Below are 72089 nucleotides of genomic sequence, written 5' to 3'. Positions count from 1 at the left end.
AAAAACAAGAATTTCTGACAAAGTATAGTGGTTTGAGGGAGTGTGAGAATTTTAAGGATGACTCCTGGATTTATGAATCTAGGGGATTTGGAAAATGTAAATAAATAAATGGAGAAAATCTGAAGATACCAATAATAAGTCAAATTTTGGATATTTTGAATTTTAGGTATTAACACTTATCTAGCTGAAAACATTTAAATATTCATTCAGCATTTGGAACTGTGGTTCTGAGACCTGAAGGTGGAAGTTGTTATTGAAGATATAGATTAGGAATAATCATTTGAACAGAGATAATATTTGAAATCATACATATGGATGAAATCATTATAGTGGAGATTATTGAAAGAGAATTGAAGAGAAGAAAAGACACAATCTTAGGTAATACCTCCAATACAGAAAATAAGGGAACAAATGAGTCAGCAGAAGCAACAGAGACAAATGGCCAAAGCAGTAGGAGAATTCAGAAGGCTGAGGGATCTTGCAAGCCAAGAGAGCAGATAATTTCAATAAAGAGGGGTTAGTGTAATGTACTATATTAAATGTTATGGAGAGGTAAAGCAGAATAAGGGCTAAGAAAAGACTGAAAATTTTCAGTCAAGAAGTCCTTAGTAACTTTCAAAACCCGGTTTCAATAGGGGGTGGGAGAGAAGCAGCCTGCCTAAATGGGTAGATGGTGCTAAATGGGAGAAGTGACTACAGATTATATTTTTGAGATGGCTGGTAATGTACAGAAGGCTAGATATAGGCCATAATCTTCAGTAAGTAGGAAAAGTCTTTGATAGCTTCATTATTTCTGTTTGTCTTCCTTTGGGCTTTTTCTAGACTAGAGTATATTAGTGGGCATGGGAAAATACTAAAGATGTAAGAGAGAAGGGACTAATGGATGAAATAATGGTACCAAAATAGAACAGAAGGAGAGGACAGAGGGGTTAATATTAGGAAGCAGGAGGGACATGTTTTCCTCATAGACAAGATAAAGGGAAAAGATAAAGAAGGAAAATCCAGAGAAGCTTTGAGATGGAGGAGGGGACAAGAAGGGAGTTCATGCAAGGTGGTTTTGTCCCTCAGTAAAGTAAGAAATTAACTTATTTACTGAGTGAGGAGGTAGAATTGTGGCTGAAGGCTTAAGGAGAGTGAAAATGATTTAGAATAACTGTTGTCAAGATTACAGAAGGGCACCAAGAAATGATAAATTAAAGATTTGCTGAGCAACAGCCAAAGACCAAATGAAGGTAAACCTAATCAGTACAGCTTCTTGACTTTCTTCAGCAATGCTCAGCAGCCTGTATACAAGTGGGGAGTAAACAGACATTGGGAATTTTTCAGAGTTTAGGATTTTATGCAGCAAATATGCAGAAAGCCAAGGAGGCTAAGAATTTTAAGATGCTGTGTAAAATATTACTCAAATGTTTGACTATGGATCCTAGAATAAGTAAGCAAGCAAATTAAACCAGAAGTGGAGTGTTATCTGAGAAAATAGGAAGGATTTAAAGGGAATTTACTCATGTAGATGATAAAGTATTGGTTTAGTAAATATGAGGAAGTCAAATATAAGGAGGTCATAATATAGAAAGCAGAATTTCAGAGATCAGTACTTATAAGTCACAAAATTCTAAACTGTGATTGGTAATGGGCTTTTGCCAGACTGACAAATGGCTTGCTGACATGGCATGAATTATACACGTATTAACATTATTATTATTATTGCCCTTTAAAAATACAGAATTGTTGAGACATAAGTTTAAAGTTATCAAGTTATACCCAGTACCATTATAAATCTCAAAATCATGCTCAGAAAAGTAATAGGATGTGATACACAAAAAAATTACGCATGGAAGACTTACAATGCATGGAGCCCTGTGGTAGGCTATATATAACCCCTTCGCTTACTCTTCCCTACTGTCCTGTAGCATTGTCATTTCATGATTTTCTCAAACCCCTCCTTTTTTTTCCAGGTGATTTTTGAAGAAATAATTTTGGGACATCAACGCTACCTTGTTATTGACAAACTGAAAGTGTTAGGACATTTATGTAGTAAGTTGCCTCAACTTTTAAATATTTGGGTACATCCTTGGGGGCATATTTACATTACAGATTAAGAGAAGGCACTAAAACCTGAGGAGAAGTCATCCTGCCATGATAGTTCTCTGGCAAGGCTTTAGGTGTTGCTTTGCCAACACCAAAATCCAAAACATGTATTTCATGTGTAAATGTCATTGTATGTATCTAAGTGCCTTTCTTTAAAAATTGAGATATACTACCTTTACTTTTTTATTTTTTTTAAACAAGTGAAGTTAAGTAACTTGACCAAAGTCCTATAGCTACTGAGTGGACAATGAGATTTGAAGCTAGGTTGGAATTTATGTAATTCTCTAGCCACTAGGTTACATTTTCTCAAATAATTTACCTTGGCATGAACTGGGGTAAGTAAGCTGATGAGCCCACCATGGTTTCTGTCGCCAATGTAGCTCGTTTATACAGTAACTGTAGACTCCATGGTAAGTATATCATATTCTTGCCTTACTATGATATATTTTATAACCTAATGTAACCTATAAATATGAGCTTTACTATGCTTTCAGGGTCATGGAGATGGATAATGGTGAATTGAACCTGACAAATAACTGATTCGCCAGAGAATCACTTTGAACTCTGAAAGTAGATTTAGATTTAGGCTTAGGTAGATGCCCAGTTTACTTCTTTATCTCAGCCTATTTGGCTTCAGTCTGCATCTACATGGCCCCAGAGACAAGAGGGAAATGAAAAGTTCCAAACACAGTATGTTACAAACTGAGCAGCTCAGTTCCTCAACATGTTAACATGGCAGAAAAAGCAAATATTTCTGGGTTTTCAGCTGATCTTGCACTGAGAAGATAGACCATGTTGATTGATTTGACAAAAGAATATGATACAAAAATCTTAAACCTAAAATCGTTTATCAGGGTATGAACAGCCACAGCTTTAACTTTATAGAATGATGTTCATTTACACACACTCCGGACATAGCTACAATTTCAAGTCAGATTTTAATTCAGTTAATATGAATAAATTATCTCTATTTATATACAAAATCACAAATAAAAATGGTTCCAGTTCAGCTTTGTTCTTTTTATCAGAAGGAATGACAAAAAGTCTATTCTATCTCAGGCTTCTGGAGCAAAATCTCTGACGCAGTTAACTGGTAAATTCTGTCACTCAGTCATTAGAGTCAAGCTATTGGTTTAATGATGTTTTCTTTCTCCACTTAACTGACTGGTTATTTGACTGAAGTCACTAAATCAATTGGTATTTCAGCTTTGGGTGGACAAATCTGTAATAATTACCTGGATAAAACAGGCAAATTACTCTGATACTTAAGTAAAAAGATTATATATCAGAAGTAGCCATATAAATGCTAAAACTAGTCCTTAAAATGTATCAGTGTAGGAATGGCCTTTGTTTCTGTTCATTCTATTTGAATTCATTACCACCTTTAACTGCTCTAATAAATTTGAGGTTCTAATTTTAATTAACTTAAATCAAATGCCATGAACATTTAGATTTGTGTGCACTGTGGTGGGATTTCAGTCTTTGAGAAAATGTAGTGATTCTTTCTGGATCTAGCCAACCTTAAAGGCTTCTTGAATATGGGGATGCTGAAATAATAGTATTCTCCATTCACAATGCTAGCTACATGTGTTGTGGTTCCTTTCTGGCTTTGTTCTTGTCAGGCGTTATCCAACTCAAATTGTCCCTGAACCAGAACCGGACTTGTGAGCCTTACAGAGGGGTCATTGAAACCTCCATATTGTGTTCCATTTACTCTTTTCCTCCATTTGGTGTTTTATTCCTATAGAATTGCACTGTACAATACAGTCACCACTGTATTTAATTTAACAAACTAAGATTGTATTGTTTTAATTTAAATTAAATTAATTAAATTTTAAAAAAATTCAAAATTCAGTTTCTCAGTTGCACTAGCAACATTGCTATCACTACAAACATTGCTAGCATCCAAGGGACAATACTGCCCTAGAATCTTATCTTGTATGTGTCTTTCATTGCTTAGGACTCATACTTTCCCTTAAGGTGGAAACAGAGCAGGTTAACAAATTACTCTTACCCATATATATTTGCATAATAATAAAAGAGCTATTGGAGTAAAAAATGGTCCCCAAAATCCAAAGAAGTTTGAATTGTAAATAGTGGAAAGTCAGATCTCAAGAAAACTACCTGTGGCAATTATTTTAGGGAAGAGATTTGTCCTAGCATCATTCAACTCATATCACACACAAAGCAGTCACTGATACGTGGAATTATTTGTTTGTTCATACATTCTTTCACCCTTTTATTTATTTCATTTACTGTGTGGCTGTCCCTTTCTGTGTGCTGAGGGATGTAGTGATAATCAAAACAGATATGCTTTTATTCTCCATGAACTTATAGTCTAGTAAGGAATAGCAATAGACGATTATAATATTATATGGGAAGGGCTATAAAAGGGAGCACACAGGAAATGCAACCAGCATGGTCTTGGAGTAACAGGGGGACTGGAGGCAGCCAAAGAAGCAATTTTTGTTGTTGTTAATGTCATTGTTGTTGGTTGAACGTGAACTCTAACCTAGGACTGAGGGCGGTGCTAGAGTTAGTAATAGGAGTGGGAGAAGAAATGGTGTTCCAGACAGAGTATATACAAAGGCTTAGAGGCAAGGAACAGTCATTATATTAGCTTATGTCTAAGTTTGTGTTGGGAAAGAACTCTAGGAATAGAGGGGAGAAAGCACCATATCTTGCCTTATCCTATTCAATATGATATAAAGTAAAATATCCACTTCTGGTTATTCTGACATCTCAGATTATTGTGTCTAGCAGACTTCAGAGGCATATATTTATTATGTATGTCTAATGTACCCATTACACCTATACTAGGTGCTATATTTTCTATTGTAGAAATTGCTTCCAAGAGTTAACTGCTCAAAATTGGGACTTTTTAAAAAGTGTGTAAACCCTTTAGAATAACTTCGCACCAGCTTCTCCTCCCAATTATTGAGATGCTGTCATTTCCCTTATCTCTTGGCCTGATGAAACCTAAGAATGCTTCTCTAACACCTTCCCTCATTGTACATGCTGTTCGAATGTATTTTTGTTTTGTGACATGAGCAAAACTTATGGTTTCAACTTAAGCCATTTAAGGTCCTTTCTTGGTATCATGAAATACAGAAAAAAAAATGAATTTCCTTTCATCATGAAGTTGTAAGAAGAAAAGGTATGTGATGGCAAATTATTTTGAGGGACTTCAAACATTCTTTCCCTCCTCTATTTGTATTTCTTTCTTGCCTAGCACATCCATTCTATGCCTATCTATCTAGGTTCCTTATATTGGAAAACTCCAGCCTTGTCCTCCTAGACATTACCAACATTTTTAAATTTACCTGATGGAGTTCCCTTTCTTATCAAAATTTGCTACTCTTCTGTCTTTTCTTTCACTGGCCCTTGCTAGAAGAACAGTTACGTAATATAATTATGGTTACAGGAGTGTAAAATAGCCTATTCTATTATAGTTCTAATATAATGTATACATGTAGAGGGACTACAAGAGTTCTGGAATGAAAACCATAAAACTGAGATTTTATGCAAACCATCCTTATAACAGACTAGATCAGTGGTTTTCAAACTGTGTTTCATAAAATTTAGATTTGATCGAGGTGCCATTGGGCACCCTGGGATGGGTGGTAGCAAGAGGGACACTAAGTGTATATGTTTTTATGTCTCTTTACTTCCTATTTAACCAAAGAAATTATTTTTTTTCTGTTTTCAATCAGGATTCCAAGTTAGATTTTATAAAATCGATTAACCTCTGAATTACAACATTCTTAAGTGTATAAACTTTCTCTTATATATTATGTACTCCTCCTCATGTTAGTACGGATCCTGAAACTTCGCAGATACTCAAAAAACATTTTAAAAGACTGAGTGAATGAGCAAATTAATGAAGTAAATATATAAGAATTTCAGCCCCCTCCTGCTTATGTCAATCACTGAATTGGCACCATAGTTCTCAGGCACCTGAGGCAACATGTATCTTCTTTAAATTCATTTTCTTTAGTTGTTTTTCATGCTAACATTTTAGTGACTTCATCTAATTTCTTTTTCTGTAGCATTTCAGATCTTATTAAACTTGAGGATTATCACTAATTTTATTATCATCCATGTTAACTTATAATTATTACTGTTTCTACTAATATTAATAACAGAACTATTATTAAATGTTTATTTTACATATATTAATTTCTTTAATATTCACCAGAAATTTATAAGGTAGGTGATATCTCCATTTTTGTATAGAGAAATAAAAATCAAATAATATGCCCAAGGTATACATAATCAGTGAGAGAAGGAGCTGGGATTCAAATCCAGTTTGATCTGATTCCAAATTGCATGTTCTAAACTATCACAGTAAGCTATACAGCCTTCCTCTACACTATACTGCTCTTTAAATTCCATTTCTTCATTTATCTTTAAATACACTGGCATAATCAATAACTGTATTCACTTAGCTCTTCGTGTGAGAAGAAATCTATGCTTACTGACCTCTTTGTCTATACATTGCTGCATCATGATTCTTAGTATACGGGTAAGAAAGAGCATCTCCAATTATAATTGTTGACATTTCTTAACAGTAAGCTTCAGTTCTGCAAGCTTGGCTGAGTACCATTTTAATTAAGGAAAGGTGGGGATGATGAAGGCTGGTAGTTCAGTGCACCAGCCTATGCTGTATCCAGCCATGGATGGTTGAACTTGGGTGCTAAAATATCCAAATAGCTCCTCCATAATTCTACCTTCTGATAATCAGTTAAATTCTTCAAAAACAGGTTATGCACTTTTTTAGGTAGACTATGCATTCACATGGTTCTAGACAATCCCAAACTGACAATAGAAGCCATTTATTCACTAGTGAGCTGAATTAATACCACTGTGTCTGTCTGTTGATAGTAACACATAGGTCAGTACACTTTAAATGAAGTATTCAGGGTAGCTTCAGACAACTAAGATCTTACACAGGATAGTCTGTAAACTTAGGAACTAAGTCTTCATTATATAAAGAAGCTTTAGACAAGTGGGACACTGGATAAGCACATATAAAGAATCACTAATAAAGCAGAATATATCAAAATAATGAGGCAAAAAAGCCTAAGTGAAGGTGACAAGAAAGCAAAACATTAAGTTGAACCATGAGACATTGCCATTTTGTAAATCAAAACTGGTTGAATATTAGCAATTTCATATGGTTCAACATAATACTTGTTTCCTCAGAGATGGAGAAGGGGAAAATAAACACAGTGGAATCTGACAAGTCTTCAAAATGTGAAACTGAAAACTACTGGAGGGAAGGGGAACAAAGAATCCATAATTTCTTTTCTGACTCTTAGACCTATTCTAAACATTATACTCTTACTGAGAAAAGATCCTGGTGGTTTCTGAAAAAGAATATCTTCTTTTGGTCTCTGTGGTCAGAGTATTGGATATAGTGGATTGGAATGGAAAATAGATGAAGCAAACTGTTCCTGGATGAATCCAGTCACTGTGGGATTTTTCTGAAGGTCACTTGGGTTTTGCTTAGCTATACCATCTGTGTGGTCTCTGTAGTGTTTTAATCTAGGATCAGCAAATATTTCCTATAAAGAGGCAGAAAATAAATATTTTAGGTATTACAGGCCACAAATGCTCTCTGTCACATATTATTTTATTTTGTTGTTAACAATACATTAAAAATGTAAAAGTCATTCTTAGCTTAAGGGCTGTACAAAAACAGGCAACAGACTGAATATGGTCTGTGGGTGTAGTTTGCTGACCCCCATCTTAGATGAAGATTTGGACATTTCATGTTTTCTTCTTTCTGATTCCCGTCCTTTTGTTTTCCTACTTGCAATTCTTTCTCCCTCTCCTTCCTCCATTTTTCACAGTTCACACAAGAGTATCACCCTATCTCTGCCAATGAAAACTATAGGAACCTGGGTAAGTCACTTCTGTGGATAGTACATTCTCATTAGGAACATAACTTTGGACTCTGTGATTGCTAAGGTCCCTCCCAGTTCTGACATACTTTGATGATATTTTTAACTAATGGATGGAAAAATAAACGGAAAAGGATGCAGAGACATATACTGGGAGATCTACAGTTTTTAAAGGGGAAAATAGATTTTACTAAAGATATAATTCCTGAATTGATTTTTTCCCCTCATACTGGGGGTTCAGAAACATTTACTCTGCTAAAGAAAACAGAAGACAAAATATTCCTATATTCTGAAAATAGGCTATTCCCTATACCCTTATAACTTTTTTTACCTTTTATTTATTAATTTTTTTTGTAAACGTTTTTTTTAACACCTTTATTGGAGTATAATTGCTTTACAATAGTGTGTTAGTTTCTGCTGTATAACAAAGTGAATCAGCTATACATATACATATATCCACATATCTCCTTGCTCTTGCATCTCCTTCCCACCCTCCCTACGCCACCCCTCTAGGTAGTCACAAAGCACCAAGCTGATCTCCCTGTGCTATGTAGCTGCTTCTAACTAGCTATATATTTTACGTTTGGTGGTGTGTATATGTCCATGCTACACTCTCATTCCTCCCAGCTTACAATTCATCCTCACTGTGTTCCCAAGTCCATTCTCTACATCTGCGTCTTTATTCATGTCCGGCCCCTAGGTTCTTCAGAACGATTTTCTTTTTTAAGATTCCATATATATGTATTAGCATATGGTATTGGTTTTTCTCTTTCTGACTTACTTCACTCTGTATGACAGTCTCTAGGTTCATCCACCACACTAAAAATAACTCAATTTTGTTTCTTTATATGGCTGAGTAATATTACATTGTATATATGTGCCACATCTTCTTTACCCATTCATCTGTTGATGGACACTTAGGTGGCTTCCATGTCCTGGATATTGTAAACAGAGCTGCAATGAATATTGTGGTACATGTCTCTTCTTGAATTATGGTTTTCTCAGGGGACATGCCCAGTAGTGAGATTGCTGGGTCGTATGGTAGTTCTATTTTTAGCTTTTAAAGGAACCTCCATACTCTTCTCCATAGTGGCTATATCAATTTCCATTCCCACCAACAGTGCAAGAGGGTTCCCTTTCCTCCACACCCTCTCCAGCATTTATTGTTTGTACATTTTTTGATGATGGCCATTCTGACTGGTGTGAGGTGATAACCCATTTTAGATTTGATTTGCATGTCTCTAATAATTAGTGATGTTGAGCATCCTTTCATGTGTTTGTTGGCAATCTGTATATCTTCTTTGGAGAAATGTCTATTTAGGTCTTCTGCAAATTTTGAATTGGATTGTTTGTTTGTTTAACCTTGAGCAGCATGAGCTGCTTGGAAATATTGGAGATTACTCCCTTGTCAGTTGCTTCATTTGCAAATATTTTCTCCCATTCTGAGGGTTGTCTTTTGGTCTTGTTTATGGTTTCCTTTGCTGTACAAAAACTTTGAAGTTTCATTACGTTCCATTTGTTTAATTTTGTTTTTATTTCCATTTCTCTAGGAGGTGGGTCAAAAAGGATCTTGCTGTGATTTATGTCATAGATTGTTCTGCCTCTGTTTTCCTCTAAGAGTTCTGTAGTGTCTGGTCTTATATTTAGATCTTTACTCCATTTTGAGTTTATTTTTCTGTATGGTGTTAGGGAGTGTTCTAATTTCATTCTTTTACATGTAGCTGTCCAGTTTTCCCACCACCACTTATTGCAGAGGCTGTCTTTTCTCCATCGTATATTCTTGCCTACTTTATAAAAAATAAGGTGACCATATGTGCATGGGTTTATCTCTCAGATTTCTATCCTGTTCCATTGATCCATATTGCTGTTTTAGTGCCAGTATCATACTGTCTTGATTACTGTAGCTTTGTAGTATAGTCTGAAATCAGGGAGCCTGATTCCTCCTGCTCCGTTTTTCTATCTTAAGATTGCTTTGGCTAGTCAGTGTCATTTGTGTTTCCATACAAATTGTGAATTTTTTTGTTCTAGTTCTGTGAAAAATGCCATTGGTAGTTTGACAGGGATTGCACTGAATGTGTAGATTGCTCTGGGTAGTAGAGTCGTTTTCACCATGTTGATTCTTCCAATCCAAGAATATGGTATATCTCTCCATCTGTTTGTATCATCTTTAATTTTTTTCATCAGTGTCTTATAATTTTCTGCATACAGGTCTTTTGTCTCCTTAGGTAGGTTTATTCCTAGGTATGTTATTCTTTTCATAGCAGTGGTAAATGGGAGTATTTCCTTAATTTCTCTTTCATATTTTTCATCATTAGTGTATAGGAATGCAAGAGATTTCTGTGCATTCATTTTGTATCCTGCTACTTGACCAAATTCATTGATTAGGTCTAGTAGTTTCTGACAGCATCTTTAGGATTCACTATGCATAGTATCATGTCATCTGCAAACAGTAACAGCTTTACTTCTTCTTTTCTGAATTGGATTCTTTTATTTCCTTTTCTTTTCTGATTGCTGTGGATAAAACTTCCAAATTTATGTTGAGTAATACTGCTCAGAGTGGAAAACCTTGTCTTGTTCCTTATCTCAGAGGAAATGGTTTCAGTTTTTCACCATTGAGAATGATGTTGGCTGTGGGTTTGTCATATATGGCCTTTATTATGTTGAGGTAAGTTCCCTCCATGCCTACTTTCTGGGTTTTTTTTAATCATAAATGGGTGTTGAATTTTGTCAAAAGCTTTTTCTGCATCTCTTGAGTTGATCATATGGTTTTTCTCCTTCAATTTGTTAATACGATGTATCACATTGATTGATTTGGGTATATGGAAGAATCCTTGCCTTCCTGGGATAAACCCCACTTGACCATGATGTATTATCCTTTTAATGTGCTGTTGGATTCTGTTTGCTAGTATTTTGTTGAGGATTTTTTCATCTATGTTCATCAGTGGTATTCACCTATAGTTTTCTGTCTTTGTGACATCTTTGTCTGTTTTGGTATCAGGGTGATGGTTTGGGTGTTTTCCTCCCCCTGCTATATTTTGGAAGAGTTTGAGAAGGATAGGTGTTAGCTTTTCTTTAAATGTTTGATAGAATTCACCTGTGGAGCCATCTGGTCCTGGGCTTTTGTTTGTTGGATTTTTTTTTTTTTTTTTTTTTTTTACGGTACACGTGCCTCTCATTGTTGTGGCCTCTCCCGTTGCAGAGCACAGGCTCTGGACGTGCAGGCCCAGCAGCCTTGGCTCACGGGCCCAGCTGCTCCATGGCATGTGGGACCCTCTCGGACCGGGGCATGAACCCGTGTCCCCTGCATTGGCAGGAGGACTGTCAACCACTGTGCCACCAGGGAAACCCTGGAATATTTTTAATCACAGTTTCAATGTCAGTGCTTGTGATTAGTCTGTTCATATTTTCTATTTCTTCCTGGTTCAGTCTCAGATGGTTGTGCTTTTCTAAGAATTTTTTCATTTCTTTCAGGTTGTGCATTTCATTGGCCTATAGTTGTTTGTAGTAATCTCTCATGATCCTTTGTATTTCTGCAGTGTCAGTTGTTGCTTTTCCTTTTTCATTTCTTATTCTATTGATTTGAGTCTTCTCCCTTTTTTTCTTGATGAGTCTGGCTAATGGTTTATCAATTTTATTTATCTTCTCAAAGAACCAGCTCATAGTTTTATTGAAGTTTGTTATTGTTTCCTTCACTTCTTTTTAATTTTTTTCTGATCTGATCTTTATGATTTCTTTCCTTCTGCTAACTTTGGGGTATTTTTGTTCTTATTTCTCTAATTGCTTTAGGTGTATGGTTAGGTTGTTATTTGAGATGTTTCTTGTTTCTTAAGGTAAGATTTTATTGCTATAAACTTCCCTCTTAGAACTGCTTTCGCTGCATCCCATAGGTTTTGGGTCGTCGTGTTTTCATTGTCATTTGTATCTAAGTATTTTTTGATTTCCCCTTTAATTTCTTCAGTGATCTCTTGGTTATTTAGTAGTGTATTGTTTAGCCTTCATGTGTTTGTATTTTTTACAGATTTTTTCTTGTAATTGATATCTAGTCTCATAACAATGTGTTCGGAAAGGTTACTTGGTATGATTTCAATTTTCTTAAATTTACCAAGGCTTGATTTGTGACCCAAGATATGACCTATCCTGGAAAGTGTTCCATGAGCACTTGAGAAGAAAGTGTATTCTGTTGTTTTTGGATGGAATGTCCAATAAATATTAATTAAGTCCATCTTGTTTAATGTATCATTTAAAGCTGTGTTTCTTTATTTTTCATTTTGGATGACCTGTCCATTGGTGAAAGTGTGGTGTTAAAGTTCCCTACTATGATTGTGTTGCTGTTGATTTCCTATTTTATGGCTGTTAGCATTTTTCTTATCTATTGTGGTATTCCTATGTTCAGTGCAAAAATATTTACAATTGTTATATCTTCTTTTTGGATTGATCCCTTGATCATTATGTAGTGTCCTTTATTTTCTTTTATAATAGTATTTATTATAAAGTCTATTTTGTCTGATATGAGAATTGCTACTACAGCTTTCTTTTGATTTCCATGTGCATAGAATATCTTTTTCCACCCCCTCACTTTCAGTTCTTATGTCTCCCTAGGTCTGAAGTTGTTCTCTGGCAGACAGCATATATACAGGTCTTGTGTTTGCATCCGTTTTGCCACTCTATGACTTTTGGGGGGAGCATTTTATCCACTTACAGTTAAGGTAGTTATCTATATGTGTGCTCCTATTACCACTTTCTTAATTGTTTTGGGTTTGTTATTGTAGGTCTTTTCCTTCTCTTGTGTTTCTTGCCTGTAGAAATTCATTTAGCATTTGTTGTAAAGCTGATTTGATGGTGCTGAGTTCCCTTAGCTTTTGTTTCTCTGTAAAGATTTTAATTTCTCTGTCAAATCTGAATGAGATCCTTGCTGGGTAGAGTAATCTTGCCTGTAGGTTTTTCCCTTTCATCACTTTAAATATATCCCGCCACTCTCTTCTGACTTGCAGAGTTTCTGGTAAAAGATCAGCTATTAACCTTTTGGGAATTCCCTTGTATGTTATTTGTTGTTTTTCCCTTGCTGCTTTTAATATTTTTCTTTGTATTTAACTTTTGATCGTTTGATTAATACATGTCTTGGTGTGTTTCTCCTTGGGTTTTTCCTGTATGGGACTCTCTATGCTTCCTGGACTTGATTGACTATTTCCTTTCTCATATTAGGGAAGTTTTCAACTATAATCTCTTCAAATATTTTCTCAATCCCTTTCTTTTTCTCTTCTTCTTCTGGGACCTCTGTATTTCTAATTTTGGTGTATTTAATGTTGTCCCAGAGGTCTCTGAGACTGACCTCAATTATTTTCATTATTTTTTCTTTATTGTGCTCTGTGGTAGTTTTTTTCCACTGTTTGATCTTCCAGGTTACTTATCTGTTACTCTGCTTTAGTTATTCTGATATTGATTCTTTCTAGGGATTTTTAAATTTTATTTATTTTGTTGTTCTTCATGGTTTTTTTGCTCTTTAGTTCTTCTAGGTCCTTGTTTAGCATTTCTTGTATTTTCTCCATTCTATTTCCAAGATTTTGGATCACCTTTACTACCATTACTCTGAGTTCTTTTTCAGGTAGATGGCCTATTTCCTCTTCTTTTGTTTGGTCAGGTGGGTCTTTACCTTTCTCCTTCTTCTGCTGTGTTTCTCTGTCTTCTCATTTTGCTTAACTTACTGTGTTTGGGGTCTCCTTTTCACTGGCAGCAGGTTCCTAGTTCCCATTGTTTTTGGTGTCTGCCCCCAGTGGGTAAGGTTGGTTCAATATGTTGTGTAGGCTTCGTGATGGAGGGGACTGGTGCCTGTGTTCTGCTGGATGAGGCTGGATCTTGTCTTTCTGCGGCAGGACTGCATCTGGTGGTGTGTTTTGTGGTATCTGTGACCTTATTATAATTTTAAGCAACCTCTCTGCTAATGGGTGGTGTTGTGTTCCTGTCTTGCTATTGGCATATGGTATCCAGCACTGTATCTTGCTGGTCGTTGAGTACAGCTGGGTCTTAGCGTTGAGATAGAGGTCTTTAGGAGAGCTTTTGCTGTTTGATATTATGTGGAGCTGGGAGGTCTCTGGTGGACCAACGTTCTGAACTTTGCTCTCCCTCCTCAGAGGCTCAGGCTTGATGCCCGGCCGGAGCACCAAGACCACGTCAGCCAAACAGCTGGCCTCAAACAATCCCAGTTTCACCTTTGCCAAATTGTGGAAGAATGTTTACATCTGCTCTTGCCTGGCTTCAAAATTCTGCCCATTCGGAGGACCGTGCTGCTCCCTATATCCTTATCTTAAGCTTGTTGCTTTCCTTCAAGATTTAGTGGAAGTCTTCCAGCTGGGATCTTTCCATTTGCCATTGACCATGACATCCAAAAGAAAGGAGGAGATGAAGTCAGATTTCTCCCTCCTCTTCTTCCTGAGAGCAAAATAAAATATACTTCTAATGACTTTGGACAAATATCCTATCCCCCAAATTTTACATTTGAGATTATGCAGTTACTTGTGCAGAATGTAAAATGAGATCCTATCTAGTCAGTTGTATCTTCAATTATAATTGTTAAACAAAAGGCTTTTTCCTCTTGGGTTTCTAGGCTACCTATTACAGTCTTAATCAGATCACCAATTGATTTCTGCAATATTTGACTACAACAGTGGTTTTCACTTATATTTCTGAATAAGTTATGAAAACAATGGTAACATAAAATAAATAAATAGACATCACCTCTCCTTTTACTGTCTCTCAAATGACTGTACAACTTCCCCATCGTGGTCAGGTCACATGTAGTCCCAGGGAATATTAAAACAGAAAAGTATTTAATTCCGTTTTCTTAATTTTGAGATGATACTAAAGCCCAGATATGAAACGACTTGCCCTACTTAATCAGCTATTTAGTGTCTGGGCCAGGACTAAAATCCAGGCCTTCTAACTTTCAGTCTGGGCTTTTCCAATCATACCACACGTCATGGCCACTCAAAGTAACTTAAAAAAAAACTGTCTACAAGACTCATAAGTCCATGGTTGTGACTAGCAGAGAGCATATCTATGTTTCTCACTTGGTTTTTAACAGAGATGAAGACATCTATTTTAAAAATTCTAGGGTAAGATGCAAAAGGGGAAGTTGCTCTTTTGAGCAATCAGCTCTAGGGCTCCAGAAAGATGAATGTTTTCTTTCCTTAGCTACTAGTACTAACCAGAAACAATTTATGGAATTTCTAGTTAAAACCTCATACGCTTAGACACCTTGGCAAATAATTAGCAGAGGAAATGCATAGAGTGCCCTTGCCACTTACTTCTGCATCCCACACCCAGCTCAGCACATAAAGAGAAACCTCAATAACCTATCCTTTAGGGAGAGATATATAACTTTCATGATCTGACTTGGCCCTTTTAAGCACTCTGCTATAGCATTTGAATCAAAGGAAGATGTAAACTGGCAGATAGCAGGGACCACATCTCTTTAATTTGTATTGTATAGTACTTAGCATGGTGCCATGTATATATGAACCCTTGATAAATATCACTAGAGGAGAAATGCGTTCCAAATGCATTTGTTGGCAATAGACTTAGTTTTCATCCCTTTACTGATTGGGGAGCTAAATGTCACATCCTTCCCACTTTATGCTTCTTAAACAAAGAATTCACCCTTCCTCTTAGTATAAGAAAAATAAATTTAATGCAAGTAAACCAGTCTTATAAGTGAGAGAACTTCACAGAAGGGCAGAATAGAATAAAAAATCTGTCTCAACTACAGGTCACCCAAAACAAGATTTAGAGAACCTAGCTGATATCCTTCAGGACAATAACATTTTCCTCTCACTTTTCTCAGTAGTGGGCAAGGAACTTTCTCAGTTTCAGCAACATATCAAACATGACATTAAATCAGATTGTACTGTCAAAGGAGGGATTTACCAATTCTATCGAACTCCATTCTTTCTTAGTCTCAGGTATCTACATCCATTAACTTGAGTGGGGACTCTGAACTGCAGGCAAGTAAGGAATTGGTTATATAAGTGAATAAAAATCTCTTCATGATATTTTATTCTTAAATCTCAACAAATCTGTGTGGGTCACTGTGGAGAAACCAAAACTTAATCAAACCAAGTGAACTCTGGAATCTAAAAGGAAAATATCAAAGTGAAATAGCTCATCTTAGTTCATTATCCAGGCTAAAAAGAGAGTAAAATAGTAAGAAGTTATTTTGATTCAAAATATACCTGCCTTAGAAATATAGGCAGGGATACTTTTAAATATAAGCCTTTCATCTCGCTTGTGTCTCTTTAAGCAGCTCTCAAAAAAAATTAGTGAAATAACTATCATCAGTTTTAAACAAAGAGTCCCAATCCTAAGCCAGTGCTGGCAGAGCCCTCACAGTAGTACCGCTATTACATTCATGTGAGTAACCTAGCTATAAAATACAAATATTTTGTCCTTATAGTTCTCTTTCATCTATCTATCTATCTATCTACTTATCATCTATCTATGTATTGTTTTTTATTATGAATAAATTTAATTAATGTTTTTTGCAATCAGCAGCTGACACAGAAATCATCTATCTTACATAGAATGCAAACCAATAGTCCCATGTGATAGTTAGACATACAGTACATCAATAATTATAGATGATGTGGGAAAGAAGCTTATAAGTAGAGGAGAGGAGAGGACAAAACTTGCCCGTGGGAAAATTTCTCTTACTGAGTGGTCTGTCGAATGGAGAGGCAGTTTTCAGAGCCTTTGTTCCAAGTCATTCATTCCCCAGTATATATTATGTATGAAACACATTTTAAAAGCCCATTTTATAAATGAACTAACCTCAGTCATGGCTGGAAGCAAAACCACATAGGTGATGCTATTTATCAAATAATTTTTCCTTATAGGAACAAACAGCTGAGTCGCTTTTGCCACCCACGAGGTCAAATGAATCCAAAAAGGAAGCATGGGCCAATTAACAGACTGAAGAAAACAGTGAAATGTGGCAAAAATCCAAAGAGAAAGGTGTAGAAGTTAAATTTACTTTGGCTGAGTGCAGAGCTTTAATTGGCATTTGAGCCTAATACTGCCCATTAAGACAGGAATAAAGACACAGACCTACTAAAGAATGGACTTGAGGATATGGGGAGGGGGAAGGGTAAGCTGTGACAAAGCAAGAGAGAGGCATGGGCATATATACACTACCAAACGTAAGGTAGATAGCTAGTGGGAAGCAGCCGCGTAGCACAGGGAGATCAGCTTGGTGCTTTGTGACCGCCTGGAGGGGTGGAATAGGGAGGGTGGGAGGGAGGGAGACACAAGAAGGAAGAGATATTGGAACATATGTATATGTATAACTGATTCACTTTGTTATAAAGCAGAAACTAACACACCATTATAAAGCAATTATACTCCAATAAAGATGTAAAAAAAAAAAAAAGAATAGTCCAGACAACCTCCATCATCACCCATGTGCATCAGAGCCCCAGCTGAGAGGACACTGATTTTTGGTTTCCCTGTTGCCACCATAGCAGCCTGTGCATAATGTATCCTTAGGCTTTCTCTAAGCGTGTTATTCCATGTGGGGAAGTTGTGGCCTGGAAGAAGGGTCTCGGCTAAGCTACTTGGAGCATGAGATGCCTTCTTCCCAGAGGAGGAAGGGCATTGAAGGCTGCCCACCTCCACTTCCTCCAGGCAGTAGAGGGATGACAAAAAAATAATAATAATAATGTGCTGAAAACATCCCAGTAGTTTGGTGCAATGTACAGCCACACAGTCTGCTCCTAAAGCCATGATTCCAGCTTTGAGAATTCCCAAATCTGCAGTTACAGGATGTGCCTTCTATCTCTGCATTCAAGTCCCCAGTGCCAGTGCAATAAATCTGGGAAAGCTGCAGCTCCAAAAAGCCTACTCAAGAGGCAAAGCTTGAGAGGCAGACACACGGGAAAATAATTACATATGGCCTCATCTCAGCAGCAGACCACTTCCTAGAACCACAGAATGCCTTCGGACATCCTTGTCTTTGATAGAGGAACCACTAACTGCCTCTTAGTTACTAAGACTCAAAACCATTACCTGACTCTTCCTGCTTTTTGTCTTCCATACTGATATTATTAATAAAAATTCTGTTGACTTTCTTTTTATATTTTCCTGACACTATTCTCTCTTTTTCCATTAACACTCTAATTCAGGGTCTTGTTATCTCATGCATGGATTACTAAATTTTTAGCTAGCTTCTCTGACTAATGTTTCCCCATCTTAACAACTCACTCCATTAGACAGTGCTCCCTACTATTCATCCTACTCTTCATCATTTTACTCCCCTGCTGAAAAATTGTCATTGATTCCAAATGGTCAACACAAACTTTTGTTTCACTTTTAGGGTACTTGCTAACATGTTCCTGTAAAAATTTATTTCCCACTAGTGGATACATGATGCATCTGATCAGGCTTACATTCATATTGTTAGAGGAAATATATATTCTCAATTTCACATCTCTGTGCACATAGGACCAACCACCTAGAAATTCTCTGTACCTCAGTTTCCCTCAACTGTAAAGTGGGAATGATAAGTTTGTTATAAGGATTAAGTGAGATGCTTGTTATAGTGCCTGGCACATACTAAGTTCTATTTAAGTGTTTCTAAAATACATCAATAAAATAAACATTTCCCTTTTTCCTCTGCTTTTCAAAATTCTATCAATTAACTCAGGCCCTACTTCTTATATAACTCACTCTTCATTTGCCACCCCATTGTTCACCATGTTCTGGCCCCTATGAACCCTTACCTGTGTTCTGTACTAAAAAATATAATGCTCAATTATATGTTGTTTTATTGGATTGGCCAAAATTTCATTTGGGTTTTTCCATAAGATCGTACAGAAAAACCTGAATGAACTTTTTGGCCAACCCATATATTTCTCACTGTTGTTTCAATCGTATACATTTAATCATCTTAAGTCAATTATAAGTTCTTTGAGGTCAGTTCTTTGACTCCAGTCTTCTTTAGTGCAATATTAAGTACACAGTGGGCACTAAAATATCTAATGGTTATTAGAGTAAGAGGGAAATGTACAAAATTACTGGTTGTTTAATATCAGGTAGGGTGCAGCCTGAACCAGTCTCCCTTCCTCTATTCTTTGAACTCTTTGTGAGACCTATCTGAAGGTCAACACAATTTGATACTTCCCAGTTTCATTCTTTTCCTTTGGGAATATTCTAGAGCACACAGGACAGAAAGCACTAAACCAAATCAACATTTAGGATCTCGGCAAGACTTCCAGCTATTGTTCACTTTTTCCTTAGTAGAGACCAAGAGGACATTACTGGCTATTCTTCAAAAGTATTTTTGCCTCTATTTAGCCTATAAACTGACATCTACTCTGCCTAACAACTCACTTGTTGTCTTAGAATCTTACTTTAGTCTTACAATTCAGCAAGCACCTAGATATTTCCCACTATGCTCATATAGATCACACATTAAGTTGGTATTAAACAACTGCACGATAAAACCACAGCTAAAGTGATGTTTAGTTATGTGGCACAGGAAGCAGATCGAAGACTGAGTCTACCAACAATGTTTCAAATACTGTACTCTACCAGATCATTTCATTTAATCTTTATGCCAATGTATCCTATTAATGTGCCGTAACAAGTAGACATCATTATGGAAATTCACTGCTCAGAGAGATTAAGAAACTTACCCTGAGTCACACAGCAAGTAGAGTTGGAATTTTGTACTATAATAATTATTATTTATAACAGTTCGTATTTTTTGAGAACTCATTATGTGGCAGGCACTACAATTAATTAATTAATTTACATGTGTCCTAGTTAACATTAATGGTGGTCTCCCTGACCCCTGCAATATACTGCCTTCCGTATATTAGCAAACAGTGACAACAAGATGTTTTGAAGAGGGTGTTTTGAGAAAATGAATTTCGCTAAGTTTTAATATTTGTACAGATTTATGCAGTAGTATAAATGAGAGGAATTATGCAAAGACAACTGATAGTAACTTCTTATTTTAATGTTAAAACTTTATGCAATTTGCAAACAGAGAGATTGATTTATCTAACATGGATTGGTGTGGAAATATTTAAGATATGAATAAGTATTCAAACAGAATATGCTCAACAGGTCACACAAAATGGACAAATGAGGGAGAAAATCTTAGGCAGGGGTAGAACAAAAACAGTTCCTTTAGTCATACCAAAATATTCAGTAAACTAGTGAAGAGGAACTGACTTTTATATTAGATTTACATTATAACTATATCTTATTTTAATGCCACCTAATTTAATAATAAAATATGTTAATGACTAATAAATCATTCATAAGTTATTCAATAGTATGTCTTCTGCTATTATCACAAAAAGTCCTCCTTGTTGTAATTTATATGAAATTCTCAGTTAAAAAGGCTGCTTCAGCTTTGGTGAAAAAAAAGTACTTGAATGAGGTAGACCTGACTAACTTGCACCCATGATTCCAGTACCCTGAGGAGTCCATCTGGGTAAGCAGAATACCTTAAATAATAGTGCCTTAAGGGCTTCCCTGGTGGCACAGTGGTTGAGAGTCCGCCTGCCGATGCAGGGCACACGGGTTCGTGCCCCGGTCCGGGAAGATCCCACATGCCGTGGAGTGACTGGGCCCGTGAGCCATGGCCGCTGAGCCTGCGTGTCCGGAGCCTGTGCTCTGCAACAGGAGAGGCCACAACAGTGAGGGGCCCGCGTACTGCAAAATATATATATATATAAATAAAAAATAAAAATAAAAAAATAGTGCCTTAAGAGAGCCTGTTCTTCTTGGATGAGCCACAGGTGATATTGACATAGACTCATTCCCTATCTTACATCTTTATAGTAACAAAGAAATTGGTTTTATTTTGCCTTAGACCTTTGATCTGTGACAAAAGAAACAAATGCTTATTTCTCATTAAAAGGTGTGTATCATGTTTGGGGGCTAGCAGAGAGGCAAGCAGGTTGAAAACGCTCAGTTATATGCTCTTTTTAATAAATAGTCTTCCTCTAAATGAACTGTTTTATTTCCATTGTTTCCAATTTGACATGTGTCTTTGGATAGGTAATTTGTTTTTTTGTGTTTTAAAGGAATTTTGCCTTTTTTAAAAAAAAATATTTATTTATTTATCTATTTATGGCTGTGTTGGCTCTTCTTCTGTGCGAGGGCTTTCTCTAGTTGCGGCAAGTGGGGGCCACTCCTCATCGTGGTGTGCGGGGCTCTCACTATAGCGGCCTCTCTTGTTGCAGAGCACAGGCTCCAGACGCGCAGGCTCAGTAATTGTGGCTCACGGGGCTAGTTGCTCCGTGGCATATGGGAATCTTCCCAGACCAGGGCTCGAACCCATGTCCCCTGCATTGGCAGGCAGATTCTCAATCACTGCGCCACCAGGGAAGCTCCAATAATTTGTTTTTTAAAACATCTTTATTGGAGTATAATTGCTTTACAATGCATGTTAGTTTTTGCTTTATAATAAAGTCAATCAGCTATACATATAGAGTTTTTTTTTAACATAAATTCAAATAGAATAAAAAGAATGCTCCCATCCTTGGCACCACACACATACAGACACACACATACACACACACACACACACACACACACTTCTTATTCCTTTATTAGTCTCAATTGTATACTCTGGCTATTACTGGATAACTGCTAAATTTCACATCGGTGAGATGCCATAATTTGAAGAAAAAAATAAAGCATTTTCCTCCATATTAATAAAGGAAAAAATGATCCAATGATCAGTAATGTGTTAACTTATTTCCAAGAATATGTATTGAAAAAGGACAAATACCGATTTATAAGATATTAGGACACCTGCATCTATAACAGACTTAATCTTATACTGAGACACAGCAGGAGATTTGTAGAGGGAGTTTCAGTCCTAATTTAGTCTTTATAATGTTTATGCTTCTTTGTCTTCACGTTGCATCACTCTTGGGAAACATTTTCCCTTTAGTGATCATGACTGGTCAGTGGTCTGTCTTATATCAGAAAGTTCAATAAGCAGGTCTACAGTAAAAAAGGGGGGCTTAGGAGAAAGCAATTATTTCCCTTGAAAGTTAAGAGGAAGCATTCAACAATATTATTGACTAGACTTTGGTAACAAACTCTACTTAGTTAGGCTAAGTTTCAAGTGTGTCCAAAATACGCATTCATGAGTGTTAGAAAACTGAACCATTTAACTTTGCATACAACAAGGACAATGATCCCACAGAGGTGGCCTGCTCAGCTACTTTTCTCAGGAGGTATAGCAAACAAACAAAAAAAAGTTATTAGTTAATATTAATTTCTAGTCTACAAGTCTCCTTATCTAAATATGGACAGAGCAGCAATATTTAGTATACCCTTGAGGATTCAAGATGGATCTAGAAAGTAAATAGTAATTTCTGCATATTAGGTCTGTTTTGATGCCTGGAGAGCTGATGTTATGGTAAACTGGTCTTTTAGCCTTTTTCTCTATAGCAAGAGATTTCAGAACCATTAAAAATCATTATTTTCTCTAGGATAAGCTTTATGATTATTATGTTTATTTATATGCTGCCTTTTTACAGAACATAATTAAGAGTATACACAAATATGAGCAGCGCAAGAAGACTTTCCTTAAATAAATGAGGAAATCATGATGAAGGAATTACAAAGTTTAGTAATGTAAAATTAATCCAGAGGTGAGGTTAGTACTGAAATTACATGCTAGGAAGTACAGAAAAAAAATAACTTGTTACATGAGCTGGGGATCATACAGTTAAAAAACTGTTCAAAAGATTTAAAATTATTTTCAGAAATTCAACCAGAGAGAAATTTTTATTGTGATTCTTCATGTGTATTATAGTGTATAATGTAATGAATAATGTCCTCAACAACTTTAAATAAAACAACCAATATCACCAGGTCATTGTATAATATATTTCAATGTATAACACTGGCATTATGCCATTATGCCTAAACCTAGTTCCATAAGAGATTTCACTTATGTTTGGGACTAGAAGTTGGTAATGGAGCAAGCAATATCATCCAAGACTGGCTTGAACCAAAGTCAAACTGAAGATTATCTAGAGGAACAGATTGCCTTTAGTTCTTTCAGGCAATCTTCCAGAGATAGTCTCTCATCTAAGTTTTGACCTGTATTTCATGATAGAAGCTTTTAGGTAATACTCTTTGGCAAGTCTGGGAGTGAAGTTAATCTATATTGCTTTTTTGATATAGGCAGACATGCTTTAATAATCAACTAAACTAGGATGGAGTCTAATCCCTCTTAATAAAATTGAGGACACTTACCTGAAGAGGAATTCACTGAATTTCTTTTTACAAAAGTGAGCCAAGGGAGTATCCGCAGGAAGGAATAAGATTTCTCCCCCAAATAGTTATGCTTCATCCCATAAAGAAACAAGCAGTCAGGTTCACAAAGTTTTATATCATAGTGCATTTCCTTATTATTTTTAACTTACATTATTTTTGTAAGCAGTATATAAGCAAATACCTTACTTATTTACCAACTAAAACTCATTGAAAACACTCATAAAACTCGAGCAATGTCATTCTCTGGTGACCTCTCTAAGACCGGCTCCTTGCAAAACATAATTGTAGTTAACTGAAGAAAGCTTTCTGTTGTATACGGTGGTTATCAATAAGCCAGTCAAGTATTGGGAAACGCCTACCAAAAATGATGATCTTTGCAAAAGTAGATCTTAAACCAATTATCCTGGAAACAATTGTATAGTGAGACCAGTCATTTCTTATGTCCACAATTAGATCATTACAGTAAAACTCTTCCATCTTCATATAGGAGCATATTTATCTGTTTAGCTTCAATAGGGGTAAAAGGGGATGCATTTGAACATTATAAGTGTGTATACATTATGTGCCTAACAGTACTTTGATTATAAAATTATAATTATGAAAAAATTATAAAATTATTTTACATGATAAGCTAGATTTGTGAGGTGATGGAAAGGATCAACTACTTCCCACAAGGATTGTTTCTTCCAATTGGGCCATTGTACCTGTAAATCTATCACTAAGGGTTGACTCCTTTAGATATTTATTATGTGAGGAAAGAAAATAGTGTAGGTCAGTAGTTTGCAAACTGTATTTTGAATCAGAATTAACTGGGGAGCCTATTAAAGAGGCAGATTCTGTATTGTACCTCCAGATCTTCTGATTCAGTCGTTCTGGAGTTTAAACCAGGGAGCTGCATTTTAGAGATAATTCTAATGCAAGACATCAGCAGACCTCACTGTGAGTAACACTCCTTAGGACATCATCCCCTGGCACCATAACTGAGATTAGTTGGCAGCCAGCTAAAAGCCAGACCTTGGAATAATGGGACACAGAATACTTCTAGAGTTTGATAGTAGTAAACACCCACAATGGTTATGGAGAAGTGCAAATGGAATCACCTACTTCATGAGGTAGCTTGGGACCATCCTTGGCTGCCTAATCACCCAGGGTTTTACCATTTGGAGCATAGTCTCTCTAGGTATTTCCATACACTTTGAAAACCAGAAGAGCATGTATGAATAGTATAGTAGTGCAAAATATATTTGTGCCAGAATTTTCTGTACTTCACCAAAGCCAGTGCTATAGAAAGAGTTGATGATCATATCGATTTCTAAAAACGTATCTTTTCCCCTTCCAGAATAAAAATCAGTTCACTTACCCCTTAATCAGAACAGTAGTCGCATACTTTCATTTTTTTCAGTGTAGTAAAAATATTTAGTGACACACCTTATCTGATGTTTCTCATACAACTCACATGGCAGAAATCAACACAGCTAAAATATTGTTGCAGTAGGTCTTTCTACAACACTTATTCATTCTCAAATCCTTGGACTATAATGTGAGATATCAACATACAATAAAATGGAAAAGTACTGTTATCATTTGTCATAGCAAAAACACATTTAGCAATCAAGTAGTTGATGTAACATACCTAGTGATTCCGAAAATGAAACATTAAAGAAAAGAGTAGAGTATAACGGACAGAGAAAGAAAGCTTAGATGTTCTCAGATACAATGATGAAGTGCTCTTTATCAGAAATAAAAACTACACAGAAGTATTGCCCAATTGTTCAGGCCATACTACACCAACTCACACGTTAGACAAGATCAGAATTCTTAAGCTATAACATCTCTGAGGGAGAACACTGAAGAGAGAAAAAAAAACACAAATCGTAGGTAATAATAATAAAAATGGATAATGATTCCTTTAAACATTTACTGAGTTTCTCTTCTTTTTTGGGTATAAGTATAGGTCTGGGGTTACCAAAAATAGGACTTCTACCACCAAAGAGCCCACAATCTAGTGGAAGAGACAAAGAACGTGACAATTACAGCACAGTATTGTTAGTACAATAATAGAGATGCAGAACTTGTAAGAGAGCTCAGAATCAGGAAATAACTAACTGTGAAGAGAGGAGCTTAAGGAAGGCTTCATGGAGAATCTGGCTTTTGAATGCTGGGCAGTAATTTGTAAAGTGTTAATACCTGGGGAAGGACATAATCCCGTAGCACTATAATGGGGAATAGCTGGTGTCCACATGATGGCTGGACCCTACGAGACAGAACACTGCTAGAATTTGAGGGTAATCTGGTGAAATAAGAAAGTGCAAATGGCATCACCTACTTCATACTGTGGCTCAGGCTTACAGTATGCACTTTATCCCATTATTGGCAAGGGGATTTGCATTATTAATTTTAAGAGTAAGTTTATCTTATATAGGAGTAAATGATTACATCTAGATTTCCACTACCCAAAAGTATTATATTTTTTCCCACCATTAGCTTGGCAACCTTCTTCTCTGTGTGTGTGTGTGTGCGTGAACATGCACATGTGTTTTGAGAGGCTTTTTATTCTTCTATTCTCTGGATTGAATTCCTTTCTGTATTTTCCTTGTATTTTTCTTCTCTGGCATCGCTAAAATCTTCTTTCTACTATTATGTCCATGCCTTTCTTGTTTTTCTTAATTGCCAACTTCCAGCCAAATTCTCTCTCAGGAAACTTCCAGAGGTCTCTACCTATCCATGATTATAAGAACATCAGCAATGGAGAGTACTAATACGTTTTTCTGAGTAGCGCCAGGTGGGAAGAATGGCAGACTGAGTAGAACAGGATGTGCCTGTTCTGCTGTGATGGCTGAGGGGGTGCCCACAGCACGGAATGGGTCCCTGGACTTCGGATGTCACGCCCAGAGACAGTGTTCACTCCCCTCTGGAGGCTGGGAGTGATGAAAGATCACAGCAAGTCAGCAAAGCAAGTGCGGCAGCAGCCCTGCTCCTCTCCCACGAGGCCTGGGTGGACAAAAATGGTCCTCAAAGGAATTCATGCAGCAAGAAAATCCACAGCATACCAGATTCTTTCACCAACCCAGAACAGGAACAGTCTCTTCGTGGTGTCTGTTACCCACCAAGTTAAATCTTTTAGGCACCTGGTATTTCCATTCTCAATGTGGAACCACCTTTGATGTGAAATAGCCCTGTTTCTCTCCAAGTGTTCCTTTCCTCCTCTACATTCTAAATGTTGAACACTACCTATTTGTTTTTATGTCTTGACCTAATCTAGCTACAAACTTCTCTTCTCACCTTCTTTATTTTCTGGCCTTCAAGTAATCAAGAAACATTGTAAAAAACTTCACATAATCTTGAGAAGGACAGATGCTGTAATCCTTATCCTGGTATTGCATGTGCCTAGAGGAAATGGGAAAATGCTTAAAATGGTTCCAGCTAATTTCAAAGAAAAAGGCATAAACTGCTGCCTGAAGCAGAAGGCTGGAGAAGACTGCCGATGTCATCACAAGCATCTGTTCTCATCCAAAACAGTAGAATGAGGAAGAACTCAGATTCCAGCTGCGTAACGGAAGTGGAGAAATTAAATACATAATTTTGATTAAAATCTTTCTTCTGTAACTTTCACACATATTTCTCTATAAACAATTTCCATTTTTGGCCTCAATTAAGAGTCAGTGTGGTTCAGTGAGAAAACATGAGCATATACACGCACACGTATAATAACTGGGACTATGACCTTGGACAAGAATCTTCACCGCCATGGGCTATATAATGCTTATCTAAAAATAGCTGCACAGTAAATTCTGGGTCAATTTTGGAATATCTCTATGAAAGATCAAACATAATTTCCACTGCCCTGTTGAAAGTGTGTTGTATAAATTCAGAAAGAATATTATATTTTTACCTTCCAATAAACATGGACAATTAACTAAAAGAAATAACAGATGGCATTTAACAGACTCGAAATGATAAAATTTTGAGTGCATAATAATTGCAAAGTTAAATTCTCACATGGTAGATATTTACAGAAGATGTGACTATGGTCTATTGCAATGATCTGTTTGAATAAACAAGAAATTTTGAGAAGTATTAGAATAAATTAGGATGATATATAGAAGAATAACTGTAGAGTAGCAAAGGTATTCCTAAACAAGACAGAAAATCTATATGCCATGAAGATTGACTAATTTGGCTATAAAATTTTCAAATCTCTGTATGACTTAAACACCACTAGCATAGCTTCATAACAAGTTATATAATTGGAATGTGTATTTTCATAATGTACAACAAAGGAAAGTAAAATTCATATATAAAAAGTTTTTATAATTCAATAAAAAATAAAACTACCCAATAGAAAATTTGCCATGCACATAAAAAGAACATTTATAAAAGAAATGCCTTCAATAAACATGACAAAGTCATCAGTCTCACAAGCTATCAGGCAATTAAAATTAAAACAACATAGTATTTTTCAACTATAGGCAAAGAGGTATTCTCAAGACATATTGACAGATGTGTAAATGATTACAGCTTGTTGGCATATAAATGATTATAGCTAAAATAATGTTTCTATTACAAGAAATCTCTCTCTCTCTCCTGCAGAAACACTCACACATGTGTACAAAGATAGATAGATAAGGATTTTTTCTGCAACATTGTTCTAGTAGGAAAATACTTGAAACACCTTAATTTTCCAAAAACGAGGAGATGATAAATCGTCTCCCAACAATATGCATCTTTCATCTCTACACCATTTTGACACCTGTCAAAATTTTTCCATGAGTATTCCACTACTCAGATTAATCTGACCAATAGGGCTAGGATCAATTTGTCTCATACAACATTTAATTAATGTTACTATCAATAGGGCTCCAAGCATAAGGATGAAACCAACATATTGCCTTCAACCATGTACCTTCCCCAATCTCAAATTACTGAATCTAACCAGTTGAAAAAATACCATAACCCATCCAGGATCTACCTTAGCAAGTGTCTTAGTTTGCTTGGGCCACAATAACAAAATACGAGACTGGATGACTTAAATGACAGAAATTTATTTTCTCATAGTCTGGAGACTAGAAATCCAAGATCAATGTTCTGGCCAATTTGGTTTCTGGTGAGTGCTCTCTTCCTGGCTTGCAGATATCTGCCTTCTTGCTGAGTCCTCATATGGCCTTTTTTCTGTGTGCCATGGTAGGGGGAGTACAAGCTCTCTTGTGTCCTTTCTTATAAGGACAATAATACTTATGACTTAATTTAACGTTAATTACTTCTGTAAAGGTCCTATCTCTAAATACCATCACGTTGGATATTAGGACTTCAATATATGAATCTGGGGAGCAGGGAGACACAGATATTCAGTCTATAACAGAAAACCAGGTAGATTTACCCATAAGTATTTTTTATTGACCTTTCTACTTGTCCCAAGGTATTAATACAGTTACGAAAGGATGTGATTGTACAGAATCCACCTTGATTCATAAAGAGGAAATCTAGGACAATTCTATCTTCTACAACAACCCTGGCCAGTGATTTGAGACTGACTTGCATGCCTTCCATGGCCAGTGCACTGCTTCCTTAATACTCGAAGCCCTTTTATAACCATCCCTAACTAAGGTGCATATCACCATATTTTCTGCAGAGAGGCAATTTAATGCCTGGCTGCCACACAAGAAGAATAGGTGTTACACATGATGCCCATGGAAAGAAAGCATTGTTTACAATGGGTGGGGACCCACCAGTGGTGCCTACATTAATGAGAGGACACAGGTTTATAATGCTTCCAATGCAGCCTCCCAGCCAACTGGTAAACATTAACCTTCCAGATTCAGTTTAGTAATTGAACATAGACCTTGTTTTTGGAGGGTCTGCCTGAGGGCAGTCAGTTAAATCTGTGCTACATGACTATCATCAGCAAGGCGGCAATCATCTTCCTAAGAGAATGACTGAGAAGGGGGAACATCTGAGATTATGCATGGGAGATGCAGGAGCTAGAACCATCTCCTGCTGCTTCTGATAAACTTCTCATTAAGGTTAAGGGTGATAGTGATTACTTCATGGTTGGATATAGCTAATAGGCTAGAAGAATCAGTTGTCAGTTAAATTTAAGCTTCCAGCAAGAGTTTAGGAAAGCCACACAAGGACATTTTTATTTGTGAGAAAGGCTCCAGGGTGGTTCTGAAAGACAGAATTTCAATAGTAGCCTTCCCTTGCCTATACCTCCTAGGATGTAAGTTGTTCCTCTCCTTCCGCCTTGACAATATCAGTGTATTCTACTCCAGTAACCATACTTTACCTTTTTTCCCCAGTCATCTATTTACACCTATACCTTTCATATGGAGGAGTCAGATGCAAGAGGGACAAGGACACTTTTATAAGACTTAATCAGAATTAAAGTTGAATGCATTCGACCTCCTTTTGTCCATGCTTCATCTGGAGAGTGTATCCACTCATCCAACGATAGAGTTGCTATTGTTGAGTGAAAGAACCACATATGCTCAGGAATGGTCAGGGCCAAATCATGAATTTCCAATATAGGGCATTATAATGACCCCCCATTGCTTTTGTCCTGATGATTTTCTAAGAAGCTGCTGAGAGGAGATGACTCCTTTGTGGAGAACACTAAATTCAGTGACAAAACTGCCTTCCTTAGATGGGTATATCAGGAGGAGGTAGAAAAGATAAAGTGAAAAAACTTTTTGAGATGATTTTTGAGGTCAACAGTAACAGATAACTGTGAGTGGTAAGAAGCATAAAGTGTCCATCAGCCCATTGTTGAGTCACTTTTGTGATAAAATGTGAACCATTTGTCAGACTGCAAATGGTTCAGAAAGTTGAACATTAGTTTTAAGGGCTATGATGGCCTGGCTAGAATCAGCTAATCAGACAGAAACAGAAACTCTGTAGCCTGAAAAAGTGTCAACAGCCATGAGGCAATACACTTAGCTTTGAGAAGTGTTAAAAAATTCAATATAGTCATTCTTCCAGTAGTGGGCAGGACAATGTGACTTATGCTCTGTCGATTCTCCCACCATGAGATAACCAAGTCAACTTTTGGCAGGAATCACAAGTCTGGCATGCAGTGGTGGTGTCTGCATCAGAAACATAGATCCTTTATTTTGTGCACAGTCTGTGATAGTGGATGTGTTGCCATGTGTAGTATGGTGACAGATCCAGGCAGCACTGGTGGCAATCTATCAGTACAGATCTGAGAGGCAGCTTGATTGCAGTCAGTCCTATCTAAGAATGGGCCCTCATGTGGCATTTACATGCATGACTCTGACAGTTTGACCAGTAGCTGCAACTTGTTTCCACAACTTGCAGCCCCAAATAGGGAAGTCTTTAATCTGCCAGTCTGATTTTCTAAATGGCAATGGAACATCTAGGCCATTGGCAATAGTAAAAATATGACAAGGTTCATCCAGAAGAGTATTGACCAGAGGCATGACAACAGCCTTAAATTCTTCCTCTGAGTGGAGTGACCACATCCATTTTCAATTTTGTATAGCTGGGGCTTAGGTCTAATAGCTACCACAGTCCGGTGGACACTATTGCTTAGGAATAGCATAACTATCAGTGAAGCAGGGCTGGGCATTTAGGGGAAAAACTGGGAATTGGGGACACCATTGAATCCACAGCTTTGCTTCGGGTGGCAGAGTGGTTGATAAAATTTCCTCCAAAGGAAGAGTTGCCACACTTACACATAAAATAAAGATGCCACTGAGACCAGGCTGGCTATATTCTTGAATGTTCTATTTCCATTTAAAAAGTTAGGCTTGTTGGATCTTTCTCAACTTATTAGTCATTCAGTCTGATTTGATCCACCCCAAAATGGAAATATCAGGCAGGAGAATCACAAAGCCTCCTTGAGTTAGGTGTTCAATTTCAACAAGAGCCCCAATAGCAAGTTAATCACTGATTTTCAAAATCAGTGATGAGTCCAGAACTTCAAGGGGTGCCTCCAGATAGAGGCTGCTTCCCTTTGCCAGATGGTTTGTTTGGAAAATTCATCATTCATAGAGATGTGTAGCTCCAAGGAGTCAATAGGGTTATGGGCCCTAAAGGTACTAGCCCTTCTTTTTTTTTTTTTTCTTTTATTTTTTTGCGATACGCAGGCCTCTCACTGCTGTGGCCTCTCCTGTTGCAGAGCACAGGCTCCAGACGCGCAGGCTCAGAGGCCATGGCTCACGGGCCCAGCCGCTCCACGGCATGTGGGATCTTCCCAGACTGGGGCATGAACCTATGTCCCCTGAATCGGCAGGCAGACTCTCAACCACTGCGCCACCAGGGAAGCCCCTAGCACTTCTTTAAATGTGACTTGTTTCCAATTGGGATAATCCTCTCTGGTAAAAATAGAAAAGGAAGTACAAGCATGTAACATCGATTTCTACTGTATGCTTAGATGAATGCTTAGAGGCAAGAGTAAAACTAAATGAGCCAAAAGGACCCCATTCACTAGGTCATGTAAGCTTTGCTTCCTTACTGTGAAACCCAGTCCAAAATCTATCAGTTGAATCTGGATCCTCCCTCTTGTGGTGAGACCAGGAAGGATGATGACTTGGGTGCCTGTATCCAGCAGAGTCATCAAAGTTTCAATCCTTCCCCTTCCTGAATTCCCCAGCACCCTATATTTGGGTGCATATAATTCTTGGTCCTCCTTGGGAGCAGGCTCCAGGCCTAATTATCTTTGTACTTAAAGAAGCTGAGGCTAGAGTAAAAGAAGATGAAGAAACAGGGGACATGGAAGGAAAGAGTGGTTCCATGCAAGTAAACAAGACACTGTCAGCTTTGAGAAGCCTGGGAGCTGCTCATGGCTTAAATAAATGAACTTCTAACGTTTTCAATCCACCTAAAGTTCTATATCTTCATTGTTGACACCATTTATTTTATCTTTGGAGACTCCTTGACTCAGTTGCTATAGCCACATTGCCTGTAGATGGGGCCTGGGTCTTGCTCTCCATTGTCATGATAAAATCCTTTTCTCCTTCCTCTTGGAGGAGAATAGGGATAATCAGAACATTTTGGGTGACTTGTTTTATTCCTATGCTCATTGCTCAATCTCTAAACACTCAGTAAACGGGTAGGACAGTGGGGACCTTTTACTAACCGACCCCATCATTTGTGTAATAGCAGGCACTACTGGATCTCAGATGGTCATTTCATATGACAAACCTGGCTTGAAAGGCCCTCATACTGTCTCTTCCAGAAGCCATTTCTCTGTCAGCATCCTTTCCCTATCACCAAAAGTTGTCAAGGGCAGTTAAGTGTCTGAGATTTTATTCTACATGCCAACTAAGAAATTAGCCTTCCCCACTCTCATAGGTACTGGCAAAACACATGAGACTCCTGGTTCAGAGGCAAAGGACAACTACAGCACAGCAAGCAGCATGAGCTTCATATTTGCATCTGTCTCCCTTGACCCCAAATCGCTCAGTTGTCTCTTGAACCTAAGTAACCTAATTTATTCTTTTTTTTCATCTTTAATGGAGTATAATTGCTTTATAATGGTGTGTTAGTTTCTGCTTTATAACAAAGTGAATCAGTTATACATATACGTATGTCCCCATAACTCTTCTTTCTTGCATCTCCCTCCCTCCCACCCTCCGTATCCCACCATTCCAGGCAGTCACAAAGCACCTAGCTGATCTCCCTGTGCTAGGCGGCTGCTTCCCACTAGTTATTTACCTTATGTATGGTAGTGTATATATGTCCCTGCCTCTCTCTCACTTTGTCACAGCTTACCCTTCCCCCTCCCCATATCCTCAAGTCCACTCTCTAGTAGGTCTGTGTCTTTATTCCTGTCTTATGCCTAAGTTCTTCATAACATTTTTTCTTAAATTCCATATATATGTGTCAGCATACGGTATTTGTCTTTCTCTTTCTGAATTACTTCACTCTGTATGACAGACTCTAGGTCTATCCACCACATTACAAATAGGTCAATTTCGCTTCTTTTTAAGGCTGAGTAATATTCCATTGTATATATATGCCACATCTTCTTTATCCATTCATCCGATGATGGACACTTAGGTTGTTTCCATCTCCGGGCTATTGTAAATAAAGCTGCAATGAACATTTTGGTACATGACTCTTTTTGAATTATGGTTTTCTCAGGGTATATGCCAAGTAGTGTGATTGCTGGGTCATATGGAAGTTCTATTTGTAGTTTTTTAAGGAACCTCCATACTGTTCTCCATAGTGGCTGAACCAATTCACATTCCCACCAGCAGTGCAAGAGTGTCCCCTTCTCTGCACACCCTCTCCAGCATTTATTGTTTCTAGATTTTTTTGATGATGCCCATTCTGACTGGTGTGAGATGGTATCTCATTGTAGTTTTGATTTGCATTTCTCTAATAATTAGTGATGTTCAGCATTCTTTCATGTGTTTGCGGGCAGTCTGTATATCTTCTTTGGAGAAATGTCTGTTTAGGTCTTCTGCCCATTTTTGGATTGGGTTGTTTGTTTTTTTTTGCTATTGAGCTGCATGAGCTGCTTATAAATTTTGGAGATTAATCCTTTGTCAGTTGCTTCATTTGCAAATATTTTCTCCCATTCTGAGGGTTGTCTTTTGGTCTTGTTTATGGTTTCCTTTGCTGTGCAAAAGCTTTGAAGTTTCATTAGGTCCCATTTCTGTATTTTTGTTTTTAATTCCATTTCTCTAGGAGATGGGTCAAAAAGGATCTTAATGTGATTTATGTCATAGAGGGCTCTGCCTATGTTTTCCACTAAGAGTTTGATAATTTCTGGCCTTACGGTTAGGTCTTTAATCCATTTTGAGCTTATTTTTGTGTATGGTGTTAGGCAGTGATCTAATCTCATACTTTTACATGTACCTGATCAGTTTTCCCAGCAACACTTATTGAAGAGGCTGTCCTTTCTCCACCGTACATTCCTGCCTCTTTTATCAAAGATAAGGTGACCAAAGGCATGTGGGTTTATCTCTGGCCTTTCTATCCTGTTCCATTGATCTATCTTTCTGTTTTTGTGCCAGTACCATACTGTCTTGATTACTGTAGCTTTGTAGTCTAGTCTGAAGTCAGGAAGCATGATTCCTCCAGCTCTACTTTTCATTCTCAATATTGCTTTGGATATTCAGGGTCTTTTGTGCTTCCATACAAACTTTGAATTTTTTTTGTTGTAGGTCTGTGAAAAATGCCAGTGATAGTTTGATAGGAATTGCATTGAATCTGTAGATTGCTTTGTGTAGTAGAGTCATTTTCAGTGTTGATTCTTCCAATCCAAGAACATGGTATATCTCTACATCTATTTTTATCAAGTTTAATTTCCTTCATCAGTGTCTTATAATTTTCTGCATACAGGTCTGTTGTCTCCTAAGGTAGGTTTATTTCTAGATATTTTATTCTTTTTGTTGCAATGGTAAATGGGAGTGATTTCTTGATTTCATTTTCAGATTTTTCATCATTAGTGTATAGGAATGCCAGAGATTTCTGTGCATTAACTTTGTATCCTGCTACTTTACCAAATTCATTGATTAGCTCTAGTAGTTTTCTGGAAGCATCTTTAGGAGTCTCTATGTATAGTATCATGTCATCAGCAAACAGTGACAGCTCTACTTCTTCTTTTCCGATTTGGATTCCTTTTATTTCCTTTTCTTCTCTGATTGCTGTGGCTGAAACTTCCAAAACTATGTTGAAAAAGAGTGGTGAGAGTGGGCAACCTTGTCTTTTCCTGATCTTAGTGGAAATGCTTTTAGTTTTTCACCATTGAGGACGATGTTGGCTGTGGGTTTGTCATATATGGCCTTTATTACACTGAGGAAAGTTCCCTTTCTGCCTACTTTCTCCAGGGTTTTTATCATAAATGGGTTTTGAATTTTCTCAAAAGCTTTCTTTGCATCTATTGAGATGATCATATGGTTCTCTTCCCTCAATTTGTTAATATGGTGTATCACATTGATAGATTTGCGTATATTGAAGAATCCTTGCATTCGTGGAATAAACCCCACTTGGTCATGGTGTATGATCCTTTTAATGTGCTGTTGGATTCTATTTGCTGGTATTTTGTTGAGGATTTTTGTATCTATGTTCATCAGTGGTGTTGGCCTGTAGTTTTCTTTCTTTGTGACATCCTTTTCTGGTTTTGGTATCAAGGTGATGGTGGCGTCATATAATGGGTTTGGGAGTGTTCCTCCTTCTGCTATATTTTGGAAGAGTTTGAGAAGGACAGGTGTTAGCTCTTCTCTAAACGTTTGATAGAATTCGCCTGTGAAGCCATCTGGTCCTGGGCTTTTGTTTGTTGGAAGATTTTTAATCACAGTTTCAATTTCAGTGCTTGTGAATGGTCTATTCATATTTTCTATTTATTGCTGACTCAGTCTTGGCAGGTTGTGCAATTCTAAAATTTGTCCATTTCTACCAGGTTGTCCAGTTTATTGGCATCGAGTGGCTTGTAGTAATCTCTCATTATCTTTTGTATTTCTGAAGTGTCAGTTGTTACTTTTTTTGCATTTTTTTTTTTGATTTGAGTCTTCTCCCTTTTTCTCTTGATGAGTCTGGCTAATGGTTTATCAATTTTGTTTATCTTCTCAAAGAAACAGCTTTTAGTTTTATTGATCCTTGCTATCATTTCCTTCATTTCTTTTTCATTTATTACTTAACTGATTTTTATGATTTCTTTCCTTCTGCTAACTTTGGGTTTTTTTGTTCTTCTTTCTCTAATTGCTTTAGGTGCAAGTTTAGGTTGTGTATTCGAGATGTTTCCAGTTTCTTAAGGTAGGCTTGTATTTCTATAAACTTTCGCCTTAGAACTGCTTTTGCTGCATCCCATAGCTTTTGGGTCCTCGTGTCTCTATTTTCATTTGTTTCTAGGTATTTTTTGATTTCCTCTTTCACTTCTTCAGTGATCACTTCGTTATTAAGTAGTGTATTGTTTTGCCTCCATGTTTGTATTTTTTACAGATCTTTTCCTGTAATTGATATCTAGTCTCATAGTGTTGTGGTCGGAAAAGATACTTGATACAATTTCAATTTTCTTAAATTTACCAAGGCTTGATTTGTGACCCGAGATATGATCTACCCTGGAGAATGTTCCATGAGCACTTGAGAAAATGTGCATTCTTTTGTTTTTGGATGGAATGTCCTATAAATATCAATTAAGTCCATCTTGTTTAATGTATTATTTAAAGGTTGTGTTTCCTTATTTATTTTTATTTTGGATGATCTGTCCATTGGTGAAAGTGGAGAGTTAAAGTCCCCTACTATGAATGTGTCACTGTTAATTTCCCCTTTTATGGTTGTTAGTATTTGCCTTATGTATTGAGGTGCTCCTATGTTGCGTGCATAAATATTTACAATTGTTATATCTTCTTCTTGGATTGATCCCTTCATCATTATGTAGTGCCCTTCTTTGTCTCTTCTAATAGTCTTTATTTTAAAGTCTATTTTGTCTGATATGAGAATTGCTACTCCAGTTTTCTTTCAGTTTCCATTTGCATGGAATATCTTTTTCCAACCCCTTACTTTCAGTCTGTATGTGTCTCTAGGTCTGAAGTGGGTCTCTTGTAGACAGCATATATATGGGTCTTGTTTTTGTATCCATTCATCCAGTCTGTGTCTTTTGGTGGGAGCATTTAAACCATTTTTATTTAAGGTATTTATCAATATGTATGTTCCTATTCCCATTTTCTTATTTGTTTTGGGTTCGTTATTGTAGGTCTTTCCTTGTCTTGTGTTTCTTGCCTAGAGAAGTTCCGTTAGCACTAGGAGAACTCTTGTGGACCAGTGTCCTGAAGTTGTCTCTCCCACCTCAGAGCCACAGCACTGACTCCTGGCTGCAGCACCAAGAGCCTTTCATCCACATGGTTCAGAATAAAAGGGACAAAAATTAGAAAGAATGAATTAGTAGAAGAAGAAAGAAAGAAAGAAAGAAGAAGAAAGAAAGAAAGAAAGAAAGGAAGAAAGAAAGAAAGAAAGAAAAAAGAAGGGAAAAAGGAAGGAAGGAGGGAGGGAGGACAGAAGGAAGGAAGGATGGAAGGAAGGAAAGAAAGAAAGAAAGAAGATAAAGTAAAATAAAATAATATAAAATATAATAAAGTTATTAAAAAATAATTATCATTTAAAAATTTTTTTTAAAAATTCGGACAGATAGAACCCTGGGACAAATGGTGGAAACAAAGCTATACAGACAAAATCTCACACAGAAGCATACACATACACATTTACAAAAAGAGGAAAAGGGGAACAAATCATAAATCTTGCTCTCAACATCTACCTCCTCAGTTTGGGATAATTCGTTTTCTATTCATGTATTCCACAGATGCAGGGTACATCAAGTTGATTGTGGAGCTTTAATCTGCTGCTTCTGAGGCTGCTGGGGGAGATTTCCCTTTCTCTTCTTTGTTCTCACAGCTCCCAGAGGCTCAGCTTTGGCTTTGGCCCCGCCTCTGCGTGTAGGTCGCAGGAGGGCGTCTGTTCTTCGCTCAGAGAGGACGGGGTTAAAGGAGCAGCTGCTTCGGGGACTCTGGCTCATTCAGGCCAGGGGGAGGGAGGGCCACGAGTGCAGGGCGAGCCTGCAGCGGCAGAGGCCTGCGTGACGTTGCACCAGCCTGAGGCACGCCGTGCGTTCTCCCGGGGAAGTTGTCCCTGGATCCCGGGACCCCGGCAGTGGCGGGCTGCACAGGCTCCCTGGAAGGGGGGTGTGGATAGTGACCTGTTTTCGCACACAGTGTTCTTGGTGGCGGCAGCAGCAGCCTTAGCATCTCATGCCCGTCTCTGGGGTCTGCGCTATTAGCTGCGGCTCGCGCCTGTCTCTGGAGCTCCTTCAAGCAGCGCTGTTAATCTCCTCTCCTCACGCACCAGGAAACAAAGAGGGAAGAAAAAGTCTCTTGCCTCTTTGGCAGGTCCAGACTTTTTCCCGAACTCCCTCCCGGCTAGCCGTGGTGCACTAACCCCTTCAGGCTGTGTTCACGCAGCAACCCCAGTCCTCTCCTTGCACTGTGACTGAAGCCTGAGCCTCAGCTCCCAGCCCCGCCTGCTCCGGCGGGTGAACAGAGAAGCATCTCGGGCTGGTGAGTGCCAGTCGGCACCGATACTCTGTGCGGGAATCTCTCCGCTTTGCCCTCCGCACCCCTGTTGCTGTGCTCTCCTCCACGGCTCCGAAGCTCCCCCCCTCTGCCACCCAAGTCTCTGCCCGTGAAGGGGCTTCTAGTGTGTGGAAACCTTTCTTCCTTCACATCTCCCTCCAACTGGTGCAGGTCCCGTATCCTTTTGTCTCTGTTTATTCTTTTTTCTTTTGCCCTACCCCAGAACGTGGGGAGTTTCTTGCCTTTTGGGATGTCTGAGGTCTTCTGCCAGCGTTCAGTAGGTGTTCTGTAGGAGTTGTTCCACGTGTAGATGTATTTCTGGTGTATCTGTGGGGAGGAAGCTGATCTTCGCTTCTTACTCTTCTGCCATCTTCCCCTCGTCCCCCTTGATTTGTTCTTGATGGGTCTCCTTGTTGCGGGTGTGCGAATATCTGTCAGTGTTCTAAAAGGAATAATCTCTGTCAGCACCTAGATTCAGGCTGATTGGAAGCCAGATCCCCAGGCAGCAGCTTTTAAATTATGCAAATATATATGGTCCTGTGGTACTACAATCGTAGGTCCTGCTAACTTCCAGACCAGGGGATCTGGAGGCATCCCTTGGCTGACAATTGCAAAAATTTGGGCTTTAGATGAGCATATAAGTTCCTTTCTGGGAGGTACCAGTAAGCTGTGGCAATGTCGAGTGAGGGCTCACAGATGGTGTTTCCCTGCCTCTGTTCCCTGAGAACATCTCTGTAGTGTATAGATGTGTGGCAAATCTGAAGCCTGTGCCTCAGGTTGAAGCTCAAGGACAATTAAATGGGTATTTTTCACATGCAGACTGGGAGTGTGTTTCAGTCTGCTGTCTCCGTAGTGCCCTGTGTGTGGTATCCTGCCCAGAACTGTCATTCTGATTGTTTTAGTCCTCTGGGGCCCAGAATCACAAGCCCCTTTGGCCACCAGAGCCAGACAATCAAGTGACATCTCCTATGTGGACTGTGCTTACCGATTGGCTTTAGGCAGGTTGCAAAAGAAGACAGGGACGGCCATGGTTTTAGCGACACCAAAAGGGAGACATGGGGGCAGGGCATGCCCATGACTTCAGTGAGGCCTGGAAGGAATGCTGGGGGCAGGGGTCATGCCTGTGGTTTTAGCAATTCCGGTAAGTAGAGCTGGGGACTGGGCACACCTGTGATTTTAGGGAAGCCTGGGGCAGAGCATTGGGGATGGGGCTTGCCTTCGGGTTTCGTGAGATTGTATCAATGTACACTGGCCTGTGCTAGCAAGGTAGAATGCCAACAGTGGCACTTTTCAGGGCCTTTGTCTCTGATGAAAATCCCAACTAATCCCTTTCCCTCTGGCAGACATTTTAAGATTAGCAACTGAATCTTCTTCAAATGTAATACAGTCCCTCTCAAACTGCTGTCTTTGCAATGGTTCATGCAAAGAGTGAAGCTGCGTGTGAGCCCCTCAAAAGGAGTATTAGATCCCCATGGATCCCTGGGTCCCCTGGATATAAGCACTGTTCGTTTCCATAGCCATACATTTTTAGGGTCTTGTCACTCTGGTGCAGGTCCCAAGGGCTAGGGTGACTGATGTGGGGTACAAATCCCTTGCTTTTCAGGGAGAGGCTCCAGGCCCATGAAATCCCTCCCTATTATGTGTTGACGTGCCGGAGGTGGGGATTTTGGTGAGACTGCATCTCTGCCTTTCCTACCTGTCTAGATGTGGTTCTTTTTTCCCTTGTCATGGACAAAGCTGTTCAGCTAGTTTTCAGTTCTTCTTCAGTGGGAATGAATCCATATGTAGCTGTGGACTTGGAGCACCTGTGGAAGGAGGTAAGATAAGGGTCTTCTTATGTCAAAATCTTGGCCCACCTTCCTGCTTTGTTTAAATCTTAAACAAGAATGCTTTCAGGTATAATTTATATCATAATACAAATAATATAAAAATAAATTGAAAAGAATGAAGAGCCTATAAAATATTCAGATTATTTTTAAGCACAGAAATGTTTCTCTACAAGTTATTATAATAACTATTATTAATAATTTAATTAAATAATTTGGAAGCCATTGTCAAAAAATTCTAGTTGTTCAAATAGGTTCTGTTTTAATGTATAATAAGATATATATTGCTCAGGTAAACTTTGAAAAGTTCCTGCCTTTCTAGGGACTTCCCTGGTGGTCAGGTGGTTAAGGCTTGGCTTTCCAATGCAGGGGGTGCAGTTTCGATCCCTGGTCAGCGAGCTAAAATCCCACATGCCTCAGGGCCAGAAAACCAAAACATAAAACATAAACAATATTGTAACAAATTCAATAAAGTCTTTAAAACAATGGTCCACATCAAAAAATAAAACAGAAAAAGAAAAGTTCCCAACTTTCTAGAAAGTCAGATAGTTTAAATTTCAAGTGATGAAGCAGTTACAATCTAGATATATGTTGTTAAGGTTTTTTTTCTCTTCAGAATAGAAAGAAGTCCATGTCCTCCTGACTGAAAAAAAATATGTGTATATAGGTATTACATGTACATATACACACACTTTATAGAAGTATAAACACAGATAGACAAACATGGATTTGCATGTGTGCGTACGTGTTTATATCCATACAAAGAGACATGATTTCTATTTTTTGCACTTTCAGTCTTATCTTTCTGTCCCACTTTTTTTTTGTTTGTTTTTTGTGGTACGCGGGCCTCTCACTGTTTTGGCTTCTCCCGTTGCGGAGCACAGGCTCCAGACGCGCAGGCTCAGCGGCCATGGCTCACAGGCGCAGCTGCTCCACAGCATGTGGGATCTTCCCGGACCAGGGCACGAACCTGTGTCCCCTGCATCAGCAGGCGGACTTTCAACCACTGCGCCACCAGGGAAGCCCCCTGTCCCACTTTTTATCATGTGAAAACTAACAAATGACTTTAATAAATCTGACATCTGTGTAAAATGATTTTAAAGAGTCCTTTGTTCATTTTTCATTAATTCATTCATTGATGAAGTATTGATTTAGTACTTAATATATGCCCAGAACTCTCCTAAGTGTTAGCCATACAGTGGTTAACACAACAGTCTACTACCATAGAACTTACATTCTAATTATGGAAAATCCAAAATAAACAAATATACATTCTAATTTGCTACAAAGAATAAGAAGTAGAGTAAGGAAATAGAACATTATAGGCCATTATAGGCTTGCTCTTTTAGATATTATGGTAAGAGAAGAGATCTGTGTGGAACAGACACATGAAAGAAGTGAGGCCATGAGCCAGGCAAAGTTTATAGAGAAAGAAGGCGGTCACAAGAACTGACATCTAAACTTAAATTTTCACTGTTGACAACTGTGAAAAACCACAAGGATTTTAATTGTCTAGTGGTCTTAAGTTGTATAAAAAATATCAACCCAATAATTATCTCTGCAAAATAAGTTTGAGTGTTAGAAAAGAATATTATAATAAACCCTAAAGATAAGAATAAGGTTATGTTGAGCCATGAATTTATAACAAGCTTTTACCTCTTCAAACATTTTAGACTTAGTTTTTGAATTTTTATATCAAAATACTTTACACTGAATGTTGTACAGACTAGTATCGAAAATAGTGTAATGAACACCCATCTACGTACCACCCAGCTTATGTGGTTGTTGTCAGGGTTCAGCTTCTTAAAATACATTCAACTGATTGCTTTGTTCCCTCACTGGTTATCAGTAGGAGGCCACCCTCAGTGGCTTGCTGTGAAAGCTCTTCCAACAGAGCTGTTCTTATCAGACTGAGCAAGAAGAGAAAGCCAGAGAGAGAGCATGAGTAAGTCAGAAACCCTAGTTTTTCTAAACTAATCTTGGATGTGACATCCCCTCTTGTTTGCTGTATCCTATTTATTAGATGCAACTCATTTGGTCCAGCACACTTTCAAGGGGAAGTGATTATACAGGGACATAAATATCAGGAGTCTGGCATAGAAGCCAGATTCTCTATGGTAAAGATAAAAATTTGTCATTTTAAATCTGTATTTCTAAAGCTTTGATGAGTAAAGTCCATATTTAGAGAAAGCAGTAAAATATTAACTTTCATTAAAAATGTGTTTATTTTCTGAAGTTGGAAAATATGGAAAAACAGAAAAAAGTCACCTACATAGTCCCACTCTCCAGAAATAATCACTGTTCCTTTCACTTATTTCCTGCATTTTTTCTACACAGTGTTCTTTTGTTAATTCGTTTCTACAAGTCCATAATATTGTATATCAAATAACATAACTTGTCTTTTCTGCTTATCACTATGGCATAAGCATCCACACTGTTTTTATAAACACTTTGCAATTATCATTTTAACTGCTACATGATGACCTAATATGTAAAGATTCCATCATTTACTTAAACCTATGCCTGTATTTTATATTCATATTACTTTAATATTTGCCATCATAAATCAACATATGATTGAAGTGACAATTTTCACATAATAATATGCCTCTAAATGTCAGAGGATTCTGAATATTTTTTTAAAAATAGGGCAAATAAAAAAAAGGCAAGAAAAGAACATTTATTTGGTTAAAAATCTATGTAAGGAAATAAAATACAAATGGGAAAGTCACAGAAAAGAGAAAAAAATTAACAAATGTATAAGACCACCTAAATTACATACAGTTAAATAGTCAAAGCAAGATACATTATACACAGAACATAAGTAAGAGTATTTAATGCATACTGAATGAAGGAAATAAAGAATTGAGTCTTTGACAGGCCTAGTAGGGAAATGAATGGCAGAATACTAAATTAAGAAGGGTTAGATCTTGATGAAAGAATTACTTAATAAACTAGACAAATTTTTAAATGTAGACATTTATTAATTACATATTTGACTATTTAAGAAACTGACGATTGAAGTCCCATTCTCAATCTTGTTTTCAAATGTACATCTTTAAGACTCAAAAGAGTATAAAATTACGATCTTTTGGAAAAATTATAGCTCACTTCATGTAATCTTTGTTTCTGCAACTGAAAAGTCTTTTTAAAAAATTAATAACAAAACAAAATGAAGCTCTTAAAAATAATACTGGTATAATATTATCTATTGACCAAAATAATCCAACCTGGGTTATATCACATAAATACTCATAGGGAAAAAGAAATCAAATGTCTTTGGACATAACAAAGCAAATATTTAAATGTTTCAGGAGAAACGTAATTTTATGCCTCATTTATGTAAATAATTGAGTTCAAAAATATATTTGTTGACTTAATTATTTTTATATTTGTGCTTCTGTGAACCAAATATATGATGGTGGTATTGTAGGGCTAGACTGTCAAGAAAAGTAAGGATTTTAGTGAGGTTGTATCTTAGTAATGCAAGGAGAGAGAGAACTAAACTCAAAACTTGAAAGCAAGACCTATTTTACATGTCAAAGATTATCACCTTTTGATGAGAAGGATAAATGAATTATAAAAGGCTTCTTCCTTTCTTTCTTTTTCTCCTTCACTGGCAAATCATTGCATGAGGATGGGTACATTTTGGATCAGGAGTAAACTCCTTTTGGAAGGTGTCTTTCTAGACCTTGGGGGAATTACTGAGAGTGACACAGAGGAAAGGATGTCAATGCAGGCAGTTCAGGGCTGCTTCTGGCTCTGAAAGACACTTCAGAACAGATGGGTAAAGAACCAAATCATTTTGGTTCTTCCCTGGTTCATGCCAGTTTGCAAGGATAGGAATGCAGACTGGTATACAGAATAGAAACAAATCCCAGAAACACTCTTCTCTATCTTTCAACTGTTGACGTTTTATGTCTTTGCTCAATTGTCACATAAGGGAAGTCTTCTTAAATTCCTTAAAATCACATTTTCCTATTGTATGCTTTCATCACATGATATACCTCTTACTTTTAGCATTTATCACATTTGCTAATTTGAATGTATTATTATCTATTGTTATTTATCACTCCCATTAACCTGCAAACTTCATGAGGGCAGGAGTTTTACCTTTCTTTCTCTCCCTTCCTCCCTGCCCTTCTTTCTTTCTTCCTTCTTTTCTACCTCCTTCCCTCCTTCTTCCTCTCCCTCTCCCTTTTCCTTCCTTCTTTCCATTTTTTTTGTTTTCCCTTGCATCCAGTTAGTATAGTGCTTGTTACTTAGCCGGTGGTCAATTATATTTTTTGAATGGATAAATGCTTGTGAACTGTATTTGGGCCCTTTCTATTACATCTCTAGTATTTAACAGGGGCAGTAATCACAAGGATTTATAAAGAACCAGATAAGAAGCAGGAAGGCCTACAATAAACATCCAGGTTAATTGAGCTCATAGCTGGTTTGTAGATAGTACTGTGATTATATCTATCAGTGGTTTGTCAACCTGATGGTTTTCAGTCACTAGGTTTTTGTTTTGTTTTGTTTTGTTTGTATATTTGTGAAGATAGTTCCATGTTCATGTTTTCCTGTAATAAGGATACAGAAAGCACAATCATTTCAGCTGAACTGGAAATCTGATTTCAATCTCCTTCATTCAACTATGGTTTATTGTTGCCAGATATAACAAACTTTTGAAGTATCACCCAGGTATCAATCTGATATTGAAATATAGATATGATACTTCAGGAGGTATTGATGAATCCAGCATTTTTTTGCACATATTCTAGATATATGGCTGATATAGTCTTACTATAAGTCAAAAGCATTTATGAGAAAAAATATAGACCTATTAAGAATTCTTAGATTCTTTTTTCTCCTTTGGTATAATATAATTCTTTTCTGTAGTAGCTTTTTATATTTTCTCTCCTGTCCAGGACAAATTTACCTTTTGCTTGAACTTCCCAATTATTTTGCAAATAGATTATATTTCCCCCCAAAGAAAAAGGAGAAGGCATCCTCTGTCATCCATTGTGATCATCAGGGATTTTTTTTCCTTTGAAATAAAACTTTGCTGAGAAAATAAGATTGCCAGAAAAAATCTTCTTTGGGGAAAAAAAAGGAGGGAGGAGAGGTTTTGAACTTCTATGTGAAGAACTAAATCAATATAAGGTCAAATAAAAACAGGGGTCTTTCTCTTCCTGCAAACTAATGGATAAAGAACAATGTAATTTTTGCTCCTTTGCCTTCATAACTTTCTCTAACTTGAAAAAGAAATAATAAAATACACACTGTATGTTTAAGGCATTCATGTTATTTATCTACTTCATTTTCATTGCTATCTTCATAATACGAGTATGCTTACTTCACAAGTTTGGTTTTACCTTTTCATTTTGTTTTTTATTCAGCTGAATATATAGAATTGGTTACAGGTATCTGGGTTTTCATAACAGTATCACAAATTCTTGTAATTCAGGTAGGTTATTTTATTTGACCTCATAAGAGCTTAATCATATATGGCCTCATCCTTGACTAACTAGGTAACATTTCAGTTGTAAACACAGATGCTATAAAGCAAAAGAAACATATATGAAACTTCTAATTTAAAATAGCTTTATTTTAATAGGTAATGTTCATATTTTATTAAATTAAAAAAAATCTTCAAAACGTATTGCTGTCTTTTGCTTTTGTCCCAGTGGTCCATGGTATATGGAGCCTTTCTCAGGCTCACATAGTATCATGGGTCTCCTCCTTGACTCATGTTCCCATACAGATATTAACTGCTTCTCATTAGAATGTCACAGAGCTGATATATTTGCTCTCTCTGCTCTATATATCCAACATGGTAGTCAATGAGGTAGAGAATTAAAGGGGAAGAAAGAAAGGAGAGATAAGTGGCAGTGTATTCATTCCAGCTCCAAGTTGCTCTAATTTTCTTTAAATCAATACTCTGGCCATCAAATGACATAGCACAGCTTTAAATGTTTATTGTCAAGTGCACAGCATTTAATTATACTTAACAAACAAAATATCTTCATTAATCAAAAAAGATTTTGCCTTCCCAGAAACTCTACTGTTAAATACCAGTGAAGAAGGCTCATTTAGAGGCACTTAGCTTTCAGTTTTCAGAATGGGCCTCTGGAGGTGTATCCACAGTGGATTGGTTATCAGACCTCTTCCTTGAGGTTAACCTCCAGCTCACTATCCTTTGTACCAGCAGTCCCCAACATTTTTGGCACCAGGGCCCAGTTTTTTGGAAAAGAATTTTTCCACGGATGGTAGTGGGGGGATGGTTCAGGCTGTAATGCCAGTGATGGGGAGCAGCAGATGAAGCTTTGCTCGCTTACCAGTTGCTCACCTCCTGCTGTGCGGCCTGGTTCCTAACAGAACACGGATCCATATGGGTCTGCGGCCCGGGAGATGGGGACCCCTGTTTTATACCATTTTTTTGCCTCTGGGGCTTGAATATTGCTGTGGCAGGCAAGAAAGCCCTCAGCAAATTATTCTGCCATTTTACACAATTCTCAGGAACTAAGGTGATCACATGTTCCAATCTAAAATCAGGCCTAGAGATCAAATAAAAAATGTTTTAGTTTACTTCCAGGAAATATAGCTAGTACACAAATATGTTTTACTTTATGTGACTTTTTTCAGGAGATATGGTTACAGTCCTCATTTCAAATAGTCTATCTTGGATAATTCAGAATGAATGATCTCATTACCACTAACATTTTTCTGTTAATCTGTATAAAATGCATTCAATGAACATATAATAAATGTCACACATCACATGACACTGTGCCTGTGATATTGTGTTTAATCCATACCAAGCACAGAAGATATTTTATAACTTCAATTCTACTCCCAGTTTTATAAAGAATGATCTCATGTAGAGAGCTAAGTAATTAATTCTTCCAAGAATTAATCAGTTTTAAGGGCAGCTTTTACTGAATGCCTGTTGTGAACAGTGGTACGTTTAATGCTGTGATGCAGAAATCCTAAATCCTATTTTACACATGAAAAAAATGAGAGTGTGATAGGCTGAGAACCAATGTCTTCGGTCACATTGCTACTTGTATAACCATAATTTATAAACAAGTTTCTTTGTGCTAATAGCCTGAGTAGTTCTTTCTACACCTCAGTGTATTTGTAAAAGGCTTATGTGGTTTTCTATGCAGATAAATGAACTAGACTAAGTATTACATATGTAATGTTTTTGGATTTTATTAGATAACAGTGGTAGACCTCAGTCAGGCAAGGAAGAAAGAAAATAGAAAAGAATGGGCTGAAGACAAAAAGGATTGAGAGGTATGGAGAGGGAAAAAGAGAAGAAATAAGTAAATGTGTGTGTACAGTTATCAGTAAAAGTTTGTTTCAGGGGCACCTAAGAAAGCTGGGAAACAAATTTCCCAATATATCTTTGAGTGTTAGAATTCTGTGATGCATTTTTGTTCCTCTAAACACTAGCACAACAGATGGACTAAATTTCTAATAAAGAAATCGCCTCATTGCCTATACTGTAACATGTATCCATTTTGCATTTGAAAGAGACATTTGCAGGTTGAACAGCAGTGTACAGAATCATGAAAACTTACCTAAAAGTCACAAACATGTTTCACCTAAGGCATTTGGTGACCCATCAGTAACCCTCTAACAGAGAAAGTTAACTTCTCACACATAGACAAGTCTCTAGTGGAATGAACATTTCCCTCCAATGGTGATAGGGTTGCACTGATGCTCTAAAGAGCTGATGGAGATAAAAGGGCTAGTAGAACAAAATCTATAAAAACAATTCCTTCTCCAGTTCCTCTTCATGTTAAAATAAAGTTACTCATAAACACAGTGGCAGCCAACTCCTTTTAGAAAGCAAACCATACATTTCTGAAATCAATCAGTGGCCCTGAAGCCAGCACACAATCCTCCCCTGAATCAAGTTCAGATGGAACTATTCTTAACCACAACCAGGAAATCAAGTGTCAGGATTCTTATGCAAAGGTGGAGCTTTCCCATTGAGCAGGCTCTGTGAGCCTTACTACAGGGTGATGAAAGAGTATTGTTTGGTCACTAATAAGGAGGCTAAACTGATCTAAACATGAAATGGCAAAAATACAAACTTTTTTTTTAAAATAGAAAAATAAACTTCCATTGTTAACAAAGTAAAGAATAACAAGACGTGGTGGAGTGTGGGGGATCTTTCTCACTGTTTACTCAACAAATCAACTTTACATTCTGAGATGTCCACAATGCTTAGAGCAGTGGTTTTCAAACTCCAGTTTATATTAGAATTATCTTCAGCTACCTGTTCACACTGTAGTTTGTATCAGAATCATCTAGTGATATCTCAGAAACTAGTGGAGGTGTGATGAGGCTGGTCAGTTTTCTAGGTAATTCTGAGCTGGCCCATCTGAATAGCATAATCTAAAACTACTATCCAACAGAGAAAGAAAAAAATTACAACCTCTTGGAGTTTTTTTTAAAGGTACCAAATACTCTCAAGCAATAAAGCTATAAAAATATAAAAGGAAATTATCTTACTCAACAAACTTATTTCATTTCCATAAGTAAATCTCCAGAAAATGCAACTCTTGGTAACTTATTCTTTAGAAATTGTAGACCTGTCTACCTTTAGCTTTTTAACAAGAAATGGAAATCTTATTAGACAGCATGATTATCACTAACTTGCTAGCATCAAGGTCATTTCACAGATTCAACTCTGCTTCTGGGTTGTCAAATAATGCTGTAGTATACAGAGATCAGCTTTTATTCAGCTAGTTATTAGTTTATAATTAACCTCTATTGAGTGTCCACCATAATGACTTTGCAATTTGATGGTAGAGTACTGGAAAGACTTGGGTATGTCTAGTAAAACTGAGCTAGGAGGCCAATATCTCATGTAACTCCAGGAAAGAGCAACACACTGATGAAAAAGAGATAAACTCAATTCTTACAAGACAGAATTCCTGCTATGTCTGTTGTGTGGCTTGTATTTTCTCACCAACATTAAGGGATAAACTGAGAAATAAAGTAAAAAATGGAGGCAATTGCCACTGTTCATGGCAAAATTTCCCTGGAATGATCCACGTTTGCTATATGGCATAGACACATCTGGGTGGAGAATGTGGAAATGGATTATAAAGTTAGCTCATGAGGCATAAATAGAATATAGCTATAATTATTCTAAGGAAGTACAATGTTTGAGAGCTACATACCAACTCTCAGTGAGTCCAACATAGCTATTTCCTTCTTGTGTTGGAACAGATTGCTGTTTCTTCCACTGAGCACCAGATGAAATAGTTGGATTGTATTCAGGGGCCATATTGCATGAAAAATACATATCTTAAAAAATAAGAAACACACTGAACATGGCAGGATGTTTGCATTATAAGAAGTATGTTGAAACTTAGACTAACTGAGAGGACAGCAGAGTCATATGTACCATCTCACAATCACTCCAAGGCATATGCTCATTGAGTGGAATAGCAAGCAGAATTGTTCATTCTATTTAAAGTCTCTATTCTCTAAGTCCAGCTCTGTAACAAATGTGTATATAATTGCGTATGCATAGGTTAAGTGTGTAAAAGTACAACTCCAATATACATATGAGGTTATAAACTGAAGAATATTAATATTAATAAATGAAATATATATTAATGAAATGAAATGAAATTTTGTCCAGCTGAAATTGTATACAATATACATTTAGATATGTTTCCTTGAATAGCAGGAGTGAGGACAGGAGGCGTAAAAAAAGAGCAAATTTGAAAAGTACATGGATAATTGAAAACTGAAACTTCTTCATTAAGAGGTCTCCAGTAGGGTCCTGCAGGATCTTGACAATCTAAAACTTCCTAAGGTAAATCAAATAATTTAATTAAAGATTCGTACACTTGGGATATGATTGGATGAGTTAATATATTATGCAAGCAACACGTAAAACTAATTCAATAGTCTGGAAATATGAGATGAATGTAACAAGATGGAAAAAATACAAAATATCATACTTTGGCTTAAAAAATCCAGCTGAGAGGCCTGACGTTCAGAATTATAGTGTGAGGATCTCTCTAAAACTACTGCTCCATAAAAGACTTAAAAATACTGACAGAATTACAAAAATCAACATGTTCAGGATTCAAGAAATTAACCAAAGTCTTACAACAATCTGAAGGGAGTTTATTCGAGAAAAACTACTGAACCTCAGTTAAAAACAGCAGGATTACTGGCATTTTTAACTTGGCCTACTCACATCTCCCTCCCCCCAGTTCTATGATAGCTGTGAAAACAGTAGTTTTTAAGCTACTGGGGGAGGAAGACTACGTTTGGAAAAGTTGTGAAAAGTCCCATCCCCTGAAAATTGCCACCATTTGTCCTGTTTGGCAGTTCCTTGTAAGAGCCCTGTTCACAGGGTGTTCTTATTATTTGATCTGACTCAGAGCTTTATCCAAGGGAAAAATCTCTATTCTCAGGGTGTTTCTTGAAGAGAACTAGGTGTAGTTTTCACTGTTGCAGCTCCCTAAGGTCATGCTATTAGTTAGGGCAAAAGGAGGCCCCTCCAAACTTTTAAAAGGAAGATCTGGGAAAAAGAAGTCTATTGGGGCTTGAAAAACTCTGACATATCCCTGGGGATCTAAAAAGCTATGCAAAGGGGCAGGGGCATGTACATGTTCAGGAAAGACCTGAGAAGACCCTCACAAACATCTCACCCCTGACTGTCCTTGCAACCTTATAAGTGATGTTAACGCAATGTTGTAAATTGTCTGCTAGAGTGTTGAAGACATACACACATGCACACACACATGCACACACACACACATCACTGCTCAGCAATGTGTATGCAACTTATTGGTTCAAGGCATTCAAGGAAATTCCTCATCAATCATTAGCTAACCACTTACATAACAGAACAGAGACCTCAGTGATCTCAGACTGCAGGGGATACAGACTTCAGAGATTTAATCCAGAAAAGTTACTGAAGAAACAAATAACACCAAATAACAAAAAAGGAAAAACAAAACAAAGCTCAAAAGGCAAAAAGCTAGCAACAACAAAAAACATGGGTGGGGAAGGAGCTATGACCTACAAAATTACCACATTATATTACATAAAATGTCCAGTCCTTGACAAGGAATTATGAGATACACAAGAAATAAGAAAGTATGGACCATATACAGGTAGAAAGAGCAGTCCGTAGAAACTGTTACTGAGGGTGCCCAGATGTTGGACTTACTAGACCATTACTTTAAATTATGCACTATAAATATGTTCAAAGAACAAATAAATCATATATAAAGAATTAAAATATGAGAAGCATATCTAATCAAATGGAGAATATCAATAAAAATGATAGAAATTGAAGTAGGTGCTGTGGGTCTCAGTTCAGAGTCACTGTGCTCACAGAGCTGAGGTCGTCTCAGGTGAGGTGGTCACCCAGAAGAGGCTGTAGCTATGGTCACTGGGTGTTGTAAGGAGCCTGTGGTGGAGTTGTTGTTGTTGTTCTTACGGGGGTCTGTGTCACCCCACTTTCTCCACCTTCCCTGAAGCAACCATGATGAAAGACAGAGTTGTAAAAAGATCACAAACAGGGGCACTCCCAAATACCCCTTGGGGTACAAAGCAATGGGGATGCAGGGCTCCTCAGCACTGGACAGCAGAGACCATCTGAATAAGAAAGCCTATGCAGAAGCTAAATTTTTTTAAACAGATAGAATTTAAGATAATAAATAAAATAGAAATTCTGGAGTTGAAATGTATAATAATGGAAATGAAACATTCACTAGACTGGCTCAAAAACAGATTTGAAATGGCAGAAGAAAGAATCAGCAAACTTGAAAGTAGGTAAAAATAGGTAATACAGTAGGAGGTAGAGAAAGAAAAACTGTTGAAGAAAAATAAACAGAGCCTCAGAAACCTGTGGGAAAACATCAAGTGTACCACCATACTCACAGCGGGAATCCCAAGACAAGAGACAGAGAAAAGAGCAGAAAAAAATATTTGAAGGATTAATGGCTGAAAACATCCCCAAATTTATGAAAATCTTTAATTTACACATACCAGAATCCCAATGATTCCAAATACAATAATTTCAAAGAAATTTACAAGTAAACATATCATAAACTGTCAAAAGGCAAAAAGAGATTCTTGAAAGCAGCAAGAGATAAGTGACTCATTTTGTGCCAGGGATCCTCAATAAGATTAACAGTTGATATCTTATCAGAAACCATGGAGACCAGAATGCAGTGGGATGTATTCAAGGTGATGAAAGAACACAACTCTCATCCAAGAGTTCTATATACAGCAAAACTACCCCTCAAAGATAAAGGATAAGTTAAGACATTCCCAGATAAATAAATTTTTTTCACTACCATAATTTTTCACTACCAGACCTACCCTACAAGAAATGCTAAAGAGACCCCTTCAGAATGAACAAAAATGACACTAAATGGAAACTCAAATTCACACAAAGGAATAAAAAGCACCAATAAAACACAGCTACCTAGGGAAATATAAAGATAAAAACAGTATGAATGTACTTTTGTGTTTTTTCTTCTCCTATTGTGATTTTTAAAAAAAACAGCTGCACAGGGCTTCCCTGGTAGTGCAGTGGTTGAGAGTACGCCTGCCGATGCAGGGGACACGGGCTCGTGCCCCAGTCCGGGAGGAGCATGCCACGGAGCAGCTGGGCCCATGAGCCATGGCCACTGAGCCTGCGCGTCTGGAGCCTGTGCTCTGCAACAGGAGAGGCCACAACAGTGAGAGGCCTGCATACCTCAAAACAAACAAACAAACAAAAAAAACAGCTGCATGAAATAGTAATTATGAAACTACCTTTTGGGCTTATAATGTATAGAGATGTAATGTGTATGACAATGACACTAAAAAAAGGGAGGGAATGGAGCTACATTAGATCAACATTTCTGTATGCTATTGAAATCAAGTTACTATTAATAAGAAATAAATTGTTTTAAGTTCATTCTAATTGTAATTCCCAATGCTACCAGTAAGAAAATAATTTTTAAGAGATAGTAAGAGGGATTACATGGGAAATAAAATAGTACACTAGAAAATTCCTGCTTAACACAAAAGAAGGCAGTAACTGAGGACATAGAAAAAAGAACATAAGACATACAAAAAACAAATAGCAAATTGGCAGACATGATCCCGCCTTAAAAATAACTACATTAAATGTAAATGGATTAGACACTCCAATCAAAAGATTGAGATTAGAAGAATGGATTAAAAATATGATCCAATTATATGTTATGTGCAAGAGAGACATTTTAGATTCAAAGACACAGTTTCAAAGTAAAAACGTGGAGAATATGTCATACAAAAATAAATGGAAAGAAAAATTTAAGTGTATATATAAGACAAAATGGATTTTAAGACAAAAAGTTTTTGCTGAAATCAAATGACATTTTATAGCAATGAAAGAGTCAAATTAGAAGTAAGAGATAATAGTTATAAACATATGTGCCCCAAACAATAGACCCCTACAATACATAAATCTTAAACTGAAAGAACTGAAGGGAGAGATAGAAAATCAAAAAATAAAAGTTGGAGGTTTTAATGCTTCACTCTGAATAATTGATAGAACAATACATAGAAAATGAGCAAGGGCACAGAAGACATAACACTGTCAACCAATTCGACCTATCAGTCATCTATCAAATATTCCACCTAATAATATAAGAATACATGCTTTTCTCAAGCATGCATGGAATATTCTTCAGAATAGACCCTATGATATGCCATAAAACAAGACAGTAAGTTTTAAAAAATAATTTAAATTATTAATTTAAAATAATAATTTAAATTATAAATTAAAAATAAATTATTAAGTTATTTTTAATAATTTAAAATTTAAAAATAATTTAAATCACACAACATATGATTACAGACCCCTAAAAAATTGAAATTAGAAACAACAGAAAGAAATACTGGAAATTCACGAATATTTGAAACTAAGCAATATATTTCCAAAGAACCCATGAGTCAAAGAAGAAATTGTAAGAGAAATTAGAGTGCATTTTGATCTGACTGAAAATAAAAGCACAACCTATCAACATTTATGGGCTGCAGCAAAAGTGGCATTTAGAAGGAAATTTATACCTTTAAATTCCTATATTAGAAAAAGAAAAGCACACTAAACTTAAGTAAACAAAAGACAAAAAATAAAAAAGATTAGTACAAGAATTCATGAAAAAAATGATAGAGAAAAATCAATGAATTCAAAAGTTGGTTCTAAGACATTAACAAATTTGACAAATTTTTAGCCAGATGAAGACAAAAAGAAAACCCAAATCATGAAAATTAGAAATAAAAGAGGGGACACGATCACTAAGCCCTATGAAATTAAAAGGATTATAAGAGAGACTGTGAACAACTTTATGCCAATACATTTAGCAATTTAGATAAAAGGACAAATTCCTAGAAAGTCACAAATTGTCAAAACTGACTCAATAAGAACTATATAAAATCTGAAAAACCTATAACTTGTAAAAACATTGAATTAGTAACAAATTAGACTTCCCACAAAGTAAAGGTTAGGACCAGACAATGTAGCTTGTGAATTCTATTAAATATTTAATGAAGAAATAATATTATTATTCTATAAATTCTTAGAGGAAATAGTGGAGGATACAACAGTTCCGAATTCATTCTATGAAGCCAGTATCACTTTGATATCAAAATCAGATAAAAACACTCAAATGAAACAAATCTACAGACCAATGTCCCTCAGAAACAACACAAGAATTCTCATAAAATATTAGCAAACAAATTCAATAACATTAAAAAAATCATTATACACTATGACTAAATGGGATTTATTCTGGCAATGTAAGTTTTGTTTAATACTTAAAAATCAGTCAAGTTAATATACCATGTTAATAGAATAAAGAATAAAAGCCACATGACCATACAATAGATGCATTAAAAACATTTGACAAAATCCAACATGCTTTCATGATTTAAAATAAAAAATCAACAAACTAGAAACAGAAGAGAAATCCCTCAACCTAATAGAAGGCCTATATAAAAAGCTACAGCTAACAGAATATTTAAAATTGTGAAACTTGGATGCTTTCACTCTAAGATTAGGAAAAAGATAAAGATTTCTGTTCTTGTCATTTCTATTAAGCATTGTACTAGATGTTTTATCCAGGGCAATTGGGCAAGAATAAGAAATGATAGGCATCCTCTGGAAAGGAAGAATTAAAATTGTCTCTTTTCGTAGATAATCTCATATGTTGAATATTCTAAGAAAGACACACAAAATATACACTAGCAATGAAGAATCCAAAAATGAAGTGAAGAAAACAATTATTTTATAATATAATTAAAAATAATTAAATATCTAGGAATAAATTTAACAAAAGAAGTGCAGACTTATATACTAAAAAGTACAAAATATCTTTTGTAGAAATAAAGCAATTAAAGCAGTGGCCCCCAAACTTTTTGGCACCAGGGACTGCTTTTGTGGAAGACAGTTTTTCCATAGATGGAGTGGGGGATGGTTCAGGCAGTAATGCGAGCGATGGTTCAGGTGGTAATGGCAGTGAAGGGGAGTGATGGGGAGCGACAGATGAAGCTTTACTCATTTGCCCACCACTCACCTCCTGCTGTTCAGCCCGGTTCCTAACAGGCCATGGACCAATAGTGGCCCATGGCCCGGAGGTTGGGGACCCCTGAATTAAAGGACACTTAAATAAATGGAAAGACATCCCATGTTCATGGATTGGAAAACATATTGTTAAAGTGGCAATACTCTCCCAAATTGATGTAGAGACTATTTCAATCCTTATCAAAATCTCTGCTGGCTTTTGGGATGAAAATTAGAAGATGGTCCTAAAATTAATATGTAAATACAAAGAACCCAGAATATCCAAAACAGTCATGAAAAATAACAAATCTGTAATATGTACTCACACTTTTCTTTTTCAAAACTTACTAAAAAGCTACAGATATGAAGACAATACTGGCATAAGAATAGTAATGGAATAGAATTTAAAGCTTAAAAATAAACGCTTACATTTGTGGTCAGTTTATTTTTGACAAGGGAGTGCCAAAGCAATCCAGTTGGGAAAGAATAGCCTTTTCAACAGATAGTTCTGGGACAACTGGATATCCACATAAAATATGACTTTGAGCCCTTACATCTCACCATATTAAAAATTAAATTCGCTTAAAATGAATTATAGACCTAAATCTGTGTTAAAACTATAAAACACTTGGAAGGAAACATAAGCATAAATCTTCCTGACCTTGAGTTAGGTAATGATTTGAATATGACTCCAAAAGCATAACCAACAAAACAAAGATAAAATGGAATTCATTAAAATTAAAAAAAAAAAAAACTTTTGTGATGAAAATGATACCACCAATAAACTTAAAAACATAACCCATAAAATGGGAAAAAATATTTATAAATCATATCTGATAAAGGATTTGTATCCAGAATATACAAAAGCTCTTGCAACTCAATAATAAGAAGATAGATGATACAATCAAAAATGGGCAATATTATGAATTGACATTTCACCAAGAAAAAATATGAATTATTAGTAAGCACATAAAAAGATGCTCAACATCACAAATCACTAGGGAAATGGAAATGAAACATAATACTATACCACTTCATGCTCACCAGGATGTTTTAAACAAACACAATAACAAGTAGTGGTAAGGATGCAGTGATATTGGACACTCAGTCACTACTAGAGGGAATAGAAAATTATACAGCCACTTTGGTAACAGTTTGGTAGTTCCTCAAAAACAAACATAGAATTACCATATGACCAAAAATTGAATTCTTGGGTATATAGCCAAAAGAAATGAGTATATACATCCAGACAAAAGTTTGCCTACAAATGTTAATAGGACCATTACTCATAACAGCCAAAAAAGTGGGAACAACTCAAATATTCACTAACTGATGAATGGATAAAGAAAAGGTGGTATATTGTTTGACAATAAAAAAGAATGCTGACACATGCTACAATATGGATGAAACTTTAAAACATCATGTTAAATAAAAGAAGCCAGATTTAAAAAGCCCACTATTGTATGATTTCATTATATCAAATGTCCTGAGTGAGCAAATCTGTAGAGGAATAAAGTAGGTTAGTGGTTGGCTAGGGCTGGGGATGTTGTGGCAGAATAGGGGTGAATGTTACTGGGTATTGAATTTCTTTTGGGGGTGATAAAATGTTCTAAAATTAGATTGTGGTGATGGTGTCACAACTCCGTGAATATACTAAAAACCACTAAATTGTACACTTTAAAAGGGAAAGTATAGGATATAAGGATTATATCTGAATAAAAGTGTTTATAAGAAAGACCCATTCACATATGGTCACCTTATTTTTGATAAAGGAGGCAAGAATATACAATGGAGAAAAGACAGACTCTTCAATAAGTAGTGCTGGGAAAACTGGACAGCTACATGTAAAAGGATGAAATTAGAATACTACCTAACACCATACACAAAAATAAACTCAAAATGGATTAAAGACCTAAATATAAGGCCAGACACTATAAAACTCTTAGAGGAAAACATAGGCAGAACACTATGACATAATTCACAGCAATATCCTTTTGGAATCACCTCCTAGAGAAATGGAAAAAAAAAAAACAAAAATAAACAAATGGGACCTAATGAAACTTAAAAACTTTTTCACAGCAAAGGAAACCATAAATAAGACAAAAAGACAACCCTCAGAATGTGAGAAAATATTTGCAAATGAAGCAACTGACAAAGGATTAATCTCCAAAATTTACAAGCAGCTCATGCAGCTCAATATCAAAAAAAGCAAGCAACCCAATCCAAAAATGGGCAGAAGACCTAAATAGACATTTCTCCAAAGAAGATATACAGATTGCCAACAAACACATGAAAGATTGCTCAACATCACTAATCATTAGAGAAATGCAAATCAAAACTACAATGAGGTATCTCCTCACACAAGTCAGAATGGCCATCATCAAAAAATCTAGAAACAATAAATACTGGAGAGTATGTGGAGAAAAAGGAACCCTCTTGCACTGTTGGTGGGAATGTAAATTGATACAGCCACTATGGAGAACAGTATGGAGGTTCCTTAAATCACTAAAAATAGAGCTATCGTATGACCCAGCAATCCCACTACTGGGCATATTCCCTGAGAAAACCATAACTCAAAAAGAGTCATGTACCACAATGTTCATTGCAGCTCTATTTACAATAGCCAGGACATGGAAGCAACTTAAGTGTCCATCAACAGATAAATGGATAAAGAAGATGTGGCACATATATACAATGCAATATTACTCAGACGTAAAAATAAATGAAATTGAGTTATTTGTAGTGAGGTGGATGGACCTACAGTCTGTCATACAGAGTGAAGTAACTCAGAAAGAGAAAAACAAATACCATATGTTAGCACATATATATGGAATCTAAAAAAAAAAATGGTTCTGAAGAACCTATGGGCAGGACAGGAATAAAGACACAGACATAGGGAATGGACTTGAGGACACGGTGGGGGGGGGGAGGATAAGATGGGACGAAGTGAGGGAGTGGCACAGACTTATATATACTACCAAATGTAAAATAGATAGCTAGTGGGAAGCAGCCGCATAGCACAGGGATATCAGCTCCATGCTTTGTGACCATGTAGAGGGGTGGGATGGGCAGGGTGGGAGGGAGATGTAAGAGGGAGGAGATATGGGGTTATATGTATACGTATAGCTGATTCACTTTGTTATAAAACAGAAAGTAACATACCATTGTAAAGCAATTATACTCCAATAAAGATGTAAAAAAAAAAGACTCTAAATTTTTACATTTTTCCCTAACTTCTCTTTAGTGCAACTTCTCTTCAGTGCAAAACTGGCTTCTCACTGGTCTTCATTTATGGAGGCTGTTACACCAGAATAAGGGCTTTATCTCTCATTGGCTTATTTTCTCTTAAAACCCAGATAAATTAGAAAGAATCTCAGCTACTTTATCTTTCCTAGTAAGACGTTACATAGATTAGAACATTATTCTAGCTGTACCCTGACAACCAATACAAAGTTATTTTTGATCCCTGAGTACTATCACTAACTTGAAACCTGCACAACCTTTGCATTACAACCTCCAGAGTTTGGCTAATCATAAACAAAACTCTAAACAATATCCACTAGTGAGTCAAAATATAGAATTAGTGTTATGAGGTGTAAGTTATAGGGAGGCTTATAAAGATAGCTTTCTAAAATTTTGAAGGTTTTTTTGTTTTGTTTTGTTTTAATGGAAGAAACTTTCTTAAATGAGCTAGATGATCCATTGTAGATAGGCATCTAATGAGGCTTGGATTAGATGATCTTTTAAATACCTCTAAAACTGAGATTATATGAGATTTCTGGCCAATTGCTCCCACTTATTGTCATTATTTATATGAGCAGAAACTAAGTCCAGGTTTCCCTTAAGGTGAACAAAAACTGCAGGTAGAATGCCCTCAACAAATACTTGATGATTGATTGAGTTAAAGTGATTTCAGTGAATGCTGAGGTTTTACATAGATTTCTTATGTAATTGCTTTTTTCCTTAAACATTTGCTTTGGCTTTGAGTACTGGGTTTTAAAATATAACTTCACTATCAACCAATGTATCAATCAGATATCACCTTAATATTTTTTTAATTATTCCCTTAGAATTTTGTTTCTTCATCTGGAAAATCTTTCCAGTAGAGACACTGCCAGAACATGAAAGTAGAGGGGAGCTTAGATTTTACCCTACAAATAGAAATAGCTAGATACAAATAATCATTTCATTCCTTTTCTCTCTATCTCTCTTTCATACACACACACACACACACACACACACACACACACACACACACAGAAGTACAAGGTTTTAATTATAGCACCTCTACTACTGCCTTTTGTTTTGAAGAGGTAATTTTTCTTTCAATTTGGGAACATGAAAATAATTGCTTTGGAGGGCATCACCCAAACATATCCCCATTTCCTCAAATTTCAAAAAACATTTGGGGCTAGAGTAATCAATAGAGGGGCATCATATTATGAAATGATTCATGTGCTATAAACATTAAATATTTGAAGGCCTTTATTTAGCACTAGCATATGGCATTGTTCTGAGCACCATACCATGATAAGTACAGAGGCATAATATTTTCATTCTGGGAGATGAATTTTTCTTCCTTATGGGATCTTAATCACCTGAGTTTTCATTGTTGGGAAAAATGCATACAAAGAGATAAAACTGAGACTCACATGTCACTGAATGCTTACGGAGGAAGTATTGTCACCAAACCTTCTGAAAACAATTGCTTATCTGCTGAAGAGTTCATGCTTTGCAGCCATTATATGAAAATTTCACTCTCTCACTTACATGTAAATAAAAGGGAACTAACCAAAAAACTAGGAACCCCTGTGGGTTGTGATGTTAGCAGATGTACTTATAAAACCAAACGCTTTATAGATTTTTCCTTAACTTTAAAATCAAGTACAACCAAAGACCATTGGTTTACATTTTGGAGAGGGTTAGATAAACAAGGTGAAGTTTTTCACTGACCCAGAATGAAATGTGCAAATAGCAGAATTCCTAAACTTCATTATTTCTCATCTTAATAAAAAAATATAATAAAACCATTCAATGTTGGAGCTGGAAAGGGCATCAGAGGTCATCTAATCAACTGGTAACCAATTTCTAGTCTCAGAATGGATTCACACATGTCATTCAGAGTTTTTTGCCTAAAGTAGCCACTCCCCAAAGTCCCATATTATGACATACTGATTCATTTGGTTTATGGTATAACTGGAAATCTGTATTTTAAAACAAGATTTTCAAGATTATGATGACATACATACAGGTTTGAGAAATGCTGATTTATTCTAAAATGGAATAACTTCTGACATAGGAACTTGCCTGCAAAGAACAACCAGAAAAAACTATTACAAACATTTTATATATGTATTATATATAAAAATATATGTATTTATATAAACAATTATATATTTATATATATAATTTATAATTTAAATTAAAATTTATAAATGGATAGATACATAGATGACAGATAATTTGCATCAGAAAGCCACTGAGGAAACCAGAACTTCAGGGGATAAGATTCTGCAGAAGAAGGATCCACCTAGAGGTGAAGTGAACTTCTGCATACATAGTTTTTTTCCCTCCAAACATTTGCTAATATGGGACACAAGGCAGAAAAGCTAAGATTCTGGACCTCCACTCCCCTATCCCTAACCCAAGTAGAGAACTTTTACTATGAGGTACAAAACAAAACAGCAAAGTTCTTGGTAAATTCATTGGACTATATCAAAAAAAATGGAAACTTGAGCTCCAGAATCCCAGTAAAAAATGGCATGGGGCTGGTTTAACCATAATAACATTTGCCAAATTCTGAAGATGTGTGGGGCAAGAGGTTAATTAAGTTGCTAAGCAGAAAGCCTCTGAAAAATCAGTCCAGATTGTTCAAGGATCTTATGGTGCTGTGGAGACAAAATGCCTGATCAGTGGAGAGGGTTCTGTCAACCACTGTCTCTCTGTGTGACCACCAGAAGGCTATATCAGAGAACAAGTGACTCAGAGGCAACTGGAATCTTACAAGTACTGCAACATAGTCCCAAGGCAGCTCAATCTCTGATTGGATTGTTATTAGTCTTTATGTTATCTGCCTTGCAAGAAAAGAATGAATTCTTTCAGAAGGAAGAGCATATCATTCAGATCATCTACAAAATTTTTATATACAAAGTCTGACACTCAACAAAAACATAAAAGGCATTCCCAGGAGCAGTATCAAGCCACCAAAATCCAGGATAAAAGAGAATGATAGAAAGAGACCCAGAGATGATCGAGATATTAGTGATAGCAGAAAAAGACTACAAAATAATAATGGTTAACACAGTCAATAAAATAAAGGGAAAGATGAAGAAAATAAATGAAAATATGGAGAATATCCCCCAGAGAATTTGAATCTATTAAAAATGAAGATCAAATGGAAATTTTTAGTATCAAAAAATGCTGTACTTGAAATTAAAAACATTATAGTTGTGTTTAATTGAAGATTAGAACAGAAAAGAAGATTGGTGAACTGGAAGACAGATCAGTAGAAAAGCCCAGAGAGAAAAAAATAGATGGAAAATGCTGGAAAAGTATAAGAGACACATGGAATGGGATGAAATGGTTGGAAATGAGTGAGAAAATAATAGCTTACACAGTGATTCAGGAGTACATGTTGTATTTTTATTTGGGCTGTAGTAAGTACTATCATACATTTGAAATAAGCATTGGTTGCCCATGTGGTATACAAGATAACTCACTGGTGGGCAGGAAGTAAATATTAAAACTTTATTTTTAATCTCATTTTAAAATAATTTATGTTTTGCTTTTTAAAATATCAATATATATAAAATCATACATGGTAGTACATGAATGAGAAACGAACATATATTGGGGTGTGAATGCAATAACGAAAGTTTTTTTTTGTTAAATAAAAGAGGTATGTGATCCAAATTTTGGAAACCATTGACCTATTCTATATATGAGTGGTATCCTAAATATTAAGTATCAGCACAGTAATTGTTCCTGATAAATGATTATTTTCCTCTATAATATTATCTGAAATTATGCTTTTTGAAGAAATATATCCATGGATACTATCATTATAACAGATGCTAAGCAAATCATAGAACATATGTACCAAAAATGATTTTCATTGGCATGGAGGTTTATAGGTAAAATGATGAAGTGAGCAAAGTTTGTTAGTTAGAAGCACATTTCCATGTCTTCCAAACATTTTCCCATAACTAAAGTCCTCTTTACCAACAGAGACACTTATTTTCTCACTTTTCTAAGCACTCTCCTACCTCCACATTTTTCCAATTCACTTCTGCCCAGGCTTTAAAGAACACACTTCAAAGCTTTTTTCTTCCCATCAAAGCAATGAAACTCCACAGTCTCTCAATTTCGCCTTTACAATGATTTGAAGTGTTTCCTAGTTAAGGGGAAAGCATTTGACTTACTAATAAAACTTAGGCATGAATGGTGCACATTCTAATTACAATTTGTTTAAAACTGCTATAGAAGTTTGTTAGCCCAGTGTGGTATAAAGGCATGGACCTTGGAGTCAGAATGACCCTTATTAAATGTCCTTTCCTCTCACTACTAAATAATGAGGCATTGGAAATGTCAATTAATTTTTTGGGTCTCTGTATCCCCATCCATAAAATGGGAGTTGTGATACCTGTGGGACTGTAGAGAAAATACTTTTACATTACCACACAGTTAGGGCTTTCTGGAAAATATTTTGCTGTGACCTGAGTTAAAGGACACGCCATGTAACTTAAAGTATGACTGAATAAGTAGTAAAACATTCATCTTCCCAGAGATATGTGCTTACATTTCAAAGGAGGATGAGACCCAGAGCCATGGAGACACTCCAGGGGTTGTCAACATTAGGTATGGGAGAATGTTTGGAAGATATGGAAACGTGCTCCTAACTAACAAACTTTGCTCACTTCATCATTTTACCTATAAACCTCCATGCCAATGAAAATCATCTTTGGTACAACATTTGTCTAATCTTCCCCACTGGTAGATATTTATTTATGTCTCAAAGTTTAAAAACCTAGGGTCCTCCTCTTCCCTTCCTAAGGAGGATTGTTTACATTAGGAAGATTAAGTTTCTGTCCCTTTCTCAAGAGAGAAGAGGGAAAATGTGTGTATAAGATCCCGGATTCTTATTTTCAGTGTTCTCTTCTGTCATGTGATGTGTGACATCTGCCCCTTGTCATATTTCACTGGAAGGAAAATATTTGAGCTGAAAGAGAACAAATCCAGCTAGTGCTATAAGTAAAAGTAATTTGCCTTGACCCAGAAATTCCATGTTTACTTTCAGATTAATATGAATAAATATACATAAAAAGTATCAATATCTACCTTATCAACTACACAAGGGAGTGTAAAATGGGATGGTGGATATGGAAGGGCTTCAAAAAGAACTTACACATTCCAGGAAATAATTTTCTCCAATTTTATTTTGCTGCTGTTCTTTGTGAAGTAGTAGGATGTTTGTCATAACTAAAAGATGCTCAGAATTATGTGCTTTCATATTTGAAATTTGCTTCTTCATTTCTTGTGCCATAACTAGGCTCTAAATGAGAAAAAAAATTTGATGCTATTTGAACACTCTTTATTAACTATAATCTGAAATTTTAAATGAATATTCCAGTTATTAGGGATAATTACAGCAAATATTAGAGCTGGAACTCAATATGTTATAATAATATCAAGATTTTTATAATAATGTTTATCACCTTAAAAGGAGAGAAAAATTAACTTACAAATTATAGCAACAAGACACAAAGTTAACATTGGCAACCTGGAATGCTTCTTGCTGAGATATTACATGGAAACAAGACTAACACATTCACACATTGAGAAATGTCTTCTCTAAAAAGGAATATGATGTTTTTGATAACTTTTTTTAGACCTTGAAGCCTTTCAATTTTATTTCAAATATTTACTTTAAAGTATTTACTTCTCCTTTAAATTTGGACACAAGAATCATTTACATAGCCTACAATTTCAGTAGTCCAAAAATAATTCATCTCATAAATGAGGCAGTAGTCAAGAGAATTTCTTTGTATATCTGCCCTTCCAATAGAAACAATTCTAAAGTTAGAGGGCACACCAAAGATAGAGCCCTCCTTTCAAGGTAATGACATACACATTTACTCAACAAGGCAGCTTTCTCCAAATGTCAAAGTTTTAGCCCCAAGGCATTTCTCTGGACCCACTGTAGAAAATACAGTTATTTAAATAAAACCTCCATTTCCTCTGGCATTCTTTTTCACAGTCCATCTCTAACACAGGGAGTTCAAATACCCTGATAATGCTGAGTCTATAGTGAAGGAGGGCAAAACATATGCCTTTTATTTATACATCTTTTTTCTCCCATCATTAATATTTTCTACCATTCTATAGGTAGGATATTCTCTGATGTAATAAAAAAAAAGTCATTAATATAGTACTTGGAAGATGTTGCTTAAGTATATATATATATATATATATATATATATAAATATATATATATATATACACACACACACAGAAACACACACACACATATATATAATATATACATGTACACTTATTTATTGAGTGCCCTGTGTCACATGCTGTACCAAGTACTCTATAAGCATTAGTTTAATTTTCAAAACAGCTTTGTAAAATAGGTGTCATTACTGTCCCCATTTTATAGTTAAGGATGATGAGTCTCAAAGATATTATTTGCTCTGGGACTTCCCTCGTGGTCTAATGGTTAAGAATCTGCCTTCCAATGCAGAGGATGTGGGTTCGATCCCCTGTCTGGGAACTAAGATCCCACATGCCACGGGGCAACTAAGCCCATGCACTGCAACTACTGAGCCAGCATGCCACAACTAGAGAGAAGCCTGCACACCACAACAAAGAGCACACATGCCAGAGTGGGGGATCCCACATGCCGCAACAAAGATCCCATGTGCTGTAACTAAGACCCAACACAGGCAAAAATAAATAAATATTTTTTTAAAAGATGTTATTTGCCCAGAACTAGTAAGTGGGGAGCCAAGGTTTGGACTAGGTCTATCTAACTCCAGAGCCAAGATTTGGACTAGGTCTATCTAACTCCAATGGCCAAGCTATGAAAAATTATGTAAAATGCATTTAAAGTTGTGAAGAAAAATTATTTAAGTTTTAAGCTATGATAGTCAAAGAAGTGTTGCTTAAAATGATCTGTTGAGCAAGTTGACTGAGGTATATCATCTTACTCTAAGTCTTTAATTGAGAGAAAGTGTTGAGTAGTAGGAAAAACACTATATTTAGATTCAAACAGACCTGAGTCACTAATTTGTGTGACTTTGAGCCAGTTATTTGAGTTTTCCAAGCAGAGTTAATATGAATATAACTTTAAAAGTACTTTGCACAAAACAGTTGCTCAATAATTTTGAACAATTTCTGATAAATTACAATTTCTCAGCTTTCTCCATCAATATATGGATATTAGACACCTCTGGCTCTTGGGTGAATAGAATATGACAGCAATAGCATTGAGCCAGTTTTGATCCTAGACCTCAAGAAGTCCTGTACACTTTCACTTTCACTTACAGAATTGTGCCAGACCTGTCTACTGGATAATGAGAAACACATGCCTAGCTACCCCCATTGCCAGAGCCAACAGCCAACCAACCCCCCAAAGCAGAACTGCCTGGTTGACTAGCTGCTGATTGCATATGCATGATTGAGTCCAGCAGAAATGAGAAGAATTGCCCAGGTAAGCCCAGCACAAATTCCCAACATCCAGAGTCATGAACTAAATTAAAGGTTGTTGACAGAAGTCACTAAATTTTGGAGTGATTTCATCAGCAAAAGCCAACTGGAAAAGTATTTCTATCATTCTCTTTCTCAATCAACCAAGTCAAGTCCTTGTGCAACACTATGCCATGGGTTAGGGGAAGGAAGATACAAAAAAAAAATTTTAAGGCACCTTTCCTGCTCTCAAAGAGCTCACAGTCTTTTAGATAAGATAAGAATGACACATGCGGATGTATGGCAAGAGCTGGGATATAATCAAGTGCTCATTCTCCATATATAAGCTCTTCTGTGGGAACAAATTAAATCATTAAGGAAATGAATTCATCCTTCTAGGCTACTCAGTTCCTACGTAGTAGAAGTACCTGTATATAGTCATCTTCTTTATCCCTGTGCTTCCATGGTAATAATTGAGAGAGCTGGATTTGTGGCAGTTGATCTAAGAAAAAGCTGGTGAGAGTGCATGAAATCCTTCCCGGTTCCCAGTGGAAAGCTCCACTGGGATAACTTTAGACTGGATTACTGAAAGGAGTATATGAGCACACAGATGAGCTGGCAGAAAGGAGGAGAGAGGAGGAAGGCAGACATTTCTGTCAACGAGAGTGCTGTGGAAATATGAAATCTTTTAACCACACACATGCTGACAAGCTGTTGTTAATGGTCACTAATGTGCGAACATTGATGTCTGCAGCAGCCAGGCTGAAGAGGCAGTTGTAATTAAAAACATGAGTTTTGGAGTTAGACAGATCCAGGTTCAAATTAAAAGTCTCCTGTTTCCTAACTGTGTGATTTCAGAGATGTTAAATAAGCTATCTTCGGTTCAGCGTCCTCAGCTGTGAAAAGAGGATAAACGTGGCACTTACCTCATAGGTGTACTGTGAAGATAAATAAAGGTGTATATATGTACACACACACACACACACACACACACACACACACACACACACCATCTTCTAGCCCAATAATTGGCATATTGTAGATGCTCCCTAAACACAATAAGCCTTACATGTGTTTACCCTTATTGATGTAGTTTTTTCTAAATTTAGAAAAAGGAGAAAGATCATTGAGAAGGAAAACATACATACAGGTTTTTTTTCCAAATTTATTTATTTATTTTGGCTGTGCTGGGTCTTCATTGCGGCACGCAGGCTTCTCTAGTTGCGGGGCAGGCTGTAGAGCGCGTGGGCTCAGTTGCAGTATGTGGGATCTTTGTTCCCCAATCAGGGGTCAAACCCGGACCCCTTACATTAAGACTGTGAGTCTTACCCACTGGACCGTCAGGGAAGTCTCACATACATGGTTTTGGACGATTTACCCAAAGAAAAATGAGTCCAAAGTGATCTTTCTACTCACTGAAAAAAAAAAAAAAAACTAAAACAAGTTAGTCTCAATTGTATTGAAGTATTTGCCATGCTTAAAATGTTTCATCTACCTTCTGTTGCTGTTGTTTAATTTTTTACCTGAAGATGATGCTCCTTTCTCTCTGGAGTGATCTCTGTCGTTCAGCATTCTCAATTTGAGTGTCTGAAATGCAAAGCATATAATAATGGAAGAAAATCCACTGTGTCCAGTTGTGCATTTAGTATGTGGGCTGTGAAAGGACTTCTAAAACATACTGGGAATCTTTCAAATGGCTCCCCATTATGTAAACAGTAAGTGGTGCTAACTAATGGGTTTGCCTCTGGCTTACAATTCTCTAGGCAGCACCTTCCCATTCCCAGTTTCTGTTCTGTATGAATTACTGGCTAGGAGCAGGATAATGAGTTCCTTGCCTCACATACTCTATCTCTTTTACAAAGAAAGCTATGAGAGGCTGCTGCTAAGTTTTGATTATATTCTCTTTAAATGGATTTATCCATTTCTTTCTGTTCTTTTTTGCTTTCTTGTTTTCTGCAAATGATTTTCCTTTTTACAGAACCTTATCTTTGACCATGTTTTTATTCAAGCTGCAGTTGCAGTTGTTTGACTGCAGTTCTTTCTGCCCTCAAGTGTAGAAGAGACAGGATTTACAGCTCATCTACTCAACTGAACTCAGAAGTATTTTGTTGCTTGGTGGTGGCTGTTAACTGGAAAAAGAAACTTCAGAAACGTTGATTGACAGAACTCTCTTATTTATGCTTCATTTCTCAAATGCTGGCAGATTTCTCTCTGCTACTCATTTTGCCACTCCCTGACCTTCCTCCATTGCACAGCTTCTTCAGCCAATTACATGTGAAGGCACTTTCAAGAAGCTAGGAGATAGAAAAGGTTAATTCATGAACTACATTACATTTCACGTTCTTTCTTGTGCCTTTCTCGCATATCCTTTGTCTGTATCCTGGGAAATACACAGTGGTAAGAATGGAAATGATTCACTCTAAAAATCCTGACAAGATTGCTCTGAAATTATGTGTATGTTCTTAAATGACATATACTGATGAAGTCAGGATGTCTCAAAGCTCTTTACGTCCTGTCTATCTGTGTCCTCTTCACTCTTCTCCCTTCTCTTGCTCTGGCCCTAATTCCCCTCACTGCATACATTCACCTTTCAATCCGCCCTACCCCCAGGCTGCTGCACTGCTAGCAGCAGGGACAGAAGGCAGATGCACAGGAAAAGACGGAAAACATGCATGTCTGGCCATATTTTAAGACAAATATACATGTTTGTAGAACATCCATTATTTTCCATTATCTATAGTATTTTTTTCTTTGATAAAGATTATCTAGTGATGGCTATGTACAAAACTTAAAGCATAGACCTAAAAATTGTTAATTAGACATGCTTTTAGGTTCTGCAGGGGTTGTACCTATTAAAATAACAATAGCCAATGTTTTTGGAACATTTAACATTACTAAGAACATTATGTGCATTATCTAATTTATTCTTCATAGCAACTTATCATTATTCCCACTTTATGGATTAGGAAACTGAGACTAAGAATGCTTATTAAATTGCCTAGTATAAAACAGAGAATAAGAAACATAACTCTGATTTAAGCCTGTTTCTATTTGACTCCGGAGCCAGAGTTTACAAAAACTATGGACTGTGTCTAAAGTAAGTGTACTCAAAATACAACCACTTCTTTTTGAGCCCTATAATACACTAGACAATTTATGCTAGGCAATTTAATCCACATATATCCTGCTAAGGTGAGTATTGTTATTTCCATTTTTACATATAAAGAAATTAATATAGGAAAGATAATGAAGAAAATGAGTAGTAAGGCCAGGATTTAAACCTAGGTTTCCTATTCCTTCTACACAATGTCACTGAATAGTATAGATGCTACTATATCCTACTATACCAGTATATAGAATTACCCATACTGCCTGATAACAGCATCCATAGTTCTAAGGTATTTATAGAATCTTTGTATTAGGGTTCTCCAGAGGAAGAAAATCAATAGAAAAAAAAAATACAAGTATATATAGTTGAACAATAATCAGTATCAAGGCTGCAAAGAACAAAAGGGCTTTATTTAGAGGGCTTAAGAATTGCAATTTGGGGGACACAGATTTGGGTAAAACCAAAAAAGTGTTCTGAGGAAGAGAAAGAGTCAGGGGCTTATAAAGACAAAAGCCACAAAGTTGTCAAGTTGCCTAGTGAGAATTGTGATTGACTGACCCAAGTCAGAAAATATTTGTCCTTAAAGAATCATGAATTATTTTAAGGTAAGAGTCTGATAAGTAGATAGGATGTCACAAGTTAGTTTAGGGTAAATGTCTGACAAGTATCTTGAGTAAGAGAGTAAGTGTTCAAAAGTTCAGATTCCATTCAAGCTGAGTCATGCATTAGTCACACTTCCTCAATGGCCTCCTGGCTCACTTTTAGAGAGCTCTCTTAGAATATCAAATCCATTTTGATTTTCCATATATATATATATATATATATATATATATATATATATATATATATATATATATATATATACACACACATATGTAAAGGGATTTATTATAAGGAATTGGCTCATTTAATTATGGGGGCTAAGAAGTCCCAAGATCTGTAGTTAGTAAACTGGAGACTAGAGACTGGAGACCCAGGAGAGCTAATGGTCCAGTCTAAGTCCAAAGGCCTGACAAGCAAGAGAGCCGATAGTGTCAGTTTCAGTTCAAATCCAAGTTTAAAGTCAGGAAAAGATCATGTCCCAGCTCAAAAAGAGGCAGAAAGAGCAAATTCTCCCTTCCCCTGCCATATTGTTCCATTCAGGCCCTCAATGGATGGATGAGGCCCACTTACCTTGAAGAAGGCTATCTGCTTTACTCAATCTGCATATTCAAATGTTAATCTCATCCAGAAACACCCTCACAGACACAACCAGAATAATGTTTAACCAAATATACGGACACCCTTTAGTCCAGTCAAGTTGACACATAAAATTAACCATCACAATCTCCTTCTTGGAAAAAGAGAACTTTTGAAACCATGGTAAGGATTGTAAAGAATCTGATAATACAAAAATGTATAAGCATGTGTGGAGGCACCATTCTTTAAATTGAAAAGATCTTCCAAATATATTTTCATCTTTTCTTGCCCATTACAAACTCTCAGAGTAGACAAAGAATTGAGAAGTAATCTAGTCCAACTATCTACCTAGGCCATGAATCTCTTCCTCAAAATTCTTCTCCTTTAAATACCTCCAGTAACTGTAAACTCATTGTTACTTGGAGTGGCCATTTCCTTTTCAGAAAACATCAGGTTAGAAAAGTCTTTCTTATAATAAGTAGTTTCTCTGACATCAAAAAAGCCAAAGCTAAAAGGGATCTTAACCATCAAGATAAATGTTCTTATTTTAGATCCATAAAATGAACCACTGTGATATGAACATGATAAGCACTGACACTAGAATCCAATTCCTTTTACTTCTATTCTAGTGCATTTTCCACTGCAATTGCACCTCTACCCATTAGACCCAGACATAGCAGTTTTCTATCTGAAAGTCCTTCTTATATTTGAAAGAAATATTTATGTTCCCCACATCTAGCACACCATCTTTCTAGGCTTCTCCAGGATAATATCCCCAGTTTTTTCAGCTACTTCCAATATTTTTATCTTATCTCACCTAAGTGTTAATGTCTCCTTTCAAGCATAGTACTTACAAATGAACACACTATTCTAGTGCAGAGTGGTACAAGAGTCTGCCCATCATGTCACTTGAATGCAACATGAGATTACATTCTTTTTTTTTTTTTTGGCAATCACAGGTGTTGCTTTAAGCCATATCTCTCTTTTGCTTTCTTCAGCTAATTTAAGTGTAAGACATTACATTTATTTCTACTATATATGCATATCAGATTTCAACATATTGAGATCTCTTGATCCCATATCTATCATGCAATAGGTAAAGCATGTTAAAATCTCTAACTCCTCTTTTTTTCTGGGAAGAATATCATTAATGTCTTAATTCTAGCAAGTGATAAAATATATATTTACTAAGTCAAGATAAAGAATAGCAACCGTATTATTACAGATTTAACACCCCTACTCCCAGTTTGAAATATCCTCCTTTGACCTCTTTTGAGGGAATCAGCAGAATTCTACAGCCTATGCCTTCTGATTGACTTTTGGTAATAATTCATCTCAAAGGGTGTCCAGGATAAGAATGGTTAAATAATGATTGAAGAAACTTGAAAA

The 72089-nt window shown here is 36.6% G+C and overlaps 1 long non-coding RNA gene across 1 annotated transcript; it reads right to left on the bottom strand.

Annotated features, from left to right (window-relative positions):
- Positions 1-38641: 38641 nt before the first annotated feature.
- On the bottom strand, positions 38642-66981 carry LOC137216914 (uncharacterized). The gene is made up of 3 exons (XR_010939886.1): positions 66841-66981; positions 40020-40128; positions 38642-38765 (listed from the first exon to the last, which is right to left on the bottom strand). It is a non-coding gene; the product is annotated as an uncharacterized lncRNA (long non-coding RNA).
- Between the last annotated feature and the right edge of the window lie 5108 nt (positions 66982-72089).

The sequence above is a fragment of the Pseudorca crassidens genome, chromosome X (genome assembly GCF_039906515.1).
Source record: "Pseudorca crassidens isolate mPseCra1 chromosome X, mPseCra1.hap1, whole genome shotgun sequence".
Classification (NCBI taxonomy): Eukaryota; Metazoa; Chordata; class Mammalia; order Artiodactyla; family Delphinidae; genus Pseudorca; species Pseudorca crassidens.
The sequence above is the reverse complement of the archived record's forward strand: the minus strand, read 5'-3'. Positions and strand labels throughout refer to the sequence as shown.